The sequence below is a fragment of the Muscardinus avellanarius genome (genome assembly GCF_963383645.1).
Source record: "Muscardinus avellanarius genome assembly, chromosome: 1".
Classification (NCBI taxonomy): domain Eukaryota; kingdom Metazoa; phylum Chordata; class Mammalia; order Rodentia; family Gliridae; genus Muscardinus; species Muscardinus avellanarius.
In genome coordinates, this window is record NC_137786.1 from 125,888,045 (window position 1) to 125,960,133 (window position 72,089).

Here is a 72,089-nt window from a genome sequence, read left to right on the forward strand (position 1 = left end):
AGCCTCGATTGACTCCCTGGGTCTGAGACTTTGCGATACAACCCAGTAAAGGAGTAGTGGTGACTGAGATACTACAGACTCGAGATCCAGAGCACCTTAAGTGAACTCGTAGTGACCCAGGGAAGAACCCAGAGAAGGCACAAACTTCCAAAATCATGGGACAGAGAAATAACAATGGAGCAGTGAATGCCCACAACCCCACAACATCAGAATCTGATAACACAGAAACCCAGAGATCTCTAGAAGATCAAATCAGGAAAATAACTGTAGAAATAATAGAGGACTTTCGAAAAGAATTCAGAAAGCCAGAAAGAGATAAAGGATGCAATCATTGAAATAAAGGCCTCAATTCAAAGTATAAACAACAGATTAGACCACATGGCAAATAGAATCTCGCTTCTAGAAGATGATCACTCCAAAAATGAATGCAGTTTCTAATTTAGAAAAAAAAATCCGACAGCAGGAATCTGACATTGAAGAAATATGGGCCCATTTGAAGAGAGCTAACCTAAGAATAATTGGAATAGAGGAGGGAAAAGAAGGTGAAACCAAAGGGATCAATAATCTCTTCAAGGAAGTAATAGCAGAAAATTCTCCAAACATAGAGCAAGAGGTCGATGCACAGGTCCAGGAAACATATCGAACTCCCTTTAGACAGAATCAGAGAAGAGGATCCCCATGCCACATAACTGTCAAAATAACTAATGTGGAAGCCAAGGAGAGAATTTTAAAGGCAACAAAAACAAAAGGCCACGTGACATTCAGAGGCAAACCAATTAGAATCACTCCAGACTTCCCAAACCAAGTCATGAAAGCCAGAAGGGCATGGAGTAACATATTCCAAACTCTGAAAGAAAACAACTTCCAGCCAAAAATTTCCTACCCAGCAAAACTATCCATCAAATTAGATGGGGAAATAAGAAGCTTCCATGACAAACAGAAACTGAAGGAATTTATGTCTTCAAAACCAGCGCTAGAGAAAATACTCAAGGAGATTAACTGCAAAGAGGAAATGGGTAATACACGCCAGAACCAAAGAAACAAGAATTCACATCCAGCAGACAACTAAGCAAAGAAGAATAAACAGTATATCAAACAGAAATAAGATCTTAACATGTTGGGAATTAAAAATTATCTCTCTATAATCACACTGAATGTAAATGGCCTCAACTCCCCAATAAAAAGACATAAAGTGGCAAAATGGATTAAAAGCCAGAATCCATCCATCTGCTGCTTACAAGAAACATACCTCACAAGTAAAGATAGGAACAAACTCAAGGTAAAGGGCTGGAGCAAGGTAATTCATGCTAATGGTACTCGAAGACAATCAGGAGTAGCAACTATGATATCAGACAAGTTAGATTAGACTTCAAACCCAAACTTATTAGAAGAGACAAAGAAGGTCACATTTTACTGGTAAAAGGAATAGTCCAGCAGGAGGAAATAACAATAATCAACATCTATGCCCCAAACATAGGGGCAGCTACTTTCATAAATCAAACTCTTAGTGACATGAAGTCACACATAAATTCAACACAATTAATACTGGGAGACTTCAATACACCTCTCACAATACTAGACCAATCTTCCAGACAAAGGGTCAGTAAAGATGCCTCAGAACTAAAGAACACCATTAACCAAATGGACCTGTTGGACACATATAGAATATTTCACCCAACTACAGCGGAGTTTACATTTTTCTCAGCTGCTCACAGAACCTTCTCCAAAATAGATCACATCCTGGGACACAAAATGAGCACTAGCAAATTTAAAAAATGTTGCATACTTCCCTGTGTCATTTCAGACCATAATGGAATGAAACTAGAAATCAACTATAAGAAGACCCAGAGAAACAACATAAACATGTGGAGACTGAACACCACACTTCTGAATGAAGAATGGGTCATAGACGATGTAAAAGGTGAAATCAAGAAATTTCTAGAAAGAAATTAAAATAAAGATACAACATATCAAAACCTCTGGGACACTTTGAAGGCAGTATTCAGACGAAAATTATAGCACTGAGTGCTCACGTAAGAAAAACAGAAAATCTTCAAATAAATAGCCTAATGACACACCTCAAAGCCCTTGAAAAGCAGGAACAATTGAACCCCAAAGCCAGCAGAAGATGGGAAATTATTAAAATTAGGGCAGAAATTAACGAAATAGATAATAAAAAAATACAGAAAATCAACAAAACCAAAAGCTGGTTTCTTGAAAAAATTAACAAGATTGATAAACCACTAGCCAACCTAACTAAAAAAAAGAGAGAATCAACCCAAATTATGAAGATAAGAGATGAAAAAGGAGACATTACTACTGACAGCGTAGAAATCCAGAGGATTATCAGAAACTACTTTGAAAAACTATACTCCAACAAAATGGAAAATCTGGAGGAAATCGACAACTTCCTAGATAAATACAACCTTCCTAAACTGAGTCAAGAAGATATAGAACACTTAAACCAACCAATAACAATCAAAGAAATTGAAACAGCAATAAAGAGTTTACCATCAAAGAAAAGCCCAGGACCAGATGGTTTCCCAAGTGAATTCTATAAAACCTTTATAGAAGAGCTAACCCCAATACTACTTAAACTATTTTACGAAATAGAAAAAACCAAGACTCTCCCAAATACATTCTGTGAAGCCAAGATCACACCTATACCCAAACCGAATAAAGACAGTTCAAGGAAGGAAAACTACAGGCCTATTTATCTCTGATGAACTTGGATGCAAAACTATTAAAATACTAGCAACACGCATTCAAAACCACATCAAGAAAATCATACACCATGACCAGGTAGGGTTCATCCCAGGGATGCAAGGCTGGTTCAATATACAAAAATCAATCCATGTAATTCATCATATAAACAGAATCAAAGACAAATCACATGATCATCTCAATAGATGCTGAAAAAGCATTTGATAAAATTCAACATCCATTTATGATAAAAACTGCAGAGAATTGGAATAGAAGGAACACATCTCAACATTATTAAGGCAATCTACAATAAGCCCACTGCCAACATATTAAATGGGAAAAACTTCAAGAATTCCCCCTAAAAACTGGAACGAGACAAGGATGTCCACTATCACCACTTCTCTTCAATATAGTACTAGAGACTCTAGCCAGAGGAATAAGTCAAGAAAAGGAAATCAAGGGAGTACAAATAGGAAAAGAAGAACTCAAACTTTCACTATTTGCAGATGACATGATACTATATTTAGAAAACCCAACAAACTCAACCAAAAGGCTTATAGAACGGATCAACAAATTCAGCAAAGTATCTGGATACAAAATCAATCTTAAAAATTCAGAAGCTTTCCTGTACACCAACCATAAATCCACTGAAAAAGAAATTCAGAAAACACTTCCACTCAGGATCTCCCACAAAAAAATAAAATACCTAGGAATAAACTTGACCAAGGAGGTAAAAGATCTCTACAAAGAAAATTATAAAACACTGAAAAAAGAAATCGAAGAAGATCTTAGAAGATGGAAAGATCTTCCATGTTCATGGATTGGCAGAATAAATATCATTAAAATGGCCATCCTCCCAAAAGTGATCTACAGATTTAACACAATGCCCATTAAACTACCAAGATCATTCCTCACAGACATAGAAAAATCAGTCCTTAAATTTATCTGGAATAACAAAAAGCCCAGAATAGCCAAGGTAGTTCTCAGCAACATAAACCACGCAGGAGGAATCACAATACCTGACTTTATACTACAAAGCCACTGTAATAAAAACAGCATGGTACTGGCTAAAGAACAGATATATAGACCAATGGAACAGAATAGAAGACCCAGAAACAAGTCCACACACTTTCAGCCAATTGATTTTTGACAAAGGGGCCAAAAACATACACTGGAAAAAAGATAGCCTCTTCAACAAATGGTGTTGGGAAAACTGGTTAACCATATGCAGAAAATTGGAAATTAATCCCACTTTTTCACCCTGTGCAAAAGTCAACTCACGATGGATCAAAGACTTGGAAATTAAACTAAAGACCTTGAAGCTCCTTGAAGAGGGCATAGGTCCAACACTACAACACATAGGGACAGATAAACATTTCCTCAACAAGGCACAACAAATTAAAAGGAGAATCAATACATGGGATTGCATGAAACTGAAGAGCTTCTGTTCAGCAAAGGAAACTATCAAGAATCTCAATCGAGAGCCAACAGAATGGGAGAAGATTTTTGCCACCTACACCACCGATAGAGGACTAATATCTAGACTATACAGAGAACACAAGAAACTCAACACTAAGAAAACAACATCCAATAACAAAATGGGCAAATGAACTAGACACTTCACAAAAGAAGAAATTCAAATGGCCAATAAATGCATGAAAAAATGCTCAACATCACTGGCAATCAGAGAGATGCAAATCAAAACTACCCTGAGATTTCACCTAACTCCAACTAGAATGGCAATCATTCAAAACACAAACAGCAACAGATGCTGGTGAGGATGTGGAGAAGTGGGAACTCTAAGACATTGTTGGTGGGATTGCAAATTAGTGCAAGCACTTTGGAAAACAGTATGGAGAATCCTCAGAAGAATGGGAACAAATCTACTATTTGATCCAGCAATACCACTTCTGGGTATCTACCTAAAAGAAAGGAAACCAAACACCTAACTAATGCATGCATATCTATGTTCATAGCTGCACAATTCACCATTGTCAAACTATGGAACCAGCCAAGATGTCCATCAACAGATGAATAGATTGCAAAACTGTGGGATATGTACACAATGGAATTTTACTCAGCCATCAAAAAAACTCAATTACATCATTTTCAGGGAAATGGATGGAACTGGAGGACATTATGTTAAGTGAGATTAGTCAGTCACAAAAAATAAGAAATCAGATGCTTTCCCTAATATGTGAGAGTTAGGGAGAAATAGGTCATAGGAGGAACTCTAGATGAAAAAGGAAATCCTATAGAGGAGCAAACAAGACAACCTAAAGGAGGAGAAAGGAAGGGGGAAGAGGAAAATCTCTAAAACACACAATGTACTTAAACATATCGAAGTCAATCACTAAGCCAAGCAAGGGAGGGAAGGTGGGGAGGGAATGGGGTGGGAATTGGGTAGGGGTTAAATCAGTGATGAGTACATGTTTGTACACACAAGTTTTTTACCCCAATATGATGTTTGAATATAATGCACCAATAAAAAAAATTTAAAAGAAAAAAATTAAAGGCTTGCTTTTAAGGTTACATGAAGACCACCCAGCTGATCTTAGGAGCCTTTAAAATGAGGTTTGTAGAAGCAATGGCTGAAAAGAGATGAGTTTGAATGGGGAAGAAAATTGATTTTAGTCTTGAAAGAACAATTCTGGCTAATATTCATAGTGTGAGAAAAAACTCAGATTGAGGTCTTATAAATTTACTTTTGGAATCCAGCCTGGCTTTCACTAGTTTTTTAATCTTGGTCAATTTGGAATAATATGGAGTGTAAATAATAAATCGCTACATGTCACATTCCTTATTTGTAAAATAAGTATGACACTGTCTTTCTACCCTTCTGGGTGCTTCCTAGAGAATCAGATGAGGCAATGTATATGGAAAACACCTAGAAGTAAGGGACTGTTTAGCATTCCACCTGCCCCTCTATGCCTAGTAGACATCCAGGTTGTGAAAAACAGATTCAAACATTATGAAACAATGTATGTTTATACAGCAAGTAAACAAAAAGAAATAATCTTATTATGCTAATAGCAGACTATTGAAGCTGAAAACTCAAGAGCCAAAGAGGAGTTGAGTTCTATATGCTACATATGAAAGGGTGTAGGTGAAAATACAGATAGTAAGGCTGGGCGTGATGGCACACACTTAATCCCAGAGTTTGGGAGGCTGAGACAGGAGGATCACACAGGTAGGAAGCCAGCCTCCGCTCGCTACTTAGTGAGTCTCTCAGCAACTTAGACCCTGTTTCCAAGTAAAGTATAAAATAGGTCTGGGAGTATAGCCCAGAGGTAGAAAAGCCCCTGGGTTCCAACAATAAAATGAAAAAAAAAAAGGGATAGTAGGGTGTGGTGGCGCACACCATAATCTCAGTACTTGGGAGGCTGAGACAGAAGGATTACAGGTTTAAGGACAGCCTCAGTGAGTAGTGAGACTGTCATCAACCTAGTGAGACCTTGTCTCAAGGAAAAAAAAAAGATCTGGGGGTGTAGCTTAGAGGTAAAAATACACCTGGGTTCAATCCCCAGTAACACATGCACACATGCACACACACACAGAATAGAAGGCAAGGGGGCAGAGAGAAGTACCTGCAATATCTAAGCCCCATAAAAGATTAAAACCTACTTTGCTACCCGGGCGTGGTGGCGCACGCTTGTAATTCCCCCGCTTGGGAGGCAGAGACAGGAGGATTGCGCAGGTTCGAAGCCAGCCGCGCGTGCGCTGGTTTAGGAGACCCTGTTTCCAAATAAAAATGTAAAAATAGGTCTGGGAGTGTAGCCCCGAGGTAGAAGGGCTTCCAGGAACCCCAGAACCACAAAAAAAAAAAAAAAAAAAAAAAACTACTTTGCAATCCTCTTTGTTGTCTGCCTTAGGAGAACTTCACTTTGAGGAATACGGAATGATTACAAAAAGCATCCACATGAATTGGGGTGGCAGGAAGCTCAGGCTGGGCCTGCAACTGGACTGATGAGAGGTCTGCGCAGAGCCTGTGTTCTTTAACAATGAGGAATTTATTGGGAAAAAAAGAACTTTGGAAAATCGAGAGTAAGGGGAGCAAGGAAGACATAGGACAGAGGAGAATGGGTCATGGCATGAACAGAAGAGGAGCGATCTATTCATCCTGTCTGATGCCCATTATTTGTTGAGCTACATATAAACTAAACCAAGTAGGATGGTGGTGGCTTTTTTCTGCCCGAGTCAGAGCAAGAGGCAGTGGCATGGGCTTCTAGATCTTGTTGCAGAAAGGCTGATTCCGACAGCATATAATTTGCATTCTCGTTCCATGGGAGAAGAGGTTCATGGATGGGCACATGTTCTCACACCCCTGAACCATGAATTGGAGTTTTCCACCTGAAAGGAGCAGAGACAGACTAGAGTTAGCAGGAAGCTTTCTCCTCTAGCCTTAGCCTTTCTCCATGCTTCCAAAGGGCCCTGTGCAGGGATGGCTACCACCTCCACAGCTATATTTTCCTCTGCCCGCCCCTTCCTTCCTTCCTTCCTTCCTTCCTTCCTTCCTTCCTTCCTTCCTTTCTCTCTCTCTCTCTCTCTCTCTCTCTCTCTCTCTCTCTTTTCTTCCTTTCTTTCTTCTTTCTCACTACTGAGAATGGAACTTAAGGGCATTCTACCTCCTAGCAACACCCCCAGCCCTATTTTTTATTCTTTATTTCAAAACAGGGTCTCATTGAGTTGCAAAGGGCCTAAGTAGTAGCTGAGGCTGTTCGTGAACAGTGATCCTCCTGTCTCAGCCTCCCAAATGCTGAGATACAAGCATGTGCCACCACGTCCAGCTCTCCTTTCTATCTGCCTCCTCTGGGATCTTCCAAGCATTAGTCACTCACTCCTACTAGACCTTGCATCTCTCTCTTTGTACTGGCTTCTTAGGATTACAAACATTCTCAAGTTCCCCTAACCTCAAAGATACTTTCTTTTGACTATGCTATTCTTCTTCCACCATCATTTCTCCACCAACCTCTCCAAAGAGCTGGCTCTCTTCCTTCCCATTTTTTATCTTGGCTGTGAAAGTTGATTGATGATTCTGCTGTGTTGAAACTATCTTTTCAAAGGGCACTCAAGTTCTACTTACCAAATTTTGCAACCTCTTCTCAGGACTCTTCTTCTAACCCCCTGCATGCACATAATGCTGTTGCCTACTGTTTTTCTTTTGTTATTTGGGTACTGAGGACTGAACTCAGGGGCATTCTGTCTCTGAGATACACCCTCAGCCCCTTTTTAATTTCTTATTTTGAAACAGGGTCTCACTAAGTCGCTGAGGCACTGGCCTCAAACCTGCGCTCCTCCGCTCTCAGCCTCCCAAGTACTGCACCACAGATCTGCGCCACGATACCCATTTCCACTCTTGACAATTTCTTCTGATAAGGTCTTCCTACTACTATATCTAACTCCTCTGGATCCAATTATCTCTACTCTCCCATGTAGAATTCTTGAATTTCCAACTACCTAATAGTCATCCTAATGCAGATATGCTAAAGACATTTGATGTTTCCTCTGCCCAACATGAAGCTCATTATCAACCTCCCTACACCTGTTTGCTTTCCTGATGTGCCCTGATATATTTTGTTTCATCCCCTTAAGACCTTTCATCGCTCGTCTCCCCCTTTGCCCTTTCCATCCAAATAGTTAAGATCTATCAATTCTTGGAAAGTATGTTGTTTCTTTCACTCTCTTACCATTTATCAGACTTCTTTCTTTCTTTCCTTTTTTTTTTTTTGGTGGTGGTACTGGGGATTGAAGCAAGGAGGCATTCTACCTTCAGGCTAAACCCCCAGCCCTATTTTTAATTTTTATTTTGAAACAATGTCTTGCTAGGTTGATGAGTCTCACTACTTGCTGAAGCTGTTCTTGAATCTGTGATCCTCCTATCTCAGCCTCCCAAGAACTGGGATTACAAGGGTGCGCCACCAGGCCTGACTTTTATCAAACATTTAAGGGACCCTTAGTGTGTGTAGTGACCCATGCTAGACACTAGAGAATACTAAGACTAATAACCTCAAGGTCTTTGATGTCAAGAGCTGAGAAAAAGGCACTTTTCTAGATTATAGTTCCCATTTTGTTTATAGGGAAAAAAGCACGTTTATTTTGTGAGGATTAAATGAGAAAGCATATTTAAAGTGTATATCAGTGTTTGGCATATGTGGGAATAAACCTTATTTAGTCACTTCCTCAGAGTTCTTGAATTCAAACTCCTTAAAATGAAATCAAAGGTCTCATATAATTTGATTTCAGCCTACCAACCTTTCCAAATGTCTTGTCTTTTTGTCCCCCTACTTGCTTACCCTGAAAAGACTGCTATTTTCTCATCCACATCCTGTATTGTTCTGACTTGTGCTTCCATTCAACCATTTCTGTGACTAAATCAGCATTTCTCTTCAGTCCTGATTACACGTTGTGATCCCCAGGAGCTTTCAAAGCTATTGGTGACTGAATTCTTTGTGTGTGTGTGTGTGTGGTGCTAGGTATTAGGAGCATTGTTAGTCTTCTGCTTTGAGGTCACCTCGGTCCAGATTGGGAGGGGCACAAACTGCCCACCAAGGTGGGAATTCTTTGCAGGTAGACAACTTTCCAAGGTCCCAATGGGACCCTGACAGTTCCCATGTTTACCCTTTCCTGCCTTGATTCATCTGTGACTACCTTGGTGTTATTCCCTGACTCACCCCATGATTGCTATTTCCTGTGATTTAATAATTTATTATAATGTTTTGATGCTGGTGGAAGGATGGCAGGAGTAGAGACATCTCTCTCCTCTGGCCTCCCCAGCTGCCATGTTGGCTCCATTGTGATTCATGTGAGAGATGACTTTTTATCAACCAATCAACATCAATGCTACCCACTACACTGGGGATTGAACCCAGGGGCATTCTGCTTCTGAACTATATATCAGCCCTATTTTTAATTTTTATTTGGAAATAGGGTTGCTGAGAGCCTCACTAGATTGCTGAGTCTGGCTTTGAACCTATGAGCCTCCTATTTCAGCCTCCCAAGTACTGGGATTAGCATACACCACTACACCTAGCCCATCCCCAAGATCCTGATTTAACTAGTGCAGCCTGAGCATTTTAAAAAGCTGCTCAGGTGATTGAAATGTGCAGCCAAGACTGAGAACTACTGGCCCATGTCGTAGATATCTATCCAAGACTTTCCTGAATACCGTAACTGCCTCCCCAGACTTTCCTGTACCTCAAATCCTTCCTCCCTTCAAGTGCCCAGTGCTGTGTGTGCCTTTCTTATGACACTATTTTCTCTTCTGCGATATTATTTCTTGCATTCGATTATAGTCTATTTGTACATAGTCTATATTTGATTCCTCTTCTTTAAGGGCCCATGATATGTGTCATTAATGTTAGAGTGGTGGTGAATGAATGCACACATATAGAAATGTGGGGGAAATGGTATTTCTAGTGAGGGAGAGATAAACCACAAAGCCAGGCAGTATGGTTGATGGGGTGGAAGTATCCAAGAGCCCTTGTTTGGGGGATGAGGAATGGGTGTCAGAGTAGAAAGGTGTGGGGGTGTACTCCAGTTTTGCAACCTGTGAACATAGATATTTATTCATTCAGTATTTACTGAATGCCTACCACATGCTGGACACTGTGCTAGGTTTAAGGAATACATAGCTATGAATGAAATAGAGGTAGCCCTGTGATTACAGTCAATGTCTTAGTGGCCCAAGCAGAAACTCACATATTTCTTTAATAGGAAGAGATGCCAGTCTCTCTGCCTCCTCCTTTTGAAGAACTGTTAGGCCTGCTAGCAAGATTTCTACCTCTCCATCAGTACCTGGGATTCTATTCTTAATCCTTCAAAGTATGAGGTTCTTCTGAACTTCCAAGTTTCTTGATTCCTGATCCAGACCCCTGTGCCACTCCAGCTGCCCCCTATTAGTACTTAGTTTGTGGATGTGTTCGTTGGCAAAGATTGCCTCAGGAAGTCCCTCCATACCTTCAAAGATCTTCTTTAACATGCACTGCTGGGACTTCTGAGTGGTGCAGACTCCCTCACCGCGAAGACATTTTCCCTGGTCATTCATGTAAGCGCATGTGTGGCAACTTAACGTGCCTGAAATTTTAAGATAAGTTTCATGAAATTCCCTTATGGTCCAAGAGTGTATATATGAGTCACATATTGGGGGAGGGATGGGGGCAGTAGGTGGCTTGCATGCAACACATTAATTTCTTGTTTTTTTCTGTTGGGTCTGAGGGCCCTGAGTCTGATGGAGTACATTTCCTCTTCTACTCAAGAGAAAAGTCATTCTTACTATTTTGCCTATGACCTTCATTGCTGATGAGTTCTAACTTGTTCATCACCAATTTTTACTTTAGTCCATATCCTCACTGGCTTCTTGGACATTAATAATTGGATGCTCTTCTGTCATGTGATAGAGGAGCCAAGTGTTCCATGACTGGCTCGTTTTCCTATTTCCTATCATACCCTCATGTCACAAACACTCGGAGTAAAATTTGACTAACAAGCTATAGAAAAATGCTCCAACATGAAATACTCTACCTTATTCTCCATTTTGAAATTGACCTTATTGAAGTTTACTGATGGCATTGTCTTTGAAGTGTTTCCATGTGGCCTCTTTTACTATGTCTACTAGTATTCCCCTAGTTCAGGAAGCATAAAGAAGGTGTGTATGCGTGTGTGTGTGGTGTGTGCATGTGTGTGTGTGTGTGACAGAAATAGTATGAGCTTTTTTTTTTTTTTGTGGATCTGGGGATAGAACCCAGAGGCATTTGACCTCTGAGCTACATCCCGTGCCCTATTTTTGTTTTATTCTTTATTTTTGAAACAGGGTCTCACTAAGTTGCAGAGAGCTGAGGCTGTCCATGAACCATGATCCTCCTGTCTCAGCCTCCCAAATGCTGGGATTGCAAGCTTGCACCACCATGCCCAGCTTTTTTTTTTTTCTTCAGTACTGGGGATAGAACCCAGGGGCATTCTACTTCTGAGCTATTTCCCAGCCTATTTTTCTTATTCTTTATTTCAAAACAGGGTCTCACTGAATTGCAAAGAGCCTCACTAAGTAGCCGAGGCTGTCCATGAACCATGATCCTCCTGTCTCAGCCTCCCAAATGCTAGTATTATAAGTGTGCGCCACCATGCCCAGCTTAGTATGGGCTTTAAACGGACCTAAGTTTGAATACAGGGTTTGCCACTTTCTAGCCATGTGATTGATACTGGGTATCTTATTCTGTCTTGTGTCTCACATCTGAAAGTTTAGGATAATAACACTTACGCAATGATGTGAAATTCGAGGCATAAAACTTTGGGTATAACTTCCCTTGCTCTAATAGCCCCTTTTAAGTAAAAGCCACAAGGTTTCAGTTTTTCTTCCATCCTGTTTTTGGATCTAACAGACAAAAGCATCTGCCTGTTTCACATTCCACATTAGTTTTTAGAACTCTGCCTTTCCATGAGTCTCTTCCAGGGGAGCTGTGGACATTTGTGTTAATAATTTCTTACAGAGAGTGGAGTTTGAGGGGCTGCTGGCATTTTGTATTTATATCATCTTTCTTAAAAGAGGGTTCTCCAAATTGTGTAGCCTTTCAGGCCTCATAATCCCTGAACATGCCTCTTGGTATTATTGTGCAGAGACTAGGAGCCTTTGTAGGGCGATTCGTGAAGTGCTAATGATTCTTCTCCACTCCTTCCCTAAAATCAGGTTTTCCTGATGAGTTCCCCACTTCCCACCTGAAGCCACTGTGGCTCACCTGACGTTGTGCTTGACACTGGTGCACTTGAAGTTGGTTCACTTGAAGTCGGTTGACTTGAAGCCTGTTCACCTGAAGTCTGTTCACCTGAAGCTTGCTCACCTGAAGTGTGTTCAGATTCTGAAGTGTTTTCAGATCCTGTAGTTTGTTCACCTGAAGTCTGTTCAGCTAAAGAAGTCTGTTCACCTGAAGGCTGCTCTCCCGAAGGCTGTTCACTGGAAGCCTGTTCACCTGAAGGCTGCTCTCCTGAAGGCTGTTCACTGGAAGCCTGTTCACCTGAAGGCTGCTCTCCTGAAGGCTGTTCACTGGAAGCATGTTCACCTGATGGCTGCTCTCCCGAAGGCTGTTCACTGGAAGTGTGTTCACCTGAAGGCTGCTCTCCTGAAGGCTGTTCATTGGAAGACTTCTCACCTGAAGGCTGTTCAGCATGCTCACCTGCAGTGTGCTCAGCAGAAGTGTGCTCACCTGCCGTGTGTTCACTTGAACTGTGCTCGCTGGTACTATGCTCACTTAAAGCATTCTTCACGGAAGAAGTCTCATATAGAGCCTCAACATGTGAAGGGTTTGCAAGTGAAAAGTACTCACCTGAAAGTTGCTGAACTGAACCTTGATGAGCCATAGAGCCAAGAAGCTCATCAGACTGACCTGACACTCCTGGGATGGAGAAGAAACAAACAAAAAAAACCAAAAAGATGGTGCTGGTGAGAGAGGATGGGGCTAAAGACTGCTTCCCTATGTCATGAGACATATGAGGATCCTAGGCTTCCTGTGGGTCTAGAACAGCACTTGAAGATAGTGCAGATGTCGGGGAAGTTAACCACATTAACAGACCATGGAGGATGGAGGTGTTTGGTGAAAAACATGGAGATCGCTTTTGGGATTGAAGTAAGAATTTTCCACTACATAATCTTAAAAACTGCACAGGGGGATCCATTTGATTGTTACCCAAAAGTGTCTCCCTGACAAAGCATCAGGAAGTCAGGCACTGTCCCTCATGTCACCAGAGCTCTCCTGCCAACTCTGTCCTCAGTTCCTCTGTGGGCAAAAGGCAAGAATGGAGACAAGAGGGAAATAGAAAATTGTTTCCAACAGCTGATCATTGCAACCTAAACTGAGGGTGGACACTTTTTTGTAGTTCTGGGGATGGAACCCAGGGGCCTTCTACTTCTGGGATATACTCCCAGACCTGTTTTATATTTTAGTTGGAAACAGGGTCTCCCTAAGTAGCTGAGGCTGGCTTTGAACCTGAGCGATCCTCCTGTCTCAGCTTCCCAGGTACTGGGATTACAAGCTTGCATTACCACGCCCGGCCGAGGGTGGACACTTTTAACTATTGGAGAGAATCAGCTTTAAGCTAAAAGATGACAAGCACATAAGGAACCCACAGAAATTACCAGAAAGGATGGTCACTTTTATTAGATAGGTCAGATTTTTCTCACACTCCCTAATTCATGTGGGTTGAGTGCTCAGAAAGCACAGTTACTATAAACCATTAGGTTGAATAATTCTTGCTTCTATACCTCTGAATCAGGATTCCTTGTGACATACTGATTACACATGTTCGGGAGTTGTTGGGTACTCAGTAGAATAAATTGTCAAGTACTTTCTCTATTGCCTAGGTGCCTAATTAATTTTCATTTTCTCTCCTACCCATCCTATACTCAAAGTTGTAAAACTCTTCAATGTCATTCTTTTTTGGCCAATCTCTTCTACCTTTAATCTGTTCCATTAATGACTGCCAGACAAATATTAAGTGTGGCTTTTATTTTATTTTATTTTATTTAGCAGTACTGGGGATTGAACTCAGGTGCATTCTACCTCCAAGCTACACCCCCAGCCATATTTTTATTCTTTAGTTTGAAACAGGGTCTCACTGAGTTGCAAAGGGCTTCACTAAGTAGCTGAGGCTGTCTGCAAACTGCGATCCTCCTGTCTCAGCCTCCCAAATGCTGGGATTACAAGCCTGTGCCACCATGCCCAGCTGACTTTTAAATTAATTGAGGGAAAGCCCCATTGACCATAGGGAGCAGCCCAGAGGAGACTCCAACAGTAGGATTACTAATTCTAGCTAAAAGCTGAGAGGCGTTAAAAGATCTTTAGGCTGAGGTAGTTGCAAGGTCCCAGGGCAGTCTAGCTCTATAAGAATCATGCAAGAGCCAGACGTGCTGGCACACACTTGCAATCCCAGTACTTGAGAGGCTGAGGCAAGAGGATCACAGGTTCATGACCAGCCTCAGCTGCTTAGGCCCTCAGCAACTTAGTGAGACCTTACTTCAAAATAAAGAATAAAAAATAGGGCTGGGGATGTAGCTCAGAGGTAGAATGTCCCTGTATTCCATCCCGGGTACCACTAAAAATAAAGATAAAAAGAATCATGCAAGAAGCCAGGCTTGGTGGGGCATGTGGGTAATCCCAGTACATGGGAGGCAGAAACAGGAGAATCACATGTTCAAGGCTAGCCTTAGCAACTTTGCAATGCCATCAGCAACTTAGACCCTGTTCCAAGATTTGAAAAAAAAAAATAGTGCTAGGGGTGTAGCTCAGAGGTAGTACACCCACCTCTAGGTTCAATCCCCAGTAACCCCCAACTCCCCCACAAATAGTTGTGTAAGAAATATGCATTTATAATCAGTAATTTTCTAAAAGGCTAGGGTTAAAATATGTTGATAAGCTTTACCAAAGATAGCTTTTATAAGGTTTTTGTTAGGTTTTTATTTTAAAAATTGTTACATAATTATCTGCTTGCCTGATTTTTCAGTAGTTAACAGATTTGTGTGTGTGTGTGTGTGTGTGTGTGTGTGTGGTACTGGGGGTGGAACCCAGAGGCTTTCTACCTCCGGGCTATACTTCCAGACCTATTTTATACTTTATTTGGAAACAGGGTCTCAATAAGTTGCTGAGAGCCTCACTAGCTGAGAGCCTAAGTAGCTGAGGCTGGCTTTGAACTTGTGTGATCCTCCTGTCTCAGCCTTCCAAGCGCGGGGATTACGAGCGTGTGCCACCATGCCCGGCTCTTAACAGAATTTTTAAATAAAATGTTTCTGGTATAGAGCAGAGGTTTGAGAAAGCATGCTAATTTCTTAGTTATCCTTAGACTTCACTGTGTCTAGCACATACTACCATCTAGTGGCTGTGTTATCTATATTTCTGTGTCAACTTTTTGAAAGTCTAACAAAGCAAAAAGCAAAATCTCTGAAAGCCAACAATGGATAAAACACTTTGCCATTTCATGAATAGCTCAGAGCTCATGGCCTCTTTCTTCCCTTGTAGGAGGCAAGAAGGAACACAGCTCTCCGTGAATTGACAATCCTGAAAGGAAAGATTTGGAAAACAGGATGATGAACATAGCCCTAAAGAAGAGATTTATAAGGTCTCTGTCCTATAGCCCTGCAGTGTTCTGAGATGGCTTTCTGGGTGCATCACCCTCTTGTCTCCTATGTCTTTCCTTGGTATATTAGCTGTAGGATTCCTGATACTCAGTTGATGGGAACAAACCTTCATTGAACTTCTCCTGAACTCTTAGGCCTGTTCTCTCATTTCACAGAACATGAGTTATAAATTTTGAGTAAAAGAAGTAGGAACAGGCTGGGTGTGGTGGAGCATGCTTGTAATCCCAGTACTTAGGCTGAGATAGGAGGATGATAGGTTCGTGGACAGCCTCCCCTACTTAGTGAAGCCCTCTACAACTTAGAGCCTGCTTCAAAATAAAGAATAAGAAATAGGGCTGGGGGTATAGTTCAGAGGTATGATGCTCCTGGATTCAACCCCTAGTACAACAGTGGGCCCTCTGACTGTAAGCTGTAAGTGGGAAAATCAGCTGGTTCCGGAACTCACAGAGTTGGTCTTGTTTAGTTACTCTTGATTCTGAGTCAGATTTATTTGAGTAACTAAGAGACTGGTCTTTCTTCTCTAATGGCAGAAACACCTTAAAGGAGGCCCCTTATCCACCCAGAACCTAGAGAGAAGACTCACCTCTGGTAGATCCAAGCACATAAAGACTCATTAGTAAGATTAACTTGTTCATCTGGATTTAGGAAAAGAGAGGTCTCTAGTGTGGGGCACCCAAGAGCTGCAAAGAAACTGTGATCTTCACAGTGCTAAACCAGGGTCTCTGGGAATTCTAGAACCTCAGAAACAGCCCATAATTCCTCACAATGGCTTGTGCTCTGTGGCCTATTGAGGCAGGTTGGTCTTTAACAACCCAAGACAGATTCCACCAATGAAGGCTAATCAATGTTTTCCACATGCAGAGTACTGTGTTAGGGAAGTTTGCCCTGACTTAAAAAAAAAAAAGAGTGAGGAAGTGTTTAAAAATCAGGTTAAAAGGCTGGGGGTATAGCTCAGAGCTAGAGTGTCCCTGGATTCCATCTCTAGTACAAAAAAATAAAATAAAAAATAAAAAAAAAGAAAGAAAAAAAGGGAAAAAAAAGGCTATCCAATAGAAGATTTGAGGGGAAAGGAGAGGCCAGGAGAAAGAGAGGAGAATTTATTCTGCCATGTTTTTCCTGTTACATTGGCCTCTGGCTGAGTCTTTATAACATGAAACTTCTGTTGAATGTCTTCTCTCCTGTCTCTGGTTTTTGACCAAATAGTGATAACATGTTTTACTCTTTCTGCTCTTCTCAGCCTAGGGATAATAATGGTTTTTACTGTTGCTAAAACCTTGGTGCCCCAACTTCATTTTTGTTATTTCCTTAACCCTACTCAATTCTGCAAATAGTCTTTTCATATAGACCTTTATCAGTCATGATTTTGGCAGGAAACAGATGGCAAACTCAACAGGTTGAGGAGGAGAGTTTACAAAGAAAGGGACAGAGAAAAGGGATCAGCAAGAGATGGTTGAAAGCTATGCCTTCATTTGTAACTTCTGTCAAGGAGATAGCTTCCATGTATAAACACGGAGCTCCGGGTTAGAGAGCAGATATCCTCTAGCCCCCATCTACTTCTTCCCTGCCTAGCTCTCTTGAACCACTTCGTTACATGTACCACTGAAAACTGGTTTTAGAATAGATGTGTTTATCACTTTTATAATTACTAATGCTTGCCTCCCCTCTTAGATTCTGAGCCTCTGGAAAACTAGGACCATATTTCTATCAGTGCAGTACATGGCAGGATGCTCGCAACATAACAGGTACTTTATACTTTTCCTGAGTGAAGGAATGAGTGAACTGCCTTTACTGGGCCTTTCTGCCACATGGGAGAGAATCTATGGAGATGGCCTAGAAGAGGGCTGACTTAAAGACTTGCTGAAGAAAGCAGGATCTCCCTGGAGACAACCCATTTATTCAAGTAAACTAAACGAGGCTCACTATGTCTCATTGTCTGTGTTCCAAATGAAAATTCATAGAGGCAATGAGCTATGGATAGCTGAGGTGAAAGGTCATTTAGACTCAACCTACCTATTTGGGAGACAAACTAGGATGTGTGTGTGTGTGTGTGTGTGTGTGTGTGTGTGTGGTACTGGGGGTGGAACCTAGGGGCCTTTGACCTCTAGGATACACTCTCAGACCTATTTTTAAAAATATATTATTTGGAAACAGAGTCTCACTAAGTTGCTGAAAGCCTCACTAAGTAGCTGAGGCTGGCTTCTAATCTGCACGATCCTCCTGTCTCGGCCTCCCAAGTACTGGGATTACAAGTGTGCACCACCACGTCCAGCCAAAACTAGGATTTCTGAGCCTCAGACTGAGTTCCTTTGGATGAGAGAAAGGTGTGTTTTCATGCAGAGTGAGTTTAGAGAAGCAGCTACTTTTTTGGTGGAAGCCATGGGAAGAAAGATGTGCTATTGATACCATCCACCAATTATTTAAAGCTTGGAAGTACCTCTCTTTGCAATTATCAAAACCTTCTGGGGCATCCCTTCCTCCCTACCTCTCTTCTTAAGGTTGGTGTTAGTGAGCCCTCAGTGCACCCAAGTTGGATTGAAAACTTTCTCCCTATGCCCAGCGGTCTGGCATCAAAGTCAAACCTGTGAGCATCTAAGCATACCAGCATAGAGGAAGACGTGGTGATGGGGAATTCACTTTGGAACTTGAAGAGTTCTGGGATGAGACATCTAGAGGCCATTCAGTCCTTGCTCCTGTCTGTTGCCATTCTCTTCTATCTTCAATGAACTGATCCAGTTTTAATTTTTTTTAATTTTTATTTTTTTGGTGGTACTGAGGTTCCTGGAAGCCCTTCTACCTCCGGGCTACACTCCCAGACCTATTTTATATTTTTATTTGGAAACAGGGTCTCCTAAGCCAGCACGCGGCTGGCTTCGAACCTGCGCCATCCTCCTGTCTCAGCCTCCCAAGCGCGGGGATTACAAGCGTGCACCACCACGCCTGGCTGAACTGATCCAGTTTTTAAAGCCCAGAGACGAATCAAAGAAATAGCCACCCTGGGCCTTGTAGTTTTTGTGACCTGGCTCAAAAAAGATGAGCTGAGCTAATGTAAGTTCTCTCACAGTTTACAACTTAGCAATGGAAAGTCGAGTTGAAAGGTCACTTAGACTTATGGATCAAGACCAGTATTTGAGGCCAAAGGGGGATGAACAAGCCAAGAAGTCCGCGAGAAAATAACAGAAAAGAACAGAGAGGAGATGAGACACACTGTGCCTCAATAATGAGGAGTTATATAGATAAATATGTATGCATTAACCCCATCTAGGCGGGGCCTTGTGGAGGGAAGCCTGAGTTTATGTAGTCTGACACGAAGGTGGTTGTGGATGCATATTAATCCTGAACTTGTGGGCCTTAGTTTTTTCTAGTCTTTCTCCCTCCCTGTGTCCCTACTGGTCTTGTTCTGCTTATTTTTCTCTCTTCCTTTTATTTTGTGACTTTTGCTTACTCACAACTTTTCCATAGTCATGACTGATTTTCTTATGGTTCCTGAGAGCTAATTACTTCTACTTTGTGGGAAATTGTTCTAAGTCTAAAAAGTATTGGTTAAAGGATTGATGAGCTTCTTGCTTGCTTTGGCACAAGCCTGACTTTCTTGAGGGACCTGAAGACAGTAACTTCGATGCATCTCTACTATTTAAGCTATATCACTCTCTTCTCTAATTGTTTCAGTTTGCTTTACTAAAGAATGGAAGGCCACCCCAAGGAGAAGTCAGAAGGCAGTGATCTCCAACACCCTTGCAAAACTATCAGGCAAAAACGTGCCTTCCAAAACATTCCTAACATAATGCCCAATTTCTATAGCTAGAGACAGGCAAGAACTTGATGACCTGATCTTAAAGCCTTGTAAACAAAGTAAAAGGAAAAGCTGAGTTTCATTTGGGAAGTTAATTCTCTTGCCTTCTCCTCCCCCACCTCGTTGAGACCAGAAATAAAGACTCAAGAGCATTTGTTTATCACGTCCTCCGGAACACTGCACGTACAGAGCCTGGCACTGTTCACCACAACTTCTGTTATTCATAGATTATGTTTATCTGTGATTTCTTCTGACAGGTACCTTTCTTGGGGACAGGAGCATACTGGGGATTGAACCCAGAGCATTCTACCTCTGAGTTACACTCCCAGCCTTTTGTATTGTTTTATTTTTAAACAGAGTCTTGCTAGGTTGCTGAGATTCTTGCTACGGGGCCGAGGCCATCCACACACCTGCAATCATCCTGTCTCAGCTTCCTGAGTACTGGGATTACAGATGTGTACCACCATACCTGGCTCCAAGTGCCTTTCTCTGACATTTGACTTCTGGCCCCAACATGTGCTCTTAACTCTCCTCACATTTAGAGTTTTCAAGAGAAAAATCTAAAGATTTAACATCTTACAATTGTCCCCTTTGCACCAACTTCTAATGCAAAGTTACATCCCGTGGGCCTTTTACAGAATATGTGGTGGATGGAGGAGAGTGGCTGTGTGGTGCCCAGTGCAGTTGTCTGTGCTGAGATGTGGGGAAGGGGCCACAGGTGTGTAGCCTTTTTGAGGCTTTCTACAAGTTGTGGGAAGAAGACAGTAGAGCTAGAAAGCATGTTACTTCATCAGTGCTTGTGCTTTGCCAGGTGAAGGCATCACAAGTTTCAAAGTCTCTCCTCACATTTCCTTCCTTTGTCTTATCTTTCTGCTCTTCCCTTCCCCTTCCTCCATCTTCACTCCAAGTTCCATCCCAAACCACATCCATGCACAACTTATTCTCTGTGACGGGCCCCGCCCATCAGCCAGTAAGTCCGAGAGCTAAGATGGCGCTGAGCGGAAATCTTCCCCAGAGCGCTTAGGTGGTAAACAGCTTTCAGGAAGTGACGACAAGAGCATGAGATACACGGGAACACCGCATGCCATAGGGCAACAGCCAATGGACTGGCTGTTGCCATGAGTTGTGCACGTGAACAGTCTGCTGATTGGCTGTTGGGCTCTATATAAGGGGAAGATCTCTGGGGGGAAAAGGGAGAGAGAAGAGAAGATTTACGGGAAGAAGATTTGCGGGAACTGTACAAGAACCTGGGGTAATAAAACTGCTTGAGGAAGATCGTGTAAGAGTCGTCACTGCGCGCGACAAGTGGTTGGCCCGTACGGGGACCTTCGCTTTGATCAGAACCTCGGCAGTCCAGGGCAGCCGGCTGGTAAGTACTCCTTGACTCCGGAAAGGGAGGAGGAGGCTCCGTTTACGGAGGGTTATTTTCCCCGATCAAAGGGGGCTCCATTAAGGAGGATATTTAGTAAATAAGGCTCGCGGATAAGCGAGGCTCGCGGAAAAGCGAGGAACAGCGCTGTATTTTCCCCGATCAAAGGGGGCTCCATTAAGGAGGATATTTTTTAGTGTAAGTAAGTTAGAGAATCGGGCTGGTCCTGATTCGACAAGATGGGAAATAGTCCATCTCACCCATTGCATAAAGCATTGAAAGCTTTGTTGAAAAGTAGAGGCCTAAAGCTTAGGGACAAGACAATACAAGATTTTCTCGAACAAATAGATAGGGTAGCGCCATGGTTTACAGTATCAGGGAATCTTTCTTTAGCAAGCTGGGATAAATTGGGAAGAGACGTAGAACGCGCCGAAGAACAAGGTATTGTCACAGGAGGGACTCGGCCGCTTTGTCGGCTGATTCGTGCCTGTTTGGAAGAAAGGCGCTTTAGAAGATTTGTGCAGGAGGGCCAGGCAGCTTTAGACGGTGTAAAAGAGGAACGTTCAACTTCCTCTAAAGTGGCCAGTGAGGAGGATTCAGAGTCAGAGGGGGAAGATGACTCTGAGGAGGAATTAGAGGCCATTGGTAAACAAGTGAAAGCTTTTGAACTGATTAAAGAGGAAATTTCGCCTCCTCCGTATAACCCTTCTGCGCCCAGAGCAGGAGAAGGTGTCTCTTTTAGTAGTCAGATGTGGAGAGATGCGGGAATTTTTTTAGCAAATCAAGCTTTCCCAGTTTTCCAGCTGCAGGAGGGGGGAAATCGTTATCATGAGCCTTTGGACTTTAAAATAGTTAAGCATCTCGCAGAGTCAGTTCGCACATATGGGTCGTCAGCTGCTTTCACTATAGCAATAATAGAGAGTTTACATCGCTATGCCATGACCCCAGGAGACTGGCAAAATTTGGTTAGGGCCACCTTAAATCCTGGCCAATATTTGGATTGGAAAGCTTATTATATAGAATATGCCACTGAACAAGCTGCACGTAATCGAGCAGCAGGAAATTCAGCCTGGGATATAGACATGCTGATGGGCCAAGGACGATTTGCTAATCAACAGCTTGGGTATCCACAACAGGTGTATGAACAAATCAACAGACTCGCTACCCAGGCCTGGAAGGCCCTCCCTAACAAAGGAGAGGTATCTGGTAACCTTACAAAGATTACTCAAGGATTGACTGAACCCTTTTCAGACTTCGTTGCCCGTCTAGTAGAGGCTGCGGGAAGAATTTTTGGGGATTCTGACGCGGCCATGCCGCTCATTAAACAATTGGTCTATGAGCAATGCACTAAAGAATGCAGACAGGCCATCACTCCTTACAAACATAAAGGCCTAGAGGTGTGGATGAAGGTGTGCAGGGAACTCGGAGGACCCTTAACCAATTCAGGACTTGCTGCAGCCATTATACAGGCCTCCGGACAACAAAGTAAGAATAGTACCAAAAATGGCAATTGTTTTTCCTGTGGAGCGACAGGACACTTAAAACGAGATTGTCCTAAGTGTAGGGCGTCCCAATCTTATCCTTCTCCTCCTGAGTATTGTCGTCGATGTAGAAAAGGAAGGCATCCTACTTTTGAGTGCCGATCGGTTAAAGATATCGATGGCAACCCCTTGCCCTATACTGGAAAGCAATCATCAAATACTCAGACAAAAAACGGGAGGGCGGGCCCTCGTTCCCAGGGCCCACAAAAATATGGGAACCCTCAGGTGTATGGGGCCATGGAGACACAGCCACCTCAGTGGCCCAATTTACAGCCTCCGGAACAGTCCGGCGAGCCACTCCAGGTTCGGCAGGATTGGACCTCTGTGCCACCTCCAGGCTGGTATTAACGCCACAAATGGGGGTTCAAATTATTGAAACAGATTTTCAAGGTCCTCTGCCACCTAATTCTGTTGGCTTACTTTTTGGAAGGTCTTCCTCTACCATGAAAGGACTTGTAGTCCATCCGGGGGTTATAGATGAGGATTATACCGGTATCATCAAAGTGATGGTTTCAGCGCCCCGGGGTATCGTTGCCATTTCCCCTGGGGATAGAGTGGCACAGTTACTTTTGCTTCCCAGTCTACATGGTATGTTTCCTTCAGCAGAGGGACGACGCGGTATTGGTGGGTTCGGTTCTTCAGGAAATGAGTTAATATCTCTTGCCTTTGATATGGGAACTCGTCCCTTGATAACCTTGGACGTGGAAGGCAAGCAAATCCTAGGACTTTTAGATACTGGGGCAGATAAAAGTGTCATCGCCTGTAAAGATTGGTCATCTTCATGGCCCACTCAAAAGGCTACCGGAGAACTTAGAGGTTTGGGTTATGCTAAAACCCCTGACCTCAGTGCTAGGGCTTTACATTGGAAAGATCAGGAGGGACATAAGGGGCAGTTTGAACCCTATGTGCTGGAGCTGCCAGTTTCCCTCTGGGGAAGAGATTTATTAGTGGACATGGGATATTCCTTACAAAATACATCTTATTTCCCCCAAGCCCATAATATTCTCCTTCGCCAGGGCTACCACCCTTCCTACGGGCTGGGAAAACACCTCCAGGGACGTAAAAGCCCAATTCCTACTAAAGAAAAGAGTGGTCGCGAGGAACTGGGTTTTGTGCAGTAGCCACTGAGGAGGCAATTCCCATTACCTGGAAGACGGGAGATCCAGTATGGGTTCCTCAGTGGCCTCTCTCCCGTGAAAAGCTTGAAGTAACAAGGAAATTAGTACAAGAGCAATTACAGTTAGGCCATATCCGGCCATCCACCTCTCCTTGGAATACCCCGATTTTTGTGATAAAGAAAAAATCTGGAAAATGGAGGTTATTACACGACCTCCGAGCCATAAATAGCCAAATGCAGATTATGGGGCCAGTCCAACGAGGGCTTCCACTCCTCTCTGCTATTCCGAAGGAGTGGCCACTTATCAGCATAGATATAAAAGATTGTTTTTTCTCCATCCCTTTAAATCCTGCGGATACTCCTCGTTTTGCTTTTACTGTTCCCTCTATTAATCAAGAGGAAATTGACAGTAGATATGAATGGGTGGTCCTCCCACAAGGAATGGCCAATAGCCCTACCCTCTGTCAATTATATGTAAATAGTGCTCTTGAGCCCGTAAAAACCAAATTTCCAGAAATTCGGTGTATTCATTACATGGATGACATTTTGTTAACCACAAAAAATCCCTCCATACTTGAGGAGGCTTATTGTCACCTTGTAAAGATTTTGGAAACTCATCAATTATTCATCGCCTCAGAAAAGGTACAAAGAGGAGAAAATATACACTTTCTTGGCAACATTGTTCTCCCCCATGCAGTCCTGCCTCAAAAATTAATCATCCGCACTGATCAATTAAAAACCCTCAATGATTTCCAAAAACTGTTGGGAGACATTAATTGGGTTCGACCCTTTTTACAAATTCCTAACCATGCCTTGAAACCTTTATATAATCTGCTCGTAGGCAATCCTCAATTAGATTCTCCTCGCGTCCTTACCGATGAGGCCCGCCATGCGTTACAATTAGTAGAACAAGCACTTACGAAAGCGTCTCTCCGTCGAGTGACCCCTGGACAGCCATTATGGGCTTGTATCCTGGCCACTGAAAAACAGCCTACTAGTGTTCTTTGGCAACAAGGACCCCTTCTTTGGATTCACCCCAAAGTCTCCCCTCAAAAGGTAGTTGAATATTATCCCACCAGTGTAGCAAGCCTTGCCCTTAAAGCCATTCAGCAGTGCATCCAACACTTTGGCAGAACGCCCGATAAGCTGGTGGTACCGTACACTGCTCTGCAAGTACAAACGCTGGTAGCCACTATTGATGATTGGGCTATACTTATGTGCTCTTTCAGTGGTGAAATAGACAATCATCTTCCCAAAGATCCATTGTTACATTTTGTTCTGGAACATCCTCTCATTTTCCCATTGGTCACTAAAAACAAACCTGTAGCTAATGCAATTAACATTTTTACTGATGGATCCAAAACTGGTGTGGGGGCCTACCTAATAGAGGGAAGCGATCCTGTTATCATCCAATATTCACATACCTCTCCACAACTGGTTGAATTAAATATTGTTTTAGAAATTTTTAAGAGAGTTTCTTCTCCTTTCAATTTATTATCAGATTCACAATATGTGGTTAATCTGGTTAGATCGCTTGAATGCGCGGGTCAACTCTCTTTACATACTCCTATTCATTCTATGGCTAGCCAAATCCAGATTTATATACATTTAAGAAAGACACCATTCTTTATCCAGCACGTTAGGGCACATACTGGATTACCTGGCCCTATTACATATGGAAATGATCTAGTAGATAAACTCACCAAGATACATATGATTTTTTCTCTTACTCAAATGCAACAGGCACAGGCATTTCACCGTCAATATCATGTAAATTCTAAAACATTACAACAGCGATTTAAAATCCCTCGACATCAGGCTCGGGAAATTGTAAAAACCTGTAATGCCTGTGCCCCTTTTTTACACCCCCCACATGTGGGCATTTGCCCACGAGGCTTGCTCCCTCTACATCTCTGGCAAATGGATGTAACTCACATATCTGAATTTGGAAAATTGAAATATATCCATGTTTCCATAGATACTGTCTCTGGAATTATTCATGCATCTGCTCATGCCGGGGAAAAGGCACATGACGTCGTCAATCATTGCCTTGAGGCCTGGGCAGCATGGAATATGCCTAAAGAAATAAAAACTGATAATGGCCCGGCTTATACTTCCCAAAAATTCACATCCTTTTGTTCACAGATGGGAATAACTCTAAAGCATGGCCTTCCGTACAACCCTCAGGGACAGGGTATTGTGGAACGCGCCCATCGTACTCTTAAAGAATGCTTGATAAAACAAAAAGAGGGAATTGGAACCAATATGAAACCGAAGCAGCGCCTATCCTTAGCCCTTTTTACTTTGAATTTTTTGCAATTAGATGTCAATGGCAAGACTGCTGCCGATCGTCATTTTGCCCCCTCGGGTACGAGCCAGGGTTTCGTGCGTTGGAAGGATGCCCTCACAGGGCAATGGAGGGGACCTGACCCAGTGCTCACATGGGCCAGAGGCTCTGTTTGTGTGTTTCCACAGAACGGCGCCGATCCTGTCTGGGTTCCAGAGCGGCTGACTCGTCTGGTGAAACAAAAGGATGATGAGCCATCGACTGATTCTTTTGGGGACCATGATACTGTGGAATTCCAAGGATAGGAAGTGATCCACAATGGGGGCTTTTGACTGCTTTTTCTTTTCTATTGCCTTTGAGTCATTCTGCTCAAGTTCTTCCCCGCTTAATCCTTTTACCTTTTCCCCTTAAAATTGGCACAGGAGCAAATTCTACTTTTGCAGGTTATAATTTTACTTATTAGAGCCTGACCATGGCCTTTCATTCTAACCTATTTGATCTGTGGCTTCTTTGTGGGATAAATGGCAGTTGCACGGATTTAGCTCCCCTTGTCATGATTAATGATAATGCGTTTATTGCCGCTAATCTTTCTTGCGAGCTTTCTGCATATCCTACAGATAACCGGTCATCGAAATTTGACAATTTGACAAGACGGTTGCGGTTGGAGATCATCAAAACCAATACTACTCAAGTTGACCCGGTGATGGCCCGCACCTTGATGTCCTGGATCCAACAAGCAGCTCGTCATTTAAAAGAGTGGGCTGGACTGGGTGCTCTTGGTCTTTGTCTGGTCTTACTGTGTATCTTATGTCTCTACTGTCTTAGAAAACTAATCCGTCAGCGCGCTACAGATCAAGTGCTCATAGCTCAGGCATTTGCAGCCATGGAGTTGGGACAATCCCCTCAAATATGGCTTGCGGCGATGGGAAAGTCTTAATGACAGGATGCCAGCTAGGACTGCACTCGGGACCCCGGGAGGGTGCATCCCGAGGAGGGCATGCTCAACTGCATACGGGTTGCCACTGATTCTTGTCCCGTCCCTGGCAAAAGGTGGTGGGCCTAGAAGCCCCTTCCAAACATACAGGGGTTGAGTCCTCTGTCCTCTCCTGTCTGAAAAAACAAAAAAGGGGGAACTGTGACGGGCCCCGCCCATCAGCCAGTAAGTCCGAGAGCTAAGATGGCGCTGAGCGGAAATCTTCCCCAGAGCGCTTAGGTGGTAAACAGCTTTCAGGAAGTGACGACAAGAGCATGAGATACACGGGAACACCGCATGCCATAGGGCAACAGCCAATGGACTGGCTGTTGCCATGAGTTGTGCACGTGAACAGTCTGCTGATTGGCTGTTGGGCTCTATATAAGGGGAAGATCTCTGGGGGGAAAAGGGAGAGAGAAGAGAAGATTTACGGGAAGAAGATTTGCGGGAACTGTACAAGAACCTGGGGTAATAAAACTGCTTGAGGAAGATCGTGTAAGAGTCGTCACTGCGCGCGACAATTCTCTAAATATGCAATGCTGTCTAAACTTGCATTTTGGCCCTTCTTCCTAAGAAGTATTTCTCCTTCTCAGCTTCTTAATGAAAATTAATTATTTTATCATGCTTCCTTAAAGATCTCTCTCTCTCTCTCTCTCTCTCTCTCTCTCTCTCTCTCTCTCTCTGTCTTATACTAGGATTGAACATTGAACCCAGGGGCATTCTACTTCTGAGCAACCCCCTCCAGGCTTGTTTCATTTTTAATTACTTTTTGTGGTACTGGGGATGGAACCCACTCCTACTTTTATTTTAAAATATAAAATAAAACATATTTTATTTGGAAAAAGGGTCTCACTAAGTTGCTGCTAGCCTCACTAAGTAGCTGAGGCTGGCTTCAAACCTGCGCAATCCTCCTGTCTCATCCTCCCAAGCGCGGGGATTACAAGTGTGCGCCACCACGCCCAGCTTTTTTTTTTTTTTTTTTGTAACAGAGTCTCGCTAAGTTTCAAAGGGCCTGGCTAAATTGCTGAGTCTGGCCCGAACCTGCAATCCCCATCTCAGCCTCCCAAGTACTGGGATTATAGGTGTACACCACCATGCCCAGTCCCTTGGAAACCTTGGTCAGTCATCACCTACAGATTGAAGACTCCCCCAGTGTACCAATATGGTCCACAGACCTCTCTCTCCTTAGTTCACACCAATTACTCACTGGGCATCCTTTTCTGGAGATTCCTCAACATCTATAATGCTAAATTCATCATTTGTACTCCAACTTTGTTCCTAGGACCTTTGGCTCAGTAACCAACACTGTCACAAACTCAGATACCCAGGCCAGAGTCCTGAGTGCCATCCGGTCCTGCCTTTCCCTCATCATGACAACTTAGCACTGCAAGGTCCCAATGCAGTCTAGCTCTATAAGAATCATGCAAGAGCTGGACATGGTGGCACACACTTGCAATCCCAGTACTTGAGAGGCTGAGGCAAGAGGATCACAGGTTTGCGACCAGCCTCAGCTACTTAGGCCCTCAGCAACTTAGTGAGACCTTACTTCAAAATAAAGAATAAAAAATAGGGCCGGGGATGTATCCCACTAACACACCCAAGGCCAGGTGCTCTGTTGCCGTCATCAAGGCTTTGTTTTTGTTTGTTTTTTTGGCTGAAACTGACTTACAACTGAAATGAGGTTATGTATGATGCAGAAATTTCAACACACAGAAGATACTGGATTCCTTGATTTGAAGGGGAATCTGAGGCTTCTTTCTCCCATCTATTGATTGGCTTGGTATTTTATGAGAGGTCAAAAGCTCCCAAGTATCTTGAACTAGAAACAAAGTATTTATGGGGATGAAAGAATATAATCTTATAATCTGAACCTTGGAAAAGTAAAGACAGAATTGATTAACACTATAATATTAGTGTTGTGAAGCTTTATTTATTTATTTATTTACTTAGGTATTGGGAATTAAACCTAGGAACATTCTATCTGCAAGCTACACTCACAGGACTCTTTTTTTCTTCTTTGTGGTACTGAGGATTGATCCCAGGGGCATGCTACTTTTGAGCTACACCCCCAGCCCATCTTTTTAGTTGTTGTTCCTTATTTTGAAACAGGGTCTCACTAAGATACAGAGGGTCTCACTAAATAGCTGAGGCTGGCCACAAACCTGGATTCTCCTGTCTCAGCCTCCCAAGTACTGGGATTACAAGTGTGCACCACCACATTACTACTACTACTACTACTACTACTACTACTACTACTACTCTTCTTCTTCTTCTTCTTCTTCTTCTTCTTCTTCTTCTTCTTCTTCTTCTTCTCCTTCTTCACTTATATTTTATTTATTTAATTGGTGTTACTTTTTGTTTTGAATCAAAATCTTGCTAAGATGCTGAAGGTCTCACTAAGTTGCTGAGGCTGGCCTCAAACCTGCAATCCTCCTGTCTAATCCTCCCAAGTACTGGGATTACTGGTATGTACCACCTTGACCAGCTATCTACATTTATTTTATTATTCATATTTGTGTGATGCTGAGGATTGAACAGAGGTTCTGGAGTATAATAAGCAAGCACTCTACTACTGAGCTACACTCCCAGTCCTACATTTGTTTTTCAATGAAACTAGAAGATATCTGTAAGCCTGAGACTTATGTTTTGTAACATATGAAGGGAATAGAAGATAAGTAAGGAACAGAGAAGAACAGAAGGTGAAATCTTCATGCCTGTAAAGGAAAATAGTGGGAAATCAAGCAGATGCATCCCATGACTAACCAGAAAATGTGGGTTGCTGCAAACAAAGATTTTATAAAATTCTACATTGGGGAAAGTCAAACTCTCAGCTCCTTCTTTCCCAAGTTCAAGTCTAGATATCCAGTTACCATCTATTCTCATTTCATAAGTATAGGTAACTGCCTCTCTCCACTCCTTTAGGAAAAGGAAGTCCTGTCTTTTGGTAAGGTGTTTAGTGCAGGGTTTGCAAAATGTTGTATTGAAACCCGGAGGATTAACTACAGATTTGAATAGTGAATGGAATGCAACAGACTGGCTCAATTGGGATGGCTGCTGAGTCCGTTCCGGACCGAATTATCTCAGAAAGGTGGACAAAGGTTTAGGTGGTAGTTCTTCAGCCACTTATCTGCAGCAATTCTTTCCCTTTTATGAAATAAATTCCTTTAAGTTCCTATTCACGGCGCTAAAGGTGAAAGAATCTGACGTGGACAAAAGCCTCTTGTGAGATTGACACTTTATTACAAGAACCCAGAAAATTTATATCCTTCACCAGTGAGATTAATAGTAAAAAAAAAAAAAAAAAAAAAAGAAAGGAGTGTAATCACCACAAATCAATAGTGAAGGACATATAAACAAAGTAAAAAAAAAGAACTAGTCCGGGAATCCAGCCCCCTGCCCTTGAGCCCCCTGCCCTTGCAGACAGGCAGCTCCAAAGGGCAAATTCCAGAAGACACAGGCACGCCCAGGGCTTGGAGAATATGGCCTCTCATGGAATCTTCTTTAACTTTTCGGAACTTTCCATTCCTAGGGCTTAGTCCATATGGCAGGCATGGGGAGATATGGCGATTCAGGGGGATGTGATGGAGGTCTCCCAGGTTTCATCTGTATTACCTTCCAAAGTCTGAAAGCTTAAGCAAGCTCACAACACAGTTTAGCAGGTAAACACCAAAAAATAACATGAAGTTTTTAGATTTAGTTGTCAGATGTACTTCTCTAGCTGCTGAGCACTTTTCCTCAAACAATAGGTTTATTAGAAGGCTATTCCTCTCTTAATAATCCATATTCCTATCACTGACCCTCTGCAACTTCCTTTTCTTTTCTGATTACCCTGATTCTCTCTTTCCCATTTGGGACAATCTTAGGATAAGCTCTTCTTTTTTTTTAAAATTTTTTATTGGTGCACTGTATTCATACATCATAGTGGGATACAAAAAACTTGTGTAGACATACATGCACATATTGCCCAGTCAGCCCCCCCCCCCGATCCCCACCCCATTCCCTCCCCATCCCTTCTTCCCATGCTTGGCTTAGTGGTTGACATCTAGTATTATAGCAATTTATCCAAAATTAAAAATGATAATCTCACATAACAGTTTCATTTGTCTGATATCAAGCTTTTGATAACTTAAAGATAACATTTTAATATTTCTTTCTGCTTTCTTTCTTACCAGAGAATATTTTTTTTAGGTGAAACTATCATATATTTATATATTTATTTTTCAAAAAAAATCTATCCTAATATGTAATATGGACTCTAGATACCCAAAACGATCTCGAAAAAGCACAAAGCTAGAAGATATATATTTTCTACTTTCAAACCATATAAAGCTACAATAATTGAAACAGTGTAGTACTATTCTAAAGGCAGATATATAAACCATTGGAGTTAAATAAAAGCCTAGAGATACATTCTTCCCTATATTGTCAAGTTATTTTTGACAAGGTTTCCATGAACATTTGGTGGAGGAAATAATAATCTTTTAACTAAATATTGTTGAAAAATAATAATTACATGAAAAAGAATAAAATTGGACCCTTACCTAATCCCATATACAAATATTAACTCAAAATAGATAAAAGACCTATATATAAATCTTAGTACTATAAACTTTTAGAAGAAACTTTGGGTCATAAAACCTCACAACATTGAAATTGGCAGTGATTTCTTGGATATGATTTCAATGGCACAGGCAGCAGAAGAGTATACAAACTCCCTAAAAAATAAAAAAATATTGTATATCCAAAGACAATGTAAACAGAGTTAAAAGTTACTGATAGAATGGGATAAAATATTTCCAAATGCTATATCTGAAGGTATATTAATATTCCAACTAGAAATCCTAAAAATTAACAATAAAAGCAAACAATACAATTTAGAGATAGGTATAAGACTAACATAAATAATGAATCTCCACAGATAACTAATCTTAGTTGTCTGTTGGATGGAAAATCTTGTTTCTCTGGTTCTGGTGTGTGTTACCTATTTCTTCTTTGTAGTTAATCTCTTTGAGTATTTTCTCTAGCGCTGGTTTTGAAGACATATATTCCTTCAGTTTCTGTTTGTCATGGAAGCTTCTTATTTCCCCATCTAATTTGATGGATAGTTTTGCTGGGTAGGAAATTTTTGGCTGGAAGTTGTTTTCTTTCAGAGTTTGGAATATGTTACTCCATGCCCTTCTGGCTCTCATGACTTGGTTTGGGAAGTCTGGAGTGATTCTAATTGGCTTGCCTCTGAATGACACTTGGCCCTTTGTTTTTGTTGCCTTTAAGATTCTCTGCTTGGCTTCCACAGTGGTTATTTTGACAATTATGTGGCGTGGGGATCCTCTTCTCCGATCCTGTCTAAAGGGAGTTCTATAAGTTTCCTGGACCTGTGTATCAACCTCTTGCTCTATGTTTGGAAAATTTTCTGCTATTACTTCCTTGAAGAGATTGTTGATCCCTTTGGTTTCACTTTCTTTTCCCTCCTCTATTCCAATTATTCTTAGGTTAGCTCTCTTGAAATGGGCCCATATTTCTTCAATGTCAGATTCCTGCTGTTGGATATTTTTTTCTAGATTAGAAACTATGAGTTCATTTTTGGATTGCTCATCTTCTAAGAGTGAGATTCTGTTCTCCATGTGGTCTAATCGGTTGTTTGTGCTTTGAATTGAGGCCTTTACTTCATTAATTGCATCCTTTATCTCTTTTTGGCTCTCTCTGAGTTCTTTTCGAAACACCTCTATTATTTCTACAGTTATTTTCCTGATTTGATCTTCTAGAAATCTCTGATTTTCTGTTTTATCAGGTTCTGATGTTGTGTGGTTGTGGGCATTCATTGCTCCATTGTTATTCCTCTTTCCCATGATTTCGGGAGTTTGTGCCTTCTCTGGGTTCTTCCCTTGGTTCACTATGACTTCACTTAAGGTGCTCTGGATCTCGAGTCTGTGGTATCTCAGTCACCACTACTCCTTTACTGGGTTGTATCGCAAAGTCTCAGACCCAGGGAGTCAATAGAGGCTGCTTTAGACTATGGGGGGTGCCAGGTTTTGCGTTCTCCTATGGTGTGATATCTCTGCCACCGCCCCTGCCCCACTGGGTCAAGTCCCTGGGGTCAGTACTGGGATTTCTCCTCTGGGGCCTGCAATTTGACTCACTATTTTTGAGTATGCAGATCGAGCTGTAGTGGACTCAGTGGATTCGCTGCTGCTGCCGCTGCTGCTGGTGGCAATATGGCGCCGCTGCCACGCCCTCGGCCATGAGGTTGGTGTATTTCTTCTCTGTTTTTGACCTCCGCTCTGAGTCCCTGCAGCGTGTGCTCAGCCCAGTCACTGGGAGCTTTAGATGCTCCCTGCCCCAAAAAATCTTCCTAATCCCACAGGGCTCTTCTGCAGCAGCTCACCTCGGCTCGCTGTCTGGGCTCTTCCGCAGCGGCTCATCTTGGCTCACTGTCCGCCACTCCTCTCTGGAGCCTGGTGGGCTGTTGAGTGCGTTGGTCTGTAGCCGTAGCTGTCCAGTGAGCTCGCCACTGCCGCCGGCAGTAAGGCGCTGTTGCTGCGTCCTCGGCCGTGAGGCTGGCGTATCTCCTCTGTGGCTCTGAGCTCTGTTATGAGACCCCCTCCTCTCTGGGGCTGGTGATTTTTTTGTTTCTCTGATGATGGTGTTTTCTGGCTATAAAAGGCGCTGATTTTGTGGTAATAGAGATTGGTTGTTAGCGGGGCTCTTAAGCCCCGCTTTTCTCGGTCGCCATCTTCCTGGAAGTCCCCTACGCTCTTCTTCATACAAAAATGCTTTCTTGCCAGGCGTGGTGGCGCACGCTTGTAATCCCCGCGCTTGGGAGGCAGAGACAGGAGGATTGCGCAGGTTCGAAGCCAGCCGCGCGCGCACTGGCTTAGGAGACCCTGTTTCCAAATAAAAATGTAAAAATAGGTCTGGGAGTGTAGTCCGGAGATAGAAGGGCTTCCAGGAACCCCAGTACCACCAAAAAAACCAAAAACAAAAACACAAAAATGCTTTCTTATTCTCACCATATTTCCTTTTTTTCACACTTACACATTTATTATATCTGTCCTTTGTTCTGACATATCCATTTCTTAGCCACGTGGCACCTCCCTGTTTTGGGAAGCGCACATACTGGGTATAAAGGTCAAGACTCTTCCTAGCCTTTGGCTCTATTGTATTGGGAAGTATTAGCTGTTCATCAACTAGGCTGCTTTGATGTCACACACAAAGTTTATCTTCTCTGTATCTAGGCAGGATCACAAGGAGGGGGGTAAACAGAGGCACAGTTGCCTCCCTTTTAGGGCTAATGGTTTCAGCTGACTCAATGCTTTTACTGTAAGTTAATGATTAGAATGAAGGTCAGAGACAGAGGGGAAATCTGCATTTGTAATTGCTGTGACTGGAATGCTTCCACTGCATCTGAATTCTAACTAGATTTTATTACTATTTGAGCAAAGCCGAGGGCGTTTAGAGGCTTAGACAAATTACTAGAAAATTTATTTTTCACGGACTCAGTTTCTCTCACAGTCCTGATCTTACATCACTGGAGCAATTCATGTGGAAAGTTAAAAGAATCATTACCAAAAGAATAATAGTTATGAAAGAATATCTAAGAGTGGGGGAGTACTTTGGCCAGAGACAGCACTTCCCCTCGGGGCTCCACCTCCTTGAAGCTTAGCCAATTTCCTACGTGGGAAATCTTCACGCAGATGCCGAGGAGAAGGAAGTAATCTCGGCAATGGAGAGAGCTCCAGCCCTCTCTTCTCAACTTCATAAATATGGGTGCTCAGGGTCATGTCCCTACCTAGGCAAGAGATGTGCACATCTTTCTGGAAGCACTGGGTGATTCCAAAGGAAAGGACCTACAGATTTTGGTCGTCAAGTAAACCAAAAGAAGAGTTGTTTGCCCATTCTGCCCCATTCCCCTAAAGTGAAGTGTCACTTACTAACTGAACGCATGGCCAAGGGTCACTAGACATTTTAGAAAAGGCTCTGGTATGAAAAGCCAAATTATACTGAAGTATCATGGAGCAAGTGAAAAAACTGTGCGCGTGTGTGTGTGTCTGTATTTTCATAAAAGGGAGGATTGATTCCAGGTCGATTCTACCTCTGAGCTACAACCCTATCCTTTTTATCTTTTTTATTTTTTAGTGTCTTAGCCTCTTAAATCCTGGGATTACAGGTGTGCACCACGGCAACTAGCTATATATATTATCAGTGATAAAAATTTTTAACTACAAGGCATAAAGAGATGCCTCCTAAAAGTTGACAGAAAAAAATCCAGTATCTATAAAAAGGACAAGGAAAATGTAATAGTATTACTCAAAAGTCACAATGGAAAGTAATAAAAAAAAAAACCTAGCCAGGCATGGTGGCACACACTTTTAATCCCAGCATTTGAGAGGCTGAGATAGAAGGATTGTGAGGCCCTTTGCAACTCAATGAGACCCTGTTTCAAAATAAAGAATAAAATATAGGGCTGGAGGTGTAGCTCAGAGGTAGAATGCCCCTGGGTTCTGTCATGATTTGAGGAGACTGTCCCCAGGGACCTTTGGTAGACCCCTGGGAATAATTACCCCCCAAAACACAGAAAACCACAAAAAACAGAAAAACTGTGGGTTCTTGTCCTGAGCTAAGGATAAATATGCAATAGCCCAGACTCTTGCTGAAGATTTAAAGAAGTTTATTAAAAAGATAGAAATACAGAAGACAATTGTAGCCTCATGTACCCAAGGGAAACATGAGGGCATTGTTCGAACGAATTCACCAAAATATAAAGCATGGAACAGACTTTTTATACACGACACCCTCCATCTTATTCATGTAATTCTGATGTAGTAAAAACCCTGTAAGTTTCCTCCCCACCAAGGTGTCTCCTTTCATGAAGGTTGAAGGTCGACCCCCTCCTCCCATCCTAGATAGATTATCCAATTATGTAAGCCTGTCTTTAAAATGAGGATGAGGAAGTCCTAGTTCCCCTCTCCTATAGACTTGCTAATTACCTTTAGCTAGGTTAATTTACATCTGAATAGTTGCCTACTTTTTTTGGCAGAAACCAAGTCCTTTCACCAATTTTTGAAATATATTAATAATCAGAGCTTTCTCAAATCTTTCTAGGCCATTCCCAATACTGGTACAGGTTCCATCCCTAGTACTACAAAAAAAACCTAGAATGAGTTTTTTAAAAATGAAAATTTTAACCCACATTTTTTTATTCAGCTTAAGAGATCTTTTCAGAAAACCAAAGTCTTAAAACCAATAACTTCCTGCATCAGAAGTGATCTCTTCTACAAATAATGGGATACCAGGCTGCTGGGATTTAAAGAGTAGGGTTTGTTCTCTTGCATAAGACTGAAGGTAGGCAGTTGCTGGCACTGGGTCAGAAGCCCAGATGCCAAAGACAAAATTCTGAAATTCTTTGGCCGCTTCCCTTGTTCTTATTGTATATAGCCACCAGGTGGCAGCATAATCTCAGGCATCACATCCAGATGGCATCAGGGGGTGTATTAATTTTTCTATCAAAATTTAGCTGTTTGAAAGGAAGTTCTACTATTTTACAGTTCTGCAGGCCAGGGCCCACTTGAATCTTCCATCTAATGCTCACAAGCCAAAATCAAGATGTCGTCATGCCTGTTGAGGCTCTTACTGAGAGAGGGGAAGAATCTACTTCTAAGCCAGTTGTGGTGGCACATGTTTGTAATCCCAGCATTTGGGAGGCTGAGACAGGAGGATCACGGTTTGCAGACAGCCTCAGCTACTTAGTGAAACCCTTTGCAACTCAGTGAGACCCTGTTTCAAAATAAAGAATAAAAAAAGGGCTGGGGCTATAGCTTGGAGATAGAATGCCCCTGGATTTTACTCCCAGTACAAAAAAAAAAAAAAAAAAAAAAAAAGAATATACTTCTGATTTCTTTTTTAGTTGTTGGCAGAATTTATGTTCATGAAGTCCTGTTTTCTTTCTGCTCACAGCCTCAGGTCTCTCTCTGCTCTTGGAGGCCATCCACATGCTTATCAGGTGGACCTTCCATCCTCAAGGTTGGCAAAATCAGTCTCTCTATGATTAAACTTTCAGTCATCAGCTGGAGAACTGACTGGTTTTAAAGGGTTCCTGTGATTCAATTAGTCCTAGCAAGAAATCTCCCTTGGTAAGTGCTTTTCATCTTTAATGAGTGATACTGTTATTGCTAGAGTCTCAAACAAAATTCACCTTATTTTGTAAAGACTTGTCATTTTGCAGGCCTCTTTGCTAACCAGAAATTCGCAAATCTTACTCAAATATACCTTTCCCCCTGCTTACCAAAATGTCCCTATTGTCTTATCTAAGCTCCTTATCATGTCCCTTTGCTTCCTAGAATGCCCCATTATCCTGCTGTAACAATCCCCCTCTCTTGGCAATAGTTAACCATGGCTCCCCTCTGCCCTATAAAATCTCCTCTTAACAACTCTCCTTGGTAATTGCTAATGACCATTCCCCCTCCTTGTGGAATCTTTCCTTAAACAACCTCTATAAACTTCTAGTCTATAAGTAGACATGGGCTTCAACCTTTCCTGTAGACTTCCTCCTCAGGTTTTATCCCAATAAAGTCTGTTCTACCATTGAGCTGTCTACTGTCTCCCAGAACCTCTTGGTTATGGCTTCTACTTACACTCTGAGGGACAGAGATGGTTCATGGGCAAGACTCTGGGTTATTCTTAGAATTCTGCTTACCACAGGGGCAGAATGCATACCTTTTTCAGGTAAGTTAAAGTATTCTCAAAAACATTCCTACCCACATCTTCTATCCCTCCTTCTGAGACAGAGGGACAAAATGAAAATGTACTCTTGGGCCTTCTGTCATAGTATTTTAGCTGTGCAGAGCTTTGTATGTGCTTTTCAGGTTCAAAGACAGGTGCAGAATTAAGGCTGGGATGCTAGATATTAGAAGTTAGCATACATGAGTCAGTCGCAAAAAATAAGAAATCGGATGCTCTCCCTAATTTGCGGAAGCTAGGGAGAAAATGGGTCACAGGAGGAACTCTAGAAGAAGAAGGAGATACTATAGATGAGCAAATAAGGCGACCTAAGTGAGGGGATGGGAGGGGAGAAAGAGGGAAATTCTCTAATGCACATGATGTACTTTAACAAACACATCAGTGTTAATCACTAAGCCAAACATGAGAAGGAGGAGGGGGAAGGAATGGGGTGGGGGTTGGGTAAGGGCTAATTGGGTGATGTGTTCATGTATGCCTCCACCATCTTGTAGCCCATTAAGATGTATGGCTACAATGCACCAATAAAAAACTTAAAAAAAGTTAGCAAACAACTGAAAGGCTGAAACTGTTGAGTGACTAACCCAGAAAATTCTCAGTATCCTTGACTTGTTAATTCTGTGATTTGTGCTTTCTTCTCTTAACAACCACAGAGCTCATTCTCATCACAAAGCAGACATGTTTAAACTGGTTCCAGGTTAACAGACTGGCCTTGCCTTCCCCAGAAATTCAAGAGCCTCACAAACAAACTAAAATCTATTTACCTTTTAAAATGTACCTAAAGATAATTAACATTCCTAAGCCTTTAGTTCCCTTGCAAACAGCTCTGCTCACTGGAATAAAAAGTAGTTCTCTCAAGCCTGACACTGTTGGGTTAGTGTGCTGTGCCTTCCTTCTGCTTGAAAGAGAAGGCCCAGTAAAGAGTCCTGTTCCAGCAGGGTGTGGTGGCACACACTTGTAATCCCAGCATTCGGGAGGCTGAGACAGGAAGATCACGGTTCAAGGACAGCCCCAGCTACTTAGTGAGGTCCTTTGCAACTCAGTGAGATCCTGTTTCAAAATAAGGAATAAAAAGTAGGGCTGGGGGTGTAGCTCAAAGATAGAATGCCCCTGGCTTTCATCCTGTATTGGGAATGGCCTAGAAAGATTTCCAAAAGCTCTGATTATTAATAAATATATTTCAAAAATCGTTTTGTAGAAAATGAAGGGCAGACCTGTAGAGGAACTTGGTTTTGGGCAGGAAGCAAGTAGCTATGGTAATGTAAATTAACCTAGCTAAAAATAATTAGCAAGTGGGAAGAGAAGGGGAGCTAGGACTTCCTCATTCTAAAGACAGGTTTACACAATAATTTATATCTAGTTAGGGTGGGAAGAGGGGATTGACCTTCATGAAAGGAGAAACCTGGGTGTAGACCAAAGTGAGGCAGGAAAAATTAAGAGGATGGACTTTACCTATGTCAGAATTATGTAGAATAAGATGGAGGGCCTTACATCTATAAAAGCTATTCCAGGCTTCGTGGGTGGTGAACCACCCCTGCATGTTATAGCACGGGGCTGTAACTGTCTCCTGTATTTCTATCTTTTTAATAAACTCCTTTAAATCTTTAGCAGTGTACATCTGTCCTGAGTTGGGACAAGAACCCACAGTTTTATGGGAATTGTTTCCAGGAGCCTAACAAAGGTCCCAGGGACAGTTGCCCTAAACGGTAACCCTTACCCCAAACTGTAACACATCCCCAGGACCACAAAAAAAAAAAAAAAAAAGAAGATCAAGAAAAATTTTATAAGAGCACCATATTCTAACTGGTTCTCAATTTGGATGATTTTCTTCTCTGGGGATTATTTGGGGGAGAGTCAAATGCCAAGTTAAGGAGATGGTACTTAATTAGGTGGACCAGTTTTGAGCAGGAAAGTAATGGGATTGTAATTGTATTCTAGGAAACCAAATCCAGGAAGGAATGAGATTTGGACTAGAGCAGAGAGAATGAAGAAGTTTTAGTTACAGCCAGAACACAGAGGCCAAAGAATGGACAAGGAAGAATTGTATAGAAGACACTGCAGAGAGATGGAAAGGAGCATGTGAGATGTTTCTGCTTAGCAAAATGGGGGTGGAGGTGGAGGGAAGTTCCTAAAAGATAGAGAAGACCTGCTCTAAGACCTATGTTCAGAACAGCTGGTAGCTGGGGTTGAAGAGAGGGTAACAGGGAGGGGCTCCTTTTCTACCCAGGCTCACAGGGAGGTGGGAGCCTAGAGATGACAAATGAAGGTGGTGGACAGCAACCATTTCATCCAATTCCCACAATTTCCCAAAGACCGCCAGCAATGGTTCCACTGTGTCCCACCAGGCCAGGTATCCTGCTAACCCTGGGCTCTACCTAGAACCTCCTCCTCTATTAGATATGGAAGAGATGAGATTTCAGGGCTGCAGCTATTTGGTAGTTTCCCTATAACCTCCTTTTCCTGTCTTATGACACTTAACTGGAGGAGAAAAAATAAAGTTGTGTGTCAAGATAACTTAATAATACTCCTCTTTTTTTCTGTTTTTAAATCTTGTCTTTTTTCTCAGTGTAGCCCTAATTCTCTTCTAAGAAGTTTCTAGGACCTTTGTATTGCCGAGACAGAAGGATCGTAGGTTTACTCTAATATATTGTTGGTAGGATTGCAAATTAGAGCAACCACTTTGGAAAATGTACCAGTATTGGGAATGGCTTAGGAAGATTTGAGAAAGCTTTGGTTATTAATAGATATATTTCAGAAATAATTGTGTCAAAATGGCAGACCAGGAGAGAGAAAGGCTTGGCTTCGGTCAGGAAGCAAACAGCTATTGAAACTTAGATTGACTTAGCTAAAAGTAATTAGCAAGTCCATAGGAGAGGGGAACTAGGCCTTTCTCTGTCTAAAGACAGATCCACATGATTAGATAAGCTAACTAGGATGGGAGGAGGGGTCGACCTTGCCACACCTTGCTGGGGGAGAAATCTTACAGGGACATTTACTATGTCAGAATTACATAAACAAGATGGAGGTCATAAGTATAAAAAGTCTGATCCATGTGCTGTATCTTGGGTGGGGCATTCATTTGATGCCCCCCCATGCCAGAATGGCATGGGGCTATAACTATCTTCTGTATTTCTTTTTAATAAACTTCTTTAAATCTTCAGCAAGAGTCCGGGATAATGGGTTTTTACTCTTAGCTCAGGACAAGAACCTGCAGTTTTTCTGTTTTTGGTTGTTTGGGTTTTGTTGTGGTTTGAGGGAAATTGTGTCCGGGATCCTAACAGGGGTCCCCAGGAACAGTTTTCCCAAAACCATAACATTCCCACATCGCAACATATTTCACCGTAACAGAAAACAGTATGAAGGATCCTCAGAAGAATGGGAAGAAACCTATCATATGACCCAGCAATACCACTTCTGGGTGTCTACCCAAAAGAATGGAAATCACACTACCTAATGCATGCATATCTATGTTCATAGCCATACAATTCACAATGCCAAACTATGGAACCAGCCAAGATGTCTATCAACAGATGAATGGATTATAAAACTATGGGATATGGACACAATGAAATTTTACTCAGCCATAAAGAAGAACAAAATTACCTCATTTACAGGGAAATGAATGGAACTGGAGAACATTATGCTAAGTGAGATTAGCCAGTCACAAAAAGTAAGAAATCAAATGTTCTTTCTAATCTACGGAAGCTAGGGAGAAAAAGGTCATAGGAGAAACTCTAGACAAAGGAGGAGAAACCACAGATAAGCTAATAAGGAGGCCTAACTGGGGGTGATGGGAAGGGGGAGAGGGAAATCACATTCACGATCATATCCAAGTCAATCACTAAGCCAAACATGAGAAGGAAAAAGGGGGGAGGGAATGGGGAGGGAACTGGGAAAGGGCTAAATGAGTGATGTGTGCATATATGCCTCTACCATCTGTACCCCATTAAGATGTGTGACTAAAATGCACCAATAAAAAAGAAAAAAAAGGATCATAGGCTTGAGGCCAGACTCAGTCAGCAACTTAGCAAGACCCTGTTTTAAAATAACAAATAAAAAGGGCTGGGGGTATACCTCAGAGGTGGAAATCCCCTATGTTCAATTCCCAGTTCAAAAAGAATAAAAAGAAAAAGAGAATGCTCACAGGCCCATGTTTAAAGGAGATGGCTATTAATTCTAGCAAGAATTCTCAGCTTCCTCCTGTCTGAAACTTGGTTCATTACTCCAGTCACCACCTCCTTCCTCCCCTTTCTGCTACCCTCAAAGAGAAATGTACTTGTTCTTGCTGGTGTTTCTAGTGTCAGGAGCTTTTCTTGTTCTTTTTTTCTTTCTTTCTCACTAGCAGGTGGAACTCTTGGTTGGGATGGGGCAAGGAGCAGAGGTCAGGAGTAGAGAGAATGGCTGGGGGTTGGTCCCTGGTTGGTGTGATCTGCAGAAATGGCAGTCACAGGGGTTTGTGCTGCCAGGGTCCTGTTCCTGACCCTATGGCTGCTGTTCTCCTCAGGCTGTGTAGGAGTTTTAAGATCTTCTCAGGGGCTCAGTGGGGAGTGTCTAGCTGGAGGAACCAAGGAGGTGGGATTTGTCTTTAAGGTTGGTGGGGCTGCAGCAAAGGACAGAGGCAGTCTGTCATTTCAATAAGACAGGTACACAGGGTAGGTGCTGTTTGGAAGAGGGACCAAGATACTTGCCTCAACACTACATTTCAATAGCACTCACACTCACTGCACTTGGATTGCAAGTTCATTATTCCCACGTGGAGATAGGAAGGTCTTGATCAGGACATCTAAAGCCTGTCTTTTAGATTTAGGGTCACCTTGGTGCCCCTGGTCAGTACCTGGGTTCCTTATGCATCTTTGTTCACCTAGGGATCCTTGTGTTTGCAGGCAGTCTGAATCAACCTTTCCCATATTCTTCTCATGTGTTTTCTCTCTCTTCTCATTGCTCCTGCTGTAACTATATTACATTGAATCTTGCCAAGGTTACTCGCACTTAATGGAGGTGGCAAAAAAAAAAAACCACACACACACACAAAAAAAAAAACAACCCTGCAGAATCACCCCCAGCCCAATCATCAAAGTCCAAGTGGAAGTGCAGTACTGAAGGAACTTCATGCACCACGGTATAGACTAGAGAACTATTGAAACTCATGCCAAGGTCTCTGAAATCCCTACCTTTAACCTAACCAAGAGGGATCCTTGTCTCCCTAGCCAAGGGCTGGGCTTCAACTTGGTCTGTCCCCGCAGCCTCAAGCAGGGTGTGCATGGTCTCCAAAAAGATTTTTAAAGGCCAATGTTAGGAAGGTAAAGGAATTAATTGCAAGTTTCTTTTAGAAGTTCTGGATTATACTCTTCTTCTGCCTCTACCTTGGGGAATTCAAATGTCTGAGACTTTATCTAGTTCCATTTTTTGATGTGTGCTTCAGTCTACAGTATCAACCCACTCTGTCAAAGAATTTCTTTTTAAGCCGGGTGTGGTGGTGCACGCTTGTAATCCCAGCATTTGGGGGGCTGAGACAGGAGGATCACAGTTCGTGGATAGCCTCAGCTACTTAGTGAGGCCCTCTGCAACTCAGTGAGACCCTGTTTCAAAATAAAGAATAAAAAAAAATAGGGCTGGGGGTATAGCTTGGAAGTAGAATGCCCCTGGGTTCCATCCCCAGTACAAAAAAAAAATAAAAATTTCTCATTATTTTAGGACAGATTTCCCCTCCATAGCCACTGGTTCCCTCCTCAGAGCCTATAACCCCACCCCCTCAATTCTTCTTTGTTCTGCCTTTCTGCTTCTTTTTTTCTTTTTTTTTTTTTTTTCTTCAGTACTGGGGATTGAACCTAGGGGCATTCTACCTTCAAGCTACACCCCCAGCCCTATTTTTTATTCTTTATTATTATTATTAAACAAAACCTGGGTGTTAGAGGCACATGCCTGTGATCTCAATATCTGGAAGGTTGAGACAGGAAGATCACAGGTTTGAGGCAAGCGTTGGTAACTTAACAAGACTCCATTTCAAAGTAAAAAGAGCTGAGGGTGTAGCTCAGTAAATAATGCCCCTAGGTTCAATGCCCAGTACCCAGGCAAACAAACAAACAAACAAAACAAAAATAAAAAGTAAACAGAGATGACTTGGAGTGAGTTTATGTCGCCAACTCTTTGAAGAATAGAGAATGGAAAAAGAACCAATCAGTGAAGTAATGGCTAGAGGGAGAACTGAATCAAAGGGCAGATTTTTTACTTAAGGAATAAAAAGCTTTAGCTTGTATTTGGCAAAGGTGAATTTTCTGTCTCTTTTCCTTGCATTAGTATGGAAAGTTTACCATAAATTTAGGAATCTCTGCTTTCATTCATCTTATGCCTCTTTACTGTTTCTTTAGTTTCTCTCTCTCTCTTTTCCCTCTCTCTCACGTCTTGCTCCCCCACCTGCTATGCTCAGGAATAGCCTAAACTCATATGCACTTTGGGAGAGTACAGGTTGCAGAGCAAGGGCTGAATGAAGGACCTCAGCTGAGGCTGCTCGGGGTGATGGTGATGCTGATGGAGGAGGTGGTGGGGATGTGTGCCATCAGCCATCAGGAGAGTTATACAGATAGGACAGACCCAATCTGCCCAAGGAAGGTGCTCCTCCATTAGATCATAGCACCTGCCAAACAGACATGCCTGGGCATCATGTGATCAGACAATGAAGAGGATGTCACGACCCTTGGTGTCCTCTGAGAACTTATTATAAGGGCACTTATTGCATAAATCTGCACATCATCCCTGTTTTATGTGCTATCACAGAATATCACAGACTAATTTATAAAGAGCAGAAATGTATTTGGTTTACAGTTCTGGAGAGAGGGAAGTCTAAGATCAAGGAGCCCGTATCTGGCAAGGGTCTTTGTGCTGTGTCCTCCCATGCTGAAAGGTGGAAGGGTAAGAGAGCTCAAGAGAATAAGAAGCAGACAGGCGTGGTGGTGCATGCTTGTAATCCCAGCATTTGGGAGGCTGAGAGCCTAGGATTGCGGTTTGTGGACAACCTCAGCTACTTAGTGAGGCCCTTGGTAACTCAGTGAGACCTGGTTTCAAAATAAAGAATAAAAAATAGAGCAGAGGGTGTAGCTCGGAGGTCGAATGCCCCTGTATTCCATCCCCAGACACCCCTCATAAAAAAATAGAGTAAGAAGGAGCCAAAGCCAATTTTTATAACAACCTCCTTTCTCTCCCATGACACTAATCCAGTCTTGATGGCAGAGCCCTTCTGACCTAGTCACCTCTTAAAGACTCCTCTTTCAACACTGTTGCATTGGGGATTAATTTTCCAAACATATCTTTTGGGGACCAATTTAAACCATAGCAACACTGGGTCACAGTGTTCTTTAGCTGGAAGCCACTTGGAAGTGGAGTGCTCTTCACCTAGCTGGTGGCCATGGGCTCAAGACAGAACTGGAGAGGGAGGAGAGCTTGAGACAGGAGAGACAGAGCTGGGACTTAGCCTCAGTATTAGGCAGAGGCAAACAAAGCAATGCTCTATGCAAGGTGTTAGAGGAGGGGTAGCCGTCTCTGTAAAGGTCGATAAAGGTATCAAGGACCTTATGAATGAGTGTGTGGGGGTGGGGTGGGATGGCATTGGGAAGGGCTGCTAAGATAAGCAAAAACCAAAACCAGAAATGTGCCCTTATATTCAGGCTTTGCCAAGACATCCTGCTGCCTCGGCATCTATGTGTTGAGACCCCACTCCACATAGTTAATCGGCAAGGACGCCCCGAGAAGGAGGTATCGTCTCTGGCTAAAGTACCCCCCACTTTTAGATACCCTTCACTATTATTTCTTTTAACTTTCTACACGAATTGCTCCAGTGATGTGAAATTAGGACTATAAAAAGAAACTGAGTCCGTGGAGATAAACTTTCTAATAATTTGTTTAAACATCCTTGGCTCTGCTCAACAATAATGAGAGACTGGCCAGAATTCAGGTACTGTGATAAGCACCCCAGCTGCAGTAATCACAAATGGCCTCCGACCTTCATCGTTAACTCTGGCAAATCCTGCCAAGAGACAGAGAAAAACCTTGTGTGTGACCTTAAAGAAACAACTTAGCTGCCCAAATACAATAGACCCAAAGAAAAAGACTGTTAACTTTTACCTCAGTGTGAGCACTCCAGGAGACAGAAAAAATGGCCGCATAGTTAGAAATGAATATGACAGAATAAAGGACAGACATTCTAAATATATGTATGTATGAAGGAAAAGAAATACCGTAAGAGTGGGAGGAGCATTTTTGCATGAGGAAGAGCTTATCATAAGAAAGTCCCAACTAGGAAAGAAAGGAATTAGAAAGTTAGAAGCAAGTTGCAGAGAGTTTGTGACAGGGAAGTGGATTATTAAAGATAAGTGGATTCTTTTAATAGGCTTGTTGTTTAAAGAAGAGTGCTCAGCAGTTAAGAAAATACATCTGACAATTAGAACTAAAAACCTTGTGGTGTTGTTTGTGGTATTTTGTCTGCCAAACTGTGTTGTGAGTATGCTTAAGCTTTCAGATTCAGAAGATAAGATGCCAATACCTGAATTACCAAATCTCCCCACACTTGTTATATGAACTGAGCCCAAAAGATGGAAAGTTCCAGGAAGGGTTAAAAGAAGATTCCCCTGAGAAGCTCCCAAGCCTCGACTATCCTGGGAGGCTGCCACCTGCAGCTGCTTATCTGCAAGACCTTGGAGAGAAACAGAAGTTAATTCTTCAAAGGCCAACAGCCAGCTGAGAGACACCCGCCCCCCTTTCTCTTAACTTTACTGGTGAAGTGTATAAATTTCTTGGGTTTTTCATAATAAAGTGTCATTGGCTCAAGAAGCCTTTGTCCACTTCAGGTTTCTTTTCCAAAACGTCGTAACTAAAAAACTTGAGGAATTCATAGAGGGAAAGGAACCGCTGCAGATAAGGATCTGCAGAACGCCGCCTGCCTTTTGACCCATCTTTCTGAGGCCCCCGACCGCTAGTGGACTTGCCCCCCACAGGACTGAACCCCGCCGGTAACAAGGCTTCCTCTGCTTCCCACTTCCAATTTTATTTTATTTACTTATTTTTTTGGTACTGGGGATTGAAATTAGCAGCATTTTACCTCTGAGCTACACCCTCAGACCATTTATTTATTTATTTATTTATTTATTTATTTATTTATTCTTGCTTGTTTGTTTGTTTTTTTGAAATGGTCTTGCTAGGTTGCTAACAGCCTTGTTAAGTTGTTCCAACTTGTGATCCTCCTGTCTCAACCTCCCACCTACAGGGATTACAGGCATGCGCCACCATCGCTGGCTCCCCAGTTCTGATGGAATCTTGGAGCCAGGGGTAGTGGCACACACCTGTAATCTCAGTACTTGATAGGCTGAGAAAGGAGAATTGCAGATTCATGGCCAGTCAGACAGATCTACATGATGATCTAGGGAGGATGGGGCAGGGTTTGACCTTGCCCTTCATGAAAGGAGACACCTCACCACACCTTGCTAGGGAGGTACCTTACAGGGTTAAGAGGAGGTACTTTACAGGGACGTTCACTACGTCAGAGTCACACAAACAAGATGGAAGTCATGGGTATAAAATGTCCGGTCCGGTCCATGTGTAAGCCCTTTGGTGTACTTATTCGAGTCATCCCCTCATGCCTTCTTGGCATGGGGCTGTATTTCTATCTTTCTAATAAACTTCTTTAAATCTTCAAAAAAAAAAAAAAGAGACCTTGTTTCCAAATAAAAAAGGGTAAAATAGGTCTGGGAGTGTAGCCCGGAGGTAGAAGGGTTTCCAGGAACCCCAGTACCACCAAAATAAACAAACAAACAAACAAACATAGGGCTGGAGATATAGTTCAGAGGTATGATGCCCCTGGGTTCAATTCCCACTCCCACCCCCACCCCCCACCAAAATAATCTTGGGCTGGGGATGTAGCTCAGCAATAAAGCATATGTTTGGCATGCCCAAGGTGCTGGTTGGGTTCAATCCCTAGAAACAACTCAATAAATAAAGAAGTTAAGCCAGGTGTGACAGTGCACGCTTGTAATTCCAGTACTTAGAAGGCCAAGACAGGAGGATTGCAGGTTTTTGGCCAGCCTCAGCTACTTAGGCCCTCTGCAACTTAGTGAGATCCTATTTCAAAATAAAAAATAAAAAAGAGGGCTGGGGGAATAGCTCAGAGGTAGAATGCTCCTGGGTTCCCCAGTAACACACACACACACACACACACACACACACACACACACACACACACACACACAGAATTTAATTTAAAAGTCGATGAGGTGTTATTTATAATGAATTAAAAGAACAATATAAAGAACAGAAAAAACAACTTTTCAGAATTTTTTTTTTACTGTACTGAAAATTGAACCCAGGATTGCTCTTCTTGTGAGTTATATCCCAAGCTCTATTTTATTTATATCTATTTATTGATTTTTTTTGTATTTTTGGCATTGGGGACTGAATTCAGGGGCATTCTACTTTTGAGCTATATTCCCAGTTCTATTTTATTTTTTGTTTTGAAACAGGGCCTCACTAGATTATTGAGAGTCTTGCCACTTGCTGAGGCTGACCTTGAACCCACCATCCTCCTGTATCAAACTCCCAAGTACTAGGATTAAAGGCATGTACCACCATGCCCAGCTATTTTTGTTTCTTGAAATAGGGTCTCTCTGTGCTGCTGGCCTCGAATCTGTAATCCTCCTGCCTAAGTCTCTCAAATACTGGGATTATAGATGCATACCACCAAGCCACTCCACTAAGCCTGACCAACCTTAGGATTTAAGTGGTATTAGTTTCTCTGTTTCCTTGAGGAAACTAAGGAATACAAATTCAGTAACTTGTTCCCAGGTCTCAAAGCCAAAAGGTGCTAGAATCAGGCTGCAGCCCTGGATGAATCATATTTAGTAGTCTGTGTTCTAGCCAGGACACTTTCTCACTGGGTCCCAGCCTAGACATATTAATGGCAGATCTGATATGGTTGGTGTGGGCCTGGAAGTATGTGGCAGTTCTGGACTCCCACTGTCTGGAGTGGCCAGAAGAGGACCTTCCTGCCGTGGGAGGGTGATGGTGCCTGCTGACCCCTGGGTAGGCTGGCTATGTCATACACCCTGGTGGTCGGACACTTTGGAGATTCAAAGGGATAGTTAAATAATCAAGCTGGACTAAAGGCCTGAAGTAGGACTTAGTTTCTCTCACATTTAGGAGCCTGAAGAAATGCTTTTAGTGAACTCAGCATTTTTTTTCTGTACTGGGGATGGAAGCCAGGGGCATTCTACCTCCAAGCCACACCCCCAGCTCTATTTTTATTCTTTATTTTGAAACAGAGTCTCACTGAGTTGCAAAGGGCCTCACTAAGTAGCTGAGTCTGTCTGCGAACCCCGATCCTCCTGTCTCAGCCTCCCTAATGCTGGGAGCATTACAAGCGTGTGTCACCACTACAAACCAGTATTTAATATCTGGTCTCTGTCAAGATCCTAATTGCCCATTAGCTTCCCAACCTGCCTTTACTTCTGAATATCCAAACAATTTTTAGAGTATCTTATTCAGGACTGTGTACCACCCAGCATAACTCTGCCAGTTGAACTTATCATGCTTTTCCTGTAGAGCTGATACAGAGACATTATGGAAATGTATTTGGAAAGCTTTATCGAGAGGATCAGTCAAGAATCTGGGGCAGGATATTCTGCTATGAGGTGATCATGGCCTTTGCTGGTAAACACTTAACTGATGATGTTTCTAAGTGTTTCATACTCACGGAGTAACTTCAGTCATACAGCATCTCCATTTATGGCACTATTATTAGACATCTGTCACAGACATTTTCTAGTGAAAACATTCCCATCAATTTTTAAAATTTTTTTGGTGTGTGTGTATAGTACTGGGATTGAACCCAGGTACAGTCTACCTCCAAGCTACATGTGTACCCCAGCCTTTTTTTTTTTTTTTTTGGTACTGGGGATGGAACCCAGGGGCATTCTACCTTTGAGCTACACCCCAGCCCTCTTTTATAGTCTTTATTTTGAAATAGAGTCTCACTGAGTTGCAAAGGGCCTCACTAAGTAGTTGAGACTGTCAGCGAACCGGGATCCTCCTGTCTCAGCCTCCCAAATCCTGGGATTACAAGGGTGTGCCACCACACCCGGCTCCTTTATTTATTTATTTATTTATTTATTTATTTATTTATTTATTTATTTATTTTTATTTGAAAAAGAGTCTTGCTAGGTTGCTGTGAGTCTTGCTATGGGCTAATGCTGTCCTTGAACCTGCAATCTTCCTATACTATCTCAGCCTCCTAAGTATTAGGATTTTAGGCATACACCACCACTCCAGGCTTCATAATCTTTTTCTTTCCAGTATTGAGGATGGAACCCAGTAGTCTTTATTTTGAAATAGGGTCTGAGTTGCAAGGACCTCACCAAGTAGCTGAGGCTGTCCATGAACCGTGATCCTCCTGTCTCAGCCTCCTGAATGGTGGGATTACAAGAGTGCACCACCACGATCGGCTCTTCATGATCTTTTAATTTTTTTGTGTGTGGTTTTTAACTCAGAGGCATTCTAACTCTGAGCTATAGTCCCAGCCCTATTTTGTTTATTTTTATTTTGAAAAAAATAGGTTGAGAGTCTGACTATTTGCTAAGGCTGTCCTTAAACTTGCGATTCTCCTGTCTCAGCCTTCCAAGTACTGGGATTACAGGTGTTGCCTACTATGCCCAGCTTTTATTTATTTATTTATTTATTTATTTATTTATTTATTTATTTATTTATTTATGTGTGTCTGGATATATGTATTTTTTGTGGTACTGGGAAGGGAACCTAGGGGCATTCTATCTCTGAGCTATACCCCCAGTCCTGCTTTTTATTCTTTATTTTGAAGCAAGGTCTCACTAAGTTGCAGAAGTCCTCACTAAATAGCTGAAGTGGCCGGGCATGGTGGCGCACTCTTATAATCCCCGCGCTTGGGAGGCAGAGACAGGAGGATCGCGCAGGTTCGAAGCCAGCCGTGTGTGCTGACTTAGGAGACCCTGTTTCCAAATGAAAATGTAAAAATAGGTCTGGGAGTATAGCCCGGAGGTAGAAGGGCTTCCAGGAACCCCAGTACCACACACACACACACACACACACACACACACACACACACACACAAAATAGCTGAGGTTGCCCATGAACCTTCAATCCTCCTGTCTCATCCTCCCAAATACTGGGATTACAATGATGCACCGCCAAATCTGGCTTCTCATACTCTTTTAAATTAAAAGTTTTCTTATTATAAGCAACCTACACAGAATGGATCCATAGTGCTAAAGGCATTCCACAGTAAAGGATCTGCCACTGTCTGCTCTATAGGAACACCTTTAGGATGCTCAGTGATGCTATGGGTGGAAATCGGAAGTGAACAGCCTGGATATACCTCCAAGGAAACAGGCAGGGGCTCCAGGGGCACCCTCTGTCCTTGGAAGCTGTAAAGGGGCTGGCTCTGTGGGGAGCTTTCCTGAGCCTGGATGGTGATGAGACACCCACTGGCAAGAGCATAAAAGGAGCTCCTGCCCACCGCCTGGCAGCAGCTTGGAGCAGATTCTCCAGCCTGCTTCCATTGCACAGGGCAACGGCCCGTGGCGGCTGGCATTTGGCTGTCTGCTTTCAGTGGCCCCGCTGCATCCTCTGCTGTCCTGCATGGAGATGAGCAAGTTCCTGCTGGTGCTCCTGCTACTGGGTGCTTTCTCTCATGTGTTCTTCCAAGGTGTGGGTGAGGCCTGGCTGTTTGGGGAGGGGGTGGAGGTAGCTAAGATGATGATCCAACCAACAAGAATTGGAGGTCTTTTTGTGCTGAGCCCACTCTGACTCCTAGTTCAGGACTTTTCCCAAGTTCTTAGAGTGGGGGTCAGTCGTTCGCTAGGAAAGATTGGGTTTAGGTACGTGTGTGCGTGCGCACGTTACTGGGAATTGAATCCAAGGGCATTCTATTTCTGAGATGTACCCTCGGCCCCTTTTTAATTTTATTTTGAAACAGAATTTTATTTTGAAACAGAATCTCAGTAAGTGGTCTTGAACCTGCAACCCTCCTATTTCAGCCTCCCAGCAACTACAGGTGTGTGCCATGCGTCTGACTGGCCCTGAGTGGCAGCCAGTCGTTGCTCAAGACTTTCTATGCAGATGCTGCTTAGGGAAGCCTTTTAGTAGGAAGAGATCACTGAATGCGTTACCTGCTTTTCATAGCAAGAATACTTCTTCCATTTAGGAGTGCGTCCTTTGAAACCCCTTGGTGTCATGCTATGAAATAGGTGGGCACTAAAAGCTTCCTCCAACCTTTAGGTCAGCACAGTCCCTCTGCTCATCCATCTCTCTAGGGATTCTGGCTGGACATAGATGCTCTGACTCTGTTCTGTACAGTGGCTCTGGGCTAAGTGGAGCCCCTTTCATTTTATGAACCTTTCCTAAATTTTAAGAGAGTAAATGGTAAATGGTACTAGGGGGAGTTGAGCTAGGGAATGAAACTTGAGGAGGCATAATTTCTCAGTGTGCTCGTGTTTGTGTGTGTGTGTGTGTGTGTGTGTGTGTGTGTGTGTGTGTGTAACCCAGAGAAATTCTACCTCTGAGCTACAACCCCAGCTTTATTTATTTATTTATTTATTTATTTATTTATTTATTTTTTGTGGTACTGGGGATGGAACCCAGGGGCATTCTACCTTGGAGCTATACACCCAGCCCTATTTTTTATTCTTTATTTTGAAACAAGGTTTCACTGATTTACAAAGGGCCTCAGTAAGTAGCTGAGGCTGTCCTCAAACCATGATCCTCCAAACTATATAATCCCAGCCCTATTTTTTGTTCTTTATTTTGAAACAAGATTTCACTAAGTTGCAAAAGATCTCACCAAGTAGCTGAGGCTGTGGCAAACAGGGATCCTCTTGTCTCAGCCTCCCAAGTACTGGGATTACAAGTGTGCGCCACCATACCCGGCTCATTTTTCATTTTTGAAACAGGGTCTCACTAAATTATCATTTGTTACTGTCCTTGAACCTGCGAGCCTTCTGTCTCAGCCTCCCAAATACTGGGATTACAGGCATGTGCCACCACACCTGGCCCCCATATCTTTTAAAATCTAATTTACCTAGGCCGGGTGTGGTGGCACACACTTGTAATCCCTGCACTTGGGAGGCTGAGACAGGAGGATTGCACAGGTTCGAAGCCAGCCTCAGCTACTTAGTGAGGCTCTCAGCAACTTAGTGAGACCCTGTTTCCAAATAAAATATAAAAAATATGTCTGGGAGTATAGCCCGGAGGTAGAAAGCCTCTGGGTTCCACCCCCAGTACCACACACACACACACACACACACACACACACACACACACACACAATCTAATTTACCAGTATTTTTTTTTATGTCGGCCAAGAGGAATACCTCATTTTCTTATTAAACGTTATTTATTCTTTTTGTAAAAATAGCTTTCCTGAGGTATAATCAACACACTATAAATTTATACAATGAAAGAATAAACCAATTTACTTATGCTTAATGGTGTTTGAGATTCCCCAGATCAAAGATTTCATACCCTTAAGAGTCAATGGAAGACATCTAATTAAGATACTTCCAGCCCTACATTCTACAGATGGGTGGGAGTAATTAGGGTCATGCTTTGTCCCTGGACTGTCCTAACCCATGTCGCCTCCAGTCTTTTCATTCCTGACTCGGTTTCTGTGTCTGTCTTCCTTAGCTCAAGCCACAGTGTGCATGGTCTGCAATGTTTTCAAGAAGGGCAAATGTGTGGATGGCCTGGGCAACTGTACCTTGGAGGAAGGCAGTAAATGCAGAACCAGGGATATATATTATTTCAATATAAAAGGTAATGCTATTGCTAAGTCCAAGGCTACCTTTGCAGGGAGGTGGATATGTTTCTAATTTGGAGACTAGACTTGGACTTGTATTTTTTTTTGACACTAAATGCTTTTATTTTCCAGATGGGTTTTACTATAACCACACTATATTGGACTGCTCTGATTCATGTAGGTCTTGGGTATTGATTCGTGGGAAACTGAAAGTTTCAATGTTTTGTTGCGAAAATCGACCTTTCTGTAATAGATATCGTGGAAAAATAGTGAATAAATATGCTAACTGACTCCAAATTCTTTTTTCCCCCCTAGTACTAGGGATAGAACCCAGGGGCATTCTATCTCTGAACTACACTCCCAGCGCTATCTTTTATTTTTATTTTTGAAATAGGGTCTCATTGAGTTGCAAAGGGCCTCCCTAAGTGGCTAAGGCTGTTCAAGAACCGGATCCTCCTGTCTCGGCCTCCCAAATGCTAGGATTACAAGTGTGCACCACCACGCCTGACTCAACTCCAGGTTCTTTTACATCTCTTTCCCCGGCATCACTGGTCGATCTGCCTCTACATGATCCGCCACTTCCTTCACATAACCTTGAAGTAACTCTTGTCACCTTTCTCTTGGCCACAGGCTCCTTCTTCCAACACTAAGCATTTCTGTTCATCCTAGTTTTGCTCCCTCCTATGTTTTCTTCTGAACATCACCCAAGTCTTCTTGCCTTGCCTTTCTCCATCCCTCACAGTCACCAAGTTACTCTGGCTGATTAACTGCCTGGCTTCCAGTTCCACCAACTTATAAATGACTGTTGAGTGACCAGCCACTTCCAAGTGTAACATGGGGACCAGTAATATGGGCTCCATATTATACACTAGGAGTTGCAGAGGTCAGTAAAAACCCAGGAAAACATGTCCAACTGGCAGATGGGCAGAGATGTCCTAGAATTCAGGGAGCTAGCAAAGCTTGAGGCAGGCAAGGGGGGATAATCAGCTTTCAATATATTATCACAACCTACTGACAGCTTGAGTTCTAAAGAGGTCAATGAGTTGAGTGAGAACTGGGAGGAAGGGTCATAGATGCTTGAGACACCACCATCACCTCAGAGAGCTGGTGAAGGTCACTCTGCAGGATTGAGGGTGCCAATCAGAGAGGCAGGAGGGGACTGGGGTGAATTCCGTGACTCTTTTCTGTGACAAAATGGAGGTTATCAGTAGAGCAGCTTCCATGGAGAAGAGGAACAGAGACCACAGTCCAGTGGGCCGAGGAATGAGCGTCTTATGTCAAGATGAGATGGTGACTTGTGCATGTGACTTAGAACCATGGGAAGAATTTTGCCATTTTTTAAAAATTTAAGAAGAGTGAATTTAATATGTTTCTAGGCAAAAAAATGTTTAGTCTTCAGCCTCCACTTTAGTCAAAAGTATTTCTTTTATGAGAACTGTAGGACTCTCTGCCACCAACTTACTTTCTCTCTGAATGTATATTTTAAAACTCTTAGCCAGGTGTGGTGGAACATGCCTGTAATCCTAGTACTTGGGAGGCTGAAACTGGAGGATCTTTGTGGGGAGGTGGATATGTAGGTTCAAGGACAGCCTCAGCAAGTAGTGAGGCTGATCAATCCAGCAAGACGCTGTTTCAAAAATAAAAATAAAATAAGGCTGGGGGTGTATCTGGGAGGTAGAATGTCTCTAGGTTTAATCCCCAGTACCAAAAATAAAGAACTAAAAAAATAAAACTCTTAGCTAAGCATGGTAGCACATATCTGTGTTAGAAATAAATTTCCTTGGTGTCAAGTTGCTGGGACACACCTGATATGTTGTGCTGTGAGTGATGTTTACCTCTGTGATGCCCCCTGCTACATACCCACAACCCCAGATAACCATGAAAAAAAAAAATCACACAAACCTAAGCTAAGAGACATGCTACAAAGATACGGTCCTATAGTCCTCAAAATTATCAACATCAGCAGAGACAGTGTGAGAAACTGTTGCGGATAAGAAGATGGGATGGGAGAGAAAAAAATATGATAGGCAAAACACAGACGAAATCTGAATGAAGTGTGGTTATCATTCATGCATCAGAGTTGGTTCATTTTTTTCTAACAAATTGCTCTATAATAAAAGCTGGTAAGCACAGAGGAAACTGGTGGGGAGTACAAGGGAACTCTTTGAACTATGTCTGAAATTGTTTTGTAAATCAAATCCTATAAAATTTAAAGTTATTGAAGAAAATAACACAAACAATCAATCACTGGAGAGAAATGTTTTGATGTTCCAGTTTGATGTGTTCCTATTGTCCTTTCCATATCTCTCTCTCTCTCTCTCTCTCTCTCTCTCTCTCTCTCTCTCTCTCTCTCTCTCTCACACACACACACACACACACACACACAGAATGTACACTTAACCGGGTAGGATCACACATAAAGTGTTATACTGAATGTCAGCTATTCTTTGAGGGCATTAGACAAGACAAAATGTCACACTCTTGATTTGTCTTAGACCTGCTTAGAGCTTGCTGAAACCTACTCTCAGTCTTTCTCCTAGATTATCTTTTTCAGGTGAGGGGTTGGGGGATCCAGGAATCTACTTAACTGTCTTCACTTCCCAAAACTCAGCAGAGCTGAGTCCCCTCCCCCTTGTCCAAGGCCCCTAGGAAGTACATGAAGGGGAAGCTCCAGAGTCAAGTCCCTGGCACTGTGGCTTCACACTGGCCTTAGCTCAGGCAGGGAGCAGGTGGCTGTGGAGTGGTGGATAGTCCTGTGTCCTAGGTAAGCAGAGGATGCTCCAGTTCCCTCCCCTGGGTCACTGTGCAGGGATTCTAGAATATGATTTGGCTCCTTGTGAATTTCCATCTCTGGAGCCCTTGAGTAGCGATGGCCTTTAAAGTCCTGTTGTCCTCCTCTGTGTCTGGGGCAGTGGGGAAACGTGAGGAATGGTGCAGGAGATGCCAGGGGTGAGGGACATGCTTCTCCTCCTGCTTGGCTAAGGTAAACTGGAAAGGGTATATGGCTGGGAGATGAGTCGGGCTGCTGTGTCTTGGGTGCTGCTTGCCCTTCCCTGGGACTTGGTCTGCTCTGAGAAAGCACAACATAGGTTTAAGATAAGTCCAGGTGATAGAGGAAGGATAGGGTAGACACTCCCATCCCATCATCCCATCCCATCCCCACAGCAAGAGGGGACTACCCTAACTCCACCCCAAGACACACCCAACACAGAATATCAGTGTGGTCTAGGAGCTCAGGAGAAGAAACAAGACATCTGGAAAGTCCCTGCACATTCATGTGCATTTAAAATAAGGTCCTTGCCAGGCATGGTGGTGCACGCTTGTAATCCCCGCGCTTGGGAAGCAGAGACAGGAGGATTGCGCAGGTTTGAAGCCAGCCATGCGTGCTGGCTTAGGAGACCCTGTTTCCAAATAAAAATGTAAAAATAGGTCTGGGAGTGTAGCCCGGAGGTAGAAGGGCTTCCAGGAACCTCAGTACCACCAAAAAAATTAAAAATAAAAAAATAAAATAAAATAAGGTCCTTGAGCTGAGCGTGGTGGTACTCCCTTGTAATCCCAGCATTTAGGAGGCTGAGATAGGAGGATTGTGGTTCATGGCCAGCCTCAGCTACTTAGTGCAGCCCTTTGCAACTCAGTGAGACCCTGTTTTAAAATAAGAAATAAAAAAATAGGGCTAGGAGTGTAGTTCAGAGGTAGAATGCCCCTGGGTTCCATCCCCATTAACACACACACATCACACGCGCGCGCGCACACACACACACACACACACACACACACACACACACACACATCAGCCTCAGCAATTTAGTCAGATTCTTAGCAACCTAGTGAGTTCCTGTTTTTTTTTTTTTTCTTTAGGTTAGGTCTGGGGATAGAACCCAGAAGCATTTGACCTCCAAGCTACACCCACTGCCCTATTTGTTTTTAATTCTTTGTTTTGAAACAGGGTCTCACTAAGTAGCTGAGGCTGTCTGTGAACCACGATCCTTCGGTCTCAGCCTCCTGAATGCTGGGATTACAAGCGTGTGCCACCACACCGAGCATTGAGTTCCTGCTTTAAAACAATAAAGTTAGAAAAGGGTTAGGGGGTGCATCTTGGAGATAGAATGTCCCTGGCTTCACTCTCCAGTTCCACAAACAAACAGACAAACATAAATACATAAATAAAGTAAATTAGATCCTGACCCCAGCACCTTTGCCTAATTGTAATATAGTTAACATAGTCTTTTTGTGGACTTTCCCCAAGGCATTTTGGGTAAGTACAGGTGCATAGGCGATAAGGTTATATAACCATATATTGTTAATCATCCCCTCCACCACACCCAGGACCACCCAGAGGTCTTTCTCTACCCACCACCAAAACTTCATAAAAGATGTCCAGAGCAGCAAGCTCAGGGCCCTGCCTGGTTTGAGCTGCACCCAGGCCCAGCCGCCTCCTGCTTTTCCTAAGAGGAGGGTTTTCTCTCACTTTCAATAAACCAGTTTATTGTTTGCTACATGTGTGTCTGGTCCAATTCTTTGTTTAGGACACCAAGAACCTAAAACCACCAGGACGTCCTCCCATGCCTAACACAGGTATATGCTCACAAATGGAATTGAACCACATAAGATGATATATTCTCTTGTTCAGATCAGTATATAGTTTACACAATGTTCATTCCATGTTGAATTGATGCATATTAATAGGTCTTCTGAAACTGAACCACATGTGAGTCTTATAGATAAGAGGATACACAAGTGTCTGCTTTTGCTGGCTTTATTTATTTAGTTTTTTTATTTTTTTGGTGGTACTGGGGATTGAAGCCAGGGGCATTCTACCTCTGAGCTACACCCCAGCCCTATTTTTTATTTTTTTTAGTTTTTGAAACAGGGTCTCACTGAGTTGCAGAGAGCCTCACTAAGTAGCTGAGGCTGGCTGCGAACCTGGATCCTCCTGCCTCAGCCTCCCAAATACTGGAATTAAAAGTGTGTGCCACCATGCCCAGCTCTGCTTTTGCTGGTTTTTGAGCATTATGTGTTTTCAGGGACTTGGTTAACAAAGCACAGAATAGCAACAGCTGGTAGGTATGGAGGCACAAAACACAGGCGCCAACATCTCCCTTCCTCAATGTACATCATGCTTCTGTCCCATATGCAGTCTCTTTCTTACTTCCCCACCTCCATTCTTACTGTTAAGTATATTTTTAACTAGACTCATACGTACTCAGTTAAAGATTACAGTTCATTGTTTTCAGTTCAGTTATTCAAAGTCATCCAAACAAAGTTTACAAAGTTCTAAAACTGCCCAAAGAAGGTGGCTCTTTAATTACAAATTGGTGCAGGCACTGTAGAGATCAATGTGGAGATTCTTCAGAAAATTGGGAATGGATCCACCATATGATCCAGCTGTGTCACTCCTGGGTATCTTTCTGAAGGGACTGAAATGAGAACATTACAGTGATACATGCAGCTGGGCGTGGTGACGCATGCTTGTAATCCCTGCGCTTGGGAGGATGAGACGGGAGGATCGCACAGGTTCGAAGCCAGCCTCAGCAACTTAGTGAGGCTCTCAGCAACTTAGCGAGACCCTGTTTCCAAATAAAATATAAATAGACCTGGGAGAATAGCCCGGAGGTAGAAAGCCCCTGGGTTCCACCCCCAGTACCACCAAAAAAAAAAAAAAAAGTGATCCATGCACATTCATGTTTATAGCCGCACAATTCACAATAACCAAATTATGGAACCATCCTAGGAGTCCTTCAGTAGATGAATGGATCACAAAATTATGGGAAATGCACACAATGGCATTCTACTCAGCAATAACAAAGAATAAAATTATGTTACTTACAAGGAAAAGGATGGATCTGGAGAACATTGTGTTAAGTGAGATTAGCCAGCCAAAGAGAGTAAAGGGTCACATGTTTTATCTCATATGCAGAATCTAGGGAGGAATGGGGATTCAAAAGGGACTTGAGATAATGGAGGAGAAGCCCCAGTGGAGAGATGGAGGTGGTTTAGGAGAGTGGGAAAAGGAAAATTAATGAAGGAATCACTTCCATTGATATTATATACATATGTGAAATTGCCAATGCCAATCTCAATATCCTGTATGGAGAGGATGAGGGAGTTGGGAGGGACCCCAGGGGTGGGTGGGAAGCTTGCCAAGTGCTGTGTGCATGTATGTCCCTGTCACTCTGAACTACATTAGGATTTGAGACTATAATGCACCAACGAAAGTACACACACACACACACACACACACACACACACACACAATGGCTCCTTAGTATGAAATCACATGAAAGTTGCAAAGGAGTAGTGAAATACCCTTTTTAAAATACTTAATGCTGGCCGGGCATGGTGGCGCACACTTGTAATCCCTGCGCTTGGGAGGCAGACAGGAGGATCACGCAGGTTCGAAGCCAGCCGCGTGCGCTGGCTTAGGAGACCCTGTTTCCAAATAGAAATGTAAAAAATAGAAATGTAAAAAATAGGTCTGGGAATGTAGCCTGGAGGTAGAAGGGCTTCCAGGAACCTCAGTACCACCAAAAAATAAAATATTTAATGCTTCCAGGATGCTTTAACAAAGTACCATAAACTATGCAATTTATAAACAGAAATCTGTATCTAAAAGTTACAAAAGGCCGGGTGTGGTGGCACACGCTTGTAATCCTGTGCTTAGGAGGCGGAGACAGGAGGATCGCACAGATTTGAAGCCAGCCTCGCTGGCTTAAGAGACCCTGTTTCCAAATAAAAAAGTATAAAATAGGTCTGGGAGTGTAGCCTGGAGGTAGAAGGGTTCCATCCCCAGTACCACCAAAAAAAAAAAAAAAAAAGTTACAAAAGCTGAGAAGTCCAAAATCAAGGAGCCTGCTGGTCTAGAATTTGGTGAGAGTCCTCTTCCCAGTTTGCAAATGATTTCTTCCTCCTCTTCTTCCTGCTCCTCCTCCTCTTCTCAAATATTTTTTTAGCACAATGATTAGATGTTTACATTTACTAATCAGCAGCATGGGTACAAAAATGAAAATCTACATTAAAACCCTCTGTTGGAATGCTTTATGCTTCCCACAGAACAGAAACTGAAATGTCTTGTTATATAGTCAGTCACAAAGAGTCCTTGAGTTTTTTGCCCATCCACTTTTTTTTTTTTTTTGCAGTACTGGAAATGGAACCCAGGGGCACTCTGCCTCTGAGCTACACCCCAACCCTATTTTTTATTCTTTATTTTTGAAACAGGGTCTCACTGAGTTGCAAAGGGCCTCACTAAGTAGCTAAGGCTGTCCTTGAACTGCAATCCTCCTGTCTCAGCCTCCCAAATACTGGGATTACAAGTGTGTACCACCACACCCACTAATTTTTATTTTGAAACTGGATCTCACTAAGTTGCCGAGACTGGCCTTGATCCTCCTGGCTCAGCCAGTACTAGTATTACAGGCCTGTACCATCATGCCCAGCTACATATGATATTTCTGAATGTCAGTCTTATCCATGATGTCAAGGTCACTGGCAAAGGTTATAAAGGCAAAGCCCCCTCTATTGCCACTGCCTTGGTCAGTCACACTTTTTTTTTTTTTTTTTGTAATGGTACTAAGGGATTTAACTCAGGGATGTTCTACCTCTGAGCAACATCCCCAGCCCTATTTTTTTTTTTTAATTTGGAAACAGTCTCACTAGGTTGATGAGAGTCTCATTGTTCACAGAGACTGTCCTTGAACCTGTGATCCTCCTGTATCAGCCTCCCAAGTACTGAGATTACAAGCATGTGTCACCATGCCTGGCTTCAGTCATGCTTTTAATCACTTTGATTTCCTTGTGCTGCTCAAACAATCTCTCATATATTGCTCTTTAGTGTCTTTAATGCCACAAAGATCTTTCCCATGGTGAAGTGGGCCTCTGATCTTTGTGAACCCTCTCTTGACAAGGCCTCTTTGGCTGCACAGGTTTTTACCTGCATCGTGTGGCCTTGCACTCGTGGCAGTGTGTGTCTGTTCCATCATGGCCTGAGACACACACTCAGCCCCCAGAGCACTGGGTGTTTGGATCTCCCATCATGGTCCACGAGTGTTCCCCGCTGTGCAGAATGGCTCCTCAGCTCAGCCCTCTCTCTAATCAAGAGCTTCTGTAGCTGTTTGGATTCTTTAGGAGGCCCTGCCTTAGATTTGACAGCAGCAGTAAGAAGGCCTTCAGTGAAGTTTTCCTCATCAGTGAGGATGAGCCAGGTGTGGTGGTGCATTCCTGTGACCCCAATACTTGGGAGGCTGAGACAGGAGGATTGCAGGTTTGAGGAGAGCTTCAGCTATGTAGCAAGACTCTCAGGACCTAACGGGACCCTATTTTTAAACAAAAACCAGGAAAAGGCTGGGAGTAAAGTTCGAAGGTAGGATGCCCTTGGGTTCAATCTCCAGTATCACACACACACACACACACACACACACACACACACACACACACATGTTTCCTTGGTAGTGTCCATGGCCAGAAAGCGGATGGTGCCTGTGCTTGGTCAATGGACAAGATCCCTAGGGCCTCTTTTTATTTTTTTCCTTTTCTGGTACTGGGAATTGAACACAGTTTATTCTACCTTTGAGCTAAACCTCCAGCTCCATTTTATTTTTTATTTTGAAATAGGATCTCACTAAATTGCTGAGGCTGGTCTTGAACCTTCTGTCTCTGCCTCTTTAGTGGCTGGGATTACAGACATGCACTGCACAGCCAGATCAGGGGCTTCTTTTGTAAGGGCACTAACATCATTCATGAGTTATGCTCCTGACTATTCACTCCCCAAAGGCCTCACAGCCTAATACACTATATTGGTTACAAGTTTCCAACATATGAGTTTGGGGGAGAGGAGGATATAAACATTCAGACCTCGACAAATGCACGAGAAACATCAGGTTCTGCTGGCTTTACATGTGACTTGTACCGATTTTTCAGGGTATCTTATTTCTATCATTTGAAAAACGTGCCTGGAAATAGAAATAAAGTCATCACCATGCAGGTGATTTGATTTCAGTGATTATAGAAAAAGAGAAAATTATAAACTGATTGTTTGTTGATTTATTTATTTTTGCAGTACTGGGGATTAAACCCTGAGGCATTCTACATCTGAGCTACACCCCAAGCCCTATTTTACTCTGTGTGTGTGTGTGTGTGTGTGTGTGTGTGTGTGTGTGTGTGTGTGTTACTGAGGATGGAACCCAGGGGTTTTCTGCCTCTGGGCTACACTTCCAGACCTATTTTATTTTTTGTTTGGAAACAGGGTCTCACTACATTGAAAGCCCCCCTCACTAAGTAGCTGAGGCTGGCTTCAAATCTCGCACTCCTCTTGTCTCAGCCTCCTAAGTACTGGGATTACAAGCACATGCCACCATGCCTGACCTCTATTTTATTTTTTATTTTGAAACAAAGTCTCACTTAGTTGCAGAGGACTTCACAAGTTTCTGAGGCTGGCCATGAACCTGAGATTCTCCTGTCTCAGCCTGCCAAGTACAAGGATTACAAGCATGCATCACCATGCCTGGTTCTAAACTGTTTATTTATGATTCTATATACAAAATAACACATGAAATATTAGCTGCAGAACTGAAAAACAAATTGCACAAGTATGTATCTAGATGAATTTCAGATTTTTCCTGAAGTAACAGCATGGCTCAACATTAGATAATCTACCAATCAATTCACGCTACATCAGGTTCCCCACAGATGTAAATCATATCATCCCAATTCATGAAAATGTTATATTATAAAGTTTAGGATGACACCATTTAAAAAATCTTCCTTGGGAGCATCGGATACTGCAGACACAACCGGGCCTCCGGTAGGTGCCAAGCGCGGGTTGCCGGCCCAAACCGCAATCCCTGGATCTGACTGACGCCACTGTGGCAAAATAACCCAAGTGTTTGAAAACGGACATAGAGCTCCAACATCTTAAGCAGCGAGCGGTGCCCGAGCCAGAAGCCTGTGTGCTCACCACAGCGGCACAGCGAGTCCTCCAGACACCTGGATCAAGGAAGCCAGGTATCTGAGTGCGTCCAGAGAAGCTGCGGGTCTTAGCATGCGCCCCAGGTCCGGCACTAGCCCTGGGCGCCTGTCCTCCGCCTCAGGACCCAGCACTATCTTCGTGAGCCCTGCCCGTGCCCGTGCCCCAGGATCTGCGGTAGTTGTCTGTGCCACCCGCACCCCTAGACTCAGCGCTCACCTTGTGCGCCTAGCCCGTGCGCCCTGCCCCAGCCACGCTAACCTCGCGGGCCTGATCTGCTCCCCAGGACAGCGATAGCTGTGAGGGTCCCACCCGAGCCTTGAGACCAGGAGCTAGCCTTGGGCCCCCAGCCTGCACCCCGGGCCCAGCACTAGCCATGTAGGCCTTCCCCACGCTCTGGGACCTAGCGCCACCTTCCTGCGTCCTGCCTGAGCCAGAGACCAATGCTAGACCCTGCGCTCCGCCTGTGCCCCCGGACCCATCTGCGCCTGCCGGGCATCCCAGATCCACCGCTGGCTGGCTGTGCCCGCCCCGCAACCAGAGACTCAGTGCTGATCTAGAGCACCCAGCCTGTGCCCCGGGTCGGCTCTAGCCCTGTGCACCCTGCCCAAGCCCTGGACCAGGCGCTAGGAGTCTGCGCCCACCCGCTCCCAGGTCCACTGATAGCCTTGCACCCAGCCCGTGTCCTGGGACCTGACAGCGCTCTGGCAGTAATTGTGTGTGCCCCAGGACCCTACAGCAACCCTTTTCCCAGGGTGCATCTTGGGACCCCATGGGCTAGCCCAGTTAGAATTTCCAGAGACACAGGAAAAGTTATCAAGACACAATACCTGCACAAGGCCTCAGTGGGAGGTTCCAAGACTACTTTGGACATCCTCCACCCCTGCGGTAGGGAAGTACAGGCCTGAGTCCAGGGGGAGAAGGCACAAAGCACAATCAAAATGTACACCATTGTCAATATGTTCCACTTATAAATAAAATAAAATATGGAAAAAAATAAATTTAGGAAAAAATAAAGTTTAAAACCTGTAAGAATAACAACAAAAATAGCAATAAAAATCTCTTGGAAGCTGGGTGTGGTAGTACATGCTTGTAATCCCAGTACTTGGGAGGCTGAGACAAGAGGATTGAGGTTTGTTGCTTCAGCAACTTGTGAGGCCTTCCACAACTTTGTGAGACCCTGTTTCAAAATAAAGAATAAAGTAGGATTGGGGTGTAACTCAGAGGTAGAATGCCCCTGGATTCAATCCACAGTGCCGAAAAACAAAACCAAACAAAAAATACTCTTTGAAAAGAAATAGGATGGAATTACTTTTATTGGCAAAGTTCCCACAACACCTTTAGTCAAATACAAATTTCTATAGCCATATATATATTTTTTGAGAGTTAAGTGAGGACATTTTAATCTATTCCATTTGAGTTGGGCTAACAAGGATCCTAATGAGAAACTATCAGGATGTATTTCAGGCTGAACCTAGTAGCACACACCTGTAATCCTAGCACTTGAAAGGTTGATAGAGGAGGATCACAGGTTTTGAGACCAGCCTCAGCAACTTAGGGAGACTCTCAGAAACTTAGCCAGATCCCATTTCAAAGTAAAAAAATAAAAAGGGCTGGGGATGTAGCTTGGAGGTGGAAAGCCCTGAAGTTCAATCCACCCCAGCACCCCCCATACTACAAAAACAACAATAAGTCAAACAAAAGCAAAACAAAAAACAAAACCAGAAGAATATATTTCAGATTAGGGTTGTCATATTCACAAAACACCTCTGACTTTTGTGTGTGTGTGGTGCTGGGAATTGAACCTAGGGACATTCTACTTCAGAGCTACCCCACAGCCCTATTTTTTATTCTTTATTTTGAAACAAGGTCTCACTGAGTTGCAAAGAGCTTCACTAAGTAGCTGAAGTTGTCCTCAAACCGCGATCCTCCTGTCTCAGCCTCCCGAATGCTGGGATTATGAGCATGTGCCACCACACCTGGCTTATCGCTGACTTTTTCAGCAATAATTTCTTGGAGGCTATCCAGAAGAGAGAGTGTGTGGCATACACACCAGCAGCCCAGCTTCTCGGTGGTGTTAGCCTGAGTCCACACCAGTGGGGGAAGAGGCTGAGCATTGGCAGAGCAGCTCCACCATCCATCGGTCCTGCAGCAGGAGGAAAATGCTCTGACACTGGCACCCGCTCTGGGGATTGGATTGGGTTGCTGGCAACTCCATTTACCAAGCGGGCCCTGAGGAGTGTTTCCCATTGCAGGTTCTTTGTTTCTGTCTGCGGAGAGGTACAGAGACTGGGGAATGATGCCCAAGACATGCTGAAGGGAGGCCATGCTGTGGAGTGAGTGTACTTTTTGCTTGGCCCGGATCCATCAGGCCCTGTGGTCACCCAAGACACTGACACAGAGAGTTTGGATTTTCTAGTTTCACATTTCTTTCCACTATAAGCGTAATTCACTGGTGCCCTAAACACTTATGGCAGCTGAAACATCCTGGCTTCTCAGCAGTGACACTGGAAGGATGCAGGTGAGAGAAGCAGGGAGTAGCTGGCTTTGTCAGTGTTGGTAGTGGGGGTCCAGGTAGTGGTCGTGAGAATGGGAATGGGGCTTCGAGTGTGCAAGAGGGGCAGGTAGAGTGAGCCAGACAAGAGAGTTTTGAGGGCTGGGTCCTGACTGTTCAAACCTATGGATTTTCATTTAGTGTCAGAATGAACAGGTCTTCCAGCAGAAAATAATTGTGTGCATAATTGATGAAACTAAACACATTTTATGTCTAAATGTTTTGTAAGGGGATGCCTAACTCACTGTGACATTTTTTTTTCTTTTTCCTTTTGCAGCTACTTCAAAATTTGTCCTTGGCCTGTACAACGAGAGCAAGTGTTGGGGTAGAGCTGAGTGAAGAGAATTTATGGTGAGAGATGCAGAAGCAGCCAAAAATATAGAGTAGCTGCACTTTAAACAACCCACTCTGGGGCTGGGGGTGTAGCTCAGTGGCAAAGGGTCTGCCTAGCATGTGTGAAGCTTGTGCTATGATTTGTGCAATCCCATTCTGGGTTTCAGCCAAGATGCATCACAGGCGGTCAGGTGGAGCTGGGGTGGGCCTGGAAGCGTGTGGTGGTTCTGGATGTCCACTTTCTAGGATGATCAGAGAAGGAGCTTCCTGTATGGGCAGGGAGATGGCCTCATGACCTCTGAGTAGGCTGGCTGTGAAATGGTACTTTGGGTCTCAAACACTTTGTGGAAGTAAAAAAAAGGCTTTATTAATAATTAAGCTTGGACTAGGGGCATAGATGAGATAAACTGTTAGGTCTCAGCTAACTCTGAGAGTCTGGGCCCTATACACACATTAAGTGCAGGGTTCTTTATACCTGCAGCCTGGATAGAAGAAATATAAATAAGAGACAAAATATTCATGGTAAGAGATCTATGACTGTTCCTATCTTAGAAGACACCATCAGATGTTTGATGAGTATAAATTTCCACAAGATATTTTAAATTCTTATTTTTTCAAACAAATACCTATCTAACACCACATGTTGTGTTGCTGTTATTAGTAACATTCTTTTTTCTTAGAGTTTAATTGGCACAGTGTGATACATTCACACAGTTTAATTGGCACAAGTGATACATCCATATATACGCACAACATCTCTCAGTGTGTTTCCCTCCACACCTAACCCCACCAGCCCCTTCCTATTCCCCATACATTTAATGAGATTGGTAGCGATTCCTTCATATTCATAACATTATTTGGTCTGTTTCCTTCCTCGACCCTCTCTTCCCCCTCTTCTCCCTCTCCCCAACCCCTTCCACTATTCTACTGGTCTCTTTTCTCAATTTCATGACGTTTCTTTTCTTTCCTATTTGTTCTCTAGATTCCACATATGACAGAAAACACATGACCCGTGACTTTCTGAAACTGGCCGATCTCAGCATAATGTTCTCTAGTTCCATCTATTTCCCTGGGAATGATATAATTTTATTCTTCTTTATGGCCGAGTAGAACTCCAATTGGGTGTACATACCACATTTTCTTTATCCATTCATCTGTTGATGGACACTAGGTTGGTTCTATATTTTGGTTCTCATGAACTATGCTGCTATAAATATGGGTGTGCATGTCACTATAGTACTCTTTTTTTTTGTGGTACTAGGGGTGGAACCCAGAGGCTTTCTACCTCCGGGCTATACTCCCAGACCTATTTTATATTTTATTTTGAAACAGGGTCTAACTAAGTAGCCAAGGCTGGCTTCGAACCTGTGCGATCCTCCTGTCTCAGCCTCCCAAGCACAGGGATTATAAGCGTGCGCCACTACGCCCGGCTAGTATTCTAACTTTTATTGTTTTTTGTTTTTTTTTTTTGGTACTGGAGATTAAACCCAGGAGCATTTTACCTCTAAGCTACATGTCCAGCCCTTTTTATACTCTATTTAGAAACAGGGTCTTGCCAAATTGCTGAGGGTCTTGCTATGTTGCTGAGGCTGGCCTCAAACTTGTGATTCTCCTGTCTCAGCCTTCCAAGTACTAGGATTGCAGGCGTGCACCACCACGCTTGACCTAACTTTAATTCTTTGGGAAATATATTGAGGAGTGGTCTAGCTGGGTTCTATGGTGGTTCCATTTCTAGTCTTTTTGAGGAGCCTCCATACTGATCTTTACAGTGGTTGTACTAATGTTCAATCCTACCATCAGTAAGTGTTCATAACATTCTTTTTTTGTGTGGTACTGGGGGTGGAACCCAGGGGCTTTTCTTCCTCTGGGCTACACCCCCAGACCTATTTTATACTTTATTTGGAAACGGGGTCTCATTATGTTGCTGAGAGCCTCACTAAGTAGCTGAGGCTGGCATTGAACCTGTGTGATCCTCCTATCTCCTGTCTGCCCTATCTCCTGGGACGTGATTTCTAGTGCATTCTCAGCTGAGAGCCTGCTCCATGGTCTTTCTCCTTCACTTGGCCAGATGATGAAAAATTCTGAGTGTCTAGAAGATTGATTATTTTTTATAAAGTGTGATAAGGGGGCTGAAGACACTTTAGAATTTCTCAGTAGAGTGTGGTAATGCCCATGGGGAAGTGTGTATGTGAAAAGTTCAATCCTTTCAGCCCAGTATAAGAGCCATAGCTGAGAACCCCTGTCTTCAATCTGCATTGACCAGCATGAGTCTGACTTTGGCAACAAGAAAACTAAGAGAGTCAAAAGGACAGGTTTGTACAATAACCTAAACCTCTGTAAGATCCCTGTTACTTCTGTGGTCTGGATGGTATTTGCTGTGTATGTGAGGTGTTCAGAACAGGCTAGAGATCTATCACAAAAGAGACATTGTGTGGTTATAGTGGATGCATGGCAGCAGATGCTGGTTTACAGAAAATTATGAGCAAGGGTGGCTGTTAGGATCAACGCACCATTATCAACACCAATTCTGGAGTGGGAGGGCCATGATCCAGACTATGAGCTCAACCTTAGGGTAGATGGAAATCGGAAGTGAACAGCCTGGATATACCTCCAAGGGAACAGGCAGGGGCTCCAGGGGCACCCTCTGTCCTTGGAAGCTGTAAAGGGGTTGGCTCTGTGGGGAGCTTTCCTGAGCCTGAATGGTGATGAGACACCCACTGGCAAGAGCATAAAAGGAGCTCCTGCCCACCGCCTGGCAGCAGCTTGGAGCAGATTCTCCAGCCTGCTTCCATTGCACAGGGGAACGGCCCGTGGCAGCTGGCATTTGGCTGTCTGCTTTCAGTGGCCCCGCTGCATCCTCTGCTGTCCTGCATGGAGATGAGCAAGTTCCTGCTGGTGCTCCTGCTATTGGGCGCTTTCTCTCATGTGTTCTTCCAAGGTGTGGGTGAGGCCTGGCTGGTTGGGGAGGGGGTGGACAAAGCCAGGGTTGATGGGCTCAACAGGGTAGTCAGTCAACCTACTTTGAGGGCAAAAGGTCAAGGTCAGGATTCTGGAGTCATCTGACCATCAAGAACTCACCTGGATGCCTTTCAGGCAAGCATTCTGTTCCCAAGTGGAATCAGTCAGTCTTTAGAAAAGCTTAGGTGAGGTTGCTCTTGTCAATTTAGGGCTTTGAGTCTTGCTGGTTGGCTGAAAGTGTGGCTAATAGTTGCTCAAGAATTTTAATGTAGAAGATGCATAGAACAGTCACCTGTCAGGAAGAGGTTAGTATAGGGCTTACCTTAAACCAGTTTTTCATAGGAAGTGTAGTGTTTCCAGTTGGGTAGATTTGAACATCAGATGGCTATCTTGGGGGGTATATGGTAAGAAGAAAGCTTATAAGATGGCCTCCTCACCTTGGTGTCAGGTCAGTATTTATCCTCATCCATTTGTAAGTTCCTTTTGGTCTGAGGCTGGCTGTATGTAGCTGTTTTTAGTATTTACTGCACCAGAGCTTTCACTTTATTTACTTGTAATCAAAACTGCAGTGTTAAAACCTCAGCTTCATAAGGAATTCGTGGATCCAATCTGATGGGGACATTTCTAGCTCCTGAGATTATTTTGGGGAATCCCTGAGGGTGATGCTGAACTCCTGGGCCCGCATGATTTCTCAGATCACCTTGGTCCCAGCCCATTTATTCCTGTGTTTAGTCTCATGTCTATTTTCTCCAGCCCAGGCCACAGTGTGCACTGCCTGTAGCATTTTTAAGAAAGGCCATTGTTTGAAAGGTGAGGGCAATTGCACAGTGAACTCCAGCTTTGGATGCAGAACCAAGATTTTCTTCTATTTCACTGAGACAGGTAATGTTGTTGAGCTATTATTTGTTTTCCCTGGCTGGGAGCTGGATGTGTTCTTCCTTTGAAGAATAGGCTTTCTCTCACAGGGAGGTTTTTTCACTGTGAATTCTAAATCTTGTTTTCTAGTACTAAGTATAAATGTTCTTTTCTTCTAGGTGAGTGGGTCCAAGATCATGCTGAACTGAGCTGTTTACCTAAGTGTGTTTCTGAACATATGAATTTTATGGGATGGAAGGTTTCTACCTATTGCTGCAAAGATCAAGATTTCTGTTAACAGCTATCATGAAAAATTAAAAAATTAGAACATTCAATAACAGTTGACTCCTTTGGCAGTGGTAGTTTGTCCCTTTCTGTTTCTGTTCCTAGAGGTCCATCTGCCTCTACCTGAGTTCTGTTGAGCATCCACCATCTCCATATAACCTCTGAGTAGCCCTCTTCACCTCTCTCTTGGCCACTGGCTCCTCCCCCAACACCAGAAGCTCAGGCTCATCCTAGTCTCCCTCTTCCTCACCTTTCCTCTCTCCATTCCTCACAGGCGCTGAGTTATTCTGGCCACCTAACTAACTGCCTGCGTTCCAGTTCCACCGATATAGAAGTGACTCTCAAGAGCCAGCCATGGTGGCCCAAGCCTATAATCCCAGTTCTTGGAAGGTTGAGACAGGCGGATTGCAGGTTAGAGGCTAGTCTCAGAAATTTGGTAAGACCCTGAGCAACTTAGTAAGAACCTACCTGCTTCAAAATAAAAAATAAAATAGGGCTCTGGGGATGTAGGTCAGAAGTAGAATGTCCCTGGGTTTAATCCCCAGGTTTTGTTTTATTTGTTTGTTTTGTTTGTTTGTTTGTTGAGCTCTTCTAATTCCAGTACTTGGGAGGCTGAGACAGGAGGATCGTAGATTCAAAGCCAGCCTCAGCAACTTAGTGAGGCTTTCAGCAACTTAATGAGACCCTGTTTCCAAATAAGAATAAAAATCGGGCTGAGCCAGGCTGGTGGCGCATGTTTGTAATCCCAGCATTTGGGAGGCTGAAACAAGAGGATCTTGGTTCGTGGACAGCCTCAGCTATTTAGTGAGGTCCTTTGCAACTCAGTGAGAACTTATTTCAAAATAAAGAAAAAAAAAATAGGGTGGGAGTGTAGCTCAGAGGTAGAATGCTCCTGGGTTCCATCCCCAGTACTGAAAAAAAAAAAAAATCGGACTGGAGGTGAATGCCTCTGGATTCAATCCCTAGTACTAGTACTTAGATAGCTACTATCAAGAAGATAGAAAACAACCAGGTCTGGTGGCAGATAACTGTAATCCCAGTACTTAGGAGTCTGAGACAGGAGGACCGCAGGTTAAAGATCAACCTCAGCAATTTAGCAAGGCCCTTGCATCTTAATGAGAGACCCTATTTCAAAATAAAAATTATAACAGAGCTGGGACTGTTGGTACACACTTGTAATTCCAATACTTGGAAGGCTAAGGCAGGAGGATGGCAGGTTCATACTTAGCAGGTAGTAAGACTCTCATCAACCTAGAGAGACCATGTTAAAAAAAAAACAAACTTTAAATTGGGCTGGGGATGTAGCTCAGAGGTATAATACCCCTGGGTTGACCCCCAGTACCACAGTAAGTAAATAAATAAATAAATAGATAAACAAATAAATAAATAAGTCTGGGATGTACGGGGGTAGCTCAGAGCTAGACTGCCTCTCAGTTCAGCCTATAGTACCAAACATAAGCAAACAAACAAACAAACAAACAAACAAACAAACAAACAAACAAAAATAGACAGGAAAACAAATGTGGGTGAGGATATGGAGAAATAGGAACACTGCCCTTTTGGTGGGAAAGAAAAATGGTACAGCTCTGGGAAGTGGTAGGATGCTTCCTAAAATAGTTAAAGAGAGAACCCCTGCATGACCTAGAAATTCTACTTCTGGATACATATCTAAACGAACTGAAAGCAGGGCCTCTGAGACACATGTGCACACAG

At 43.1% G+C, this 72,089-nt stretch overlaps 1 protein-coding gene across 1 annotated transcript; it reads right to left on the bottom strand.

Moving 5' to 3' along the window:
- Positions 1-6,928: 6,928 nt before the first annotated feature.
- Positions 6,929-16,455, bottom strand: ACRV1 (acrosomal vesicle protein 1; the record flags this gene model as incomplete). The annotated part of the gene is made up of 5 exons (XM_080719690.1): positions 6,929-7,053; positions 10,660-10,776; positions 12,585-13,085; positions 16,224-16,340; positions 16,404-16,455. 5 exons carry the CDS (start codon positions 16,453-16,455, stop codon positions 6,929-6,931), a joined length of 912 nt encoding a protein of 303 aa, XP_080575816.1.
- Between the last annotated feature and the right edge of the window lie 55,634 nt (positions 16,456-72,089).